General features: G+C 37.9%; 3 protein-coding genes across 3 annotated transcripts; all 3 read right to left on the reverse strand.

Moving 5' to 3' along the window:
- Nucleotides 1–728: 728 nt before the first annotated feature.
- On the reverse strand, nt 729–1,436 carry LOC131687759 (uncharacterized). The gene has a single exon (XM_058971850.1). It carries the CDS (start codon nt 1,434–1,436, stop codon nt 729–731), a length of 708 nt encoding a protein of 235 aa, XP_058827833.1.
- Nucleotides 1,437–22,298: 20,862 nt separating this feature from the next.
- On the reverse strand, nt 22,299–23,162 carry LOC131687760 (tigger transposable element-derived protein 2-like). The gene has a single exon (XM_058971852.1). It carries the CDS (start codon nt 23,160–23,162, stop codon nt 22,299–22,301), a length of 864 nt encoding a protein of 287 aa, XP_058827835.1.
- A 44,367-nt stretch (nt 23,163–67,529) lies between these two features.
- LOC131687762 (uncharacterized) lies at nt 67,530–67,919 on the reverse strand. The gene has a single exon (XM_058971856.1). The coding sequence runs from the start codon at nt 67,917–67,919 to the stop codon at nt 67,530–67,532; it is 390 nt and encodes a 129-aa protein (XP_058827839.1).
- Between the last annotated feature and the right edge of the window lie 4,170 nt (nt 67,920–72,089).

The raw sequence follows: 72,089 nt of genomic DNA on the forward strand, positions 1-72,089 counted from the left end.
GGATTTTCGGGGGATATTTTCGGGGGAATTATGTGCAGATTTCTCACTAGCTGAACTACTTCGGCGTTCGAGTCACTGCAAAGGAAATTATAATGTTCAGTTCTGCGTTTTGTCTAGTAGAAAGTGTTTATTCGGGGAAGAGCTCTGAGGTGCTTTCAAAAGACAAAACTGTGCGGTAAATTGAGTGAAGGGATACATTTCCAACGTAAGGATTGGAGTAGTTCTGAAACTCAATAAGCCTGTTTCTTGTAGTATTCATGAAGTTACATTGGGAATTATGTTGCATTGAGAGTCGTAAGAAACTCAGTGTATGTTGTAGTGTTGGGGTTTCGGCTTGATCTAAAATTTAAATATTTTGGTATCAATGCCAGTATTTGGGATTTGTTGCAGTCTTTGAGTGTTATATATCTGAATTACCGGATCGCAGCAGGGGAAATGTCAAATCCATCAGTATTTCTGTATTAAAGACGAACCTAGGATTAGTTGTACAAAACATTTTGTAAATAGTAGTTGTTATTGTAAGTATAGGGACGCAGTGAAAATATAAACGCGTGTAACGTGGTGAAAGGTTTATTAAAAAGTAAAAGATGAAAAGGGAAAACCTATTTCCTACATCTGACAGCGATGTACGCTTATTCGAATATAAGCAGTATTCTTGATCGATGTTTAACTCTGAGGTCACAGATATACGACTAGACGAGTCGCAGCTTATTCTTCAACACGCCCCCTTAAGCTGACGTGCTAATCCCCATCGCTGTTCGATTTCGCTCCAGCTTAATGCGTTCAAGAGATTTGGTCAATCCGTCCGCTGTTTGTTCATCGGTGCTAACATAAATCAACTTGATGATGTTCTGTTCGAGAGCGTCCCGGATGTAATGATGGCGTATATCAATATGCTTCATACGTGGTGTGTAACCGCCATTCTTGGCGATACTAATAGCACTTTGGTTATCGCAGCGTATTTCGATCGGTTTCTCTTGTCCAAATTGTGCTAACAATCCGCGCCACCACGAAGCTTCCTGAACAGTGGCCGCCAGCGCCATATACTCGGCTTCGCATGATGACAGCGCTACAGTTGGTTGTCGTTTACAGCACCAAGCAACCGCACCTCCTTGTAGCATGAAGATGTAGCCGCTCGTTGACTTACGATCGTTCAAATCAGAAGCCCAGCTGGCATCGGTGTATCCTACAAGCTCGATATTTCCTTGTTTCTTATATTGCAACTTCATTGTAGACGTTCCTCGTAGGTATCGAAACAAATGTTTGACTGCATCCCAGTGCTTGGTTCCAGCGTTCGAGTTGTAACGGCCTAATTGGTTGACTGCATACATAATATCTGGTCTGGTACAATGAGCTAGATACAACAAACTTCCAACAGCCTCCTGGTATGGAACTCGTTTCATTTTTTTAGCTTCTTCTGACGTCTGCGGAGTCATATCTATAGTTAGTTTTATACTTGGATTGGATGGAGTTGAAACCGGTTTGGCGTCCTGCATGTTAAACCGGGTGAGCATTGATTCAATGTATGATTGCTGATCCAGCGCAACACAATTTTTTGTGCGAGTGATCCGAATTCCCAGGCAGCTGCTGATCGGTCCCAAGTGCGGAATGTATCACTCAACTTAATCTTGATCTCATTCATAAGCGCTTCGTCATTATAGACAATGAATACGTCGTCAACATAGATAGCAATAAACAAAATTTTTCCTTTTGCGATCCGATAGTAGAGACATGGATCGAACTTCGAGGATATTAAACCGAAACGCTTCAAAGCTGCATTTAATTTTGCATTCCAAACGCGGCTGGACTGTTTCAGACCATAAAGAGCTTTATTCAAACGACATTCCATTCCTCGTTGATTTGGTTTCTCGAAGCAGGGTGGCTGTTCCATAAAAAATTCCTCCTCTAATTCGCCTTGAAGGAACGCAGTAATGGCATCCATTTGGTCCATCGGCAAATTATACCTGGCGGAAAGTGCAAACAGGTAGCGCAGAGAACTGTGACGAACTACTGGAGAGTAGGTTTCGTCGTAGTCAACCCCCTTTCGCTGCGAATAGCCTTTCACAACTAGACGCGCTTTGTGCCGATCTACATTGCCATTTGCGTCGTACTTGGTCTTAAAGACCCACTTACACTTAATACTTTTCCTTCCGCTTGGCAATTCAGTCAATGTCCAAGTGTTGTTTGCTAGAAGCGCCTCGTACTCGTCAAACATAGCCTTTTTCCAGTTTGCTGAGTCCTCCCGAGCTAGCGCTTCATCGTGAGAAAGAGGATCGCCATCAATTAATAGACTCCTGACTGTCGATACTGCACAGCTCAACTTGTGGTTGACCTAACCTTGGGAATCGGGTCCTTCAGATGAATCATACTGACTCTCATCGTCATTGGGCACATCTGAGAAGGTTTCCTGTAACAAATTCGAAGGCGGCAAATCTCTGTATGAAACTTCAAAATCATCGTACTTGCCTGGACGTCTGTGCTCCCGACCACTGCGCCTCAACACCGGTGATTGCGGTGGATTTGAAGATGTTTGCGGTGGGAGCACAAGGAATCACTGATCACTGCACCAGTTGTATCGTCAAACCCGCGGAATTCAGTTACGCTGTCGTCGATTTCCCCAACACAGTCCGTGTCGAAAAAATTCTCGTCGTTCGAGTCATCATCTATCTGTTCGATTCGATTGCCGGGCCCATTACATTTGGCACCACATCTTCCCCGATGTCCAATTGCACTATATTTCGACGTTTCTCTTGCGGTTTGCTGTCGCGCATGATTTCATTGATAAACCGAACTTCGCGGCTAATTAAAAACTTTTTTAGACTGCGGGTCGTAGAGCCTATACCCTTTCGTATGTTCATCGTAGCCGACCAGGATACATTCGTGCGATTTTGGGTCTAGTTTCCTTCGCTTCTGTTTTGGTATTTGAACCATCGCTTTTGTGCCAAAGATTCTCAAATGGGACAAATCTGGTTTAATGCTTGTCCAAACTTCCTCTGGCGTGGATCCATGCCCTCGTGTGGGTGAACGATTTAATAAGTAGACAGAGGTGTTTACGGCTTCTGCCCAGAAACTTTTGTGTAGACTTGCTCCATACAATAGACACCGAGCGCGTTCAACTATGGAACGGTTTGCACGCTCTGCCATGCCATTCTGTTCTGGCGTATACGGATTTGTCGTTTGATGAGAGATACCATGCCGTTTCAGGTAACTCTGGAAACCGTTGTTCACGTATTCTATCCCGTTGTCGCTTCGTATTACTTTCAGTTTGCGACCAGATTGACGTTCCACCAGTGCGTGAAACTCTGTGAAAACTCTCAAAACTTCTGGTTCCGCTTTTGTCTTTAAGAAATACACCCACATTTTTCGCGATCTGCCATCCACGAAGACAATGTAGAATCTGCTTCCGCTGTTGGAGTTCACTTCCATAGGTCCGCAAATATCAGTATAAACTACTTCGAGCACCTCGGACGCACGCGAACCTCTCTTGCTAAACGGTTGCCGACAGTGTTTACCCATCGGGCACACCTTGCAATCACCAGGATCAGCTCCTACGATCGTCACACCTTTCGCCATCCCACTAGCCAGTTTGCGTACACTGTTTAGATTCAAGTGACCTAGTCGCTGATGCCAAACTTTCAAGTCGACCGCAGACGAACAAGCCAATCCGATCTTGGTGTCTTGTTGCCGTTGTTCAAGTTTGAAGAGGTCGTTTTCACGCTTACCTGTGGCAATGATATCACCATTCCGGTTAATTACTTGGCATCCAGCGATTGTAAAGATAATTGTGTATCCTTTCTGAACAATTTGGTTCACAGAAAGCAAATTTACTGACAGATCCGGAACCAAGTGAACTTCATTTACCGGGAGTTCCTTATTCAGACAGATAGGTCTCATAATAGCGGTACCCTTTGCAGCCACTACCATGTTTCCTCCGTTAGCAGCTACTACTGCTCCGGATGACGGCTTTACATGTTGTAGAAACTCGCGGTGACTGGTCATGTGCACACTTGCACCTGAGTCAATGAACCAGTCCGTTTCCTTTCCAGATGGAATCATCGAAAGCACAGCGCATAATGATTCTTTCGACAAGTTAGCCTGCTTGAAACTTCTGCAATCGCGAGCAATGTGCCCATATTTTTGGCATTTCCGACACTTCGGCCCTTTGGGAAGATCGTTTTTGTGCTTGCTACCGCCGCTTTCTGGTGAATCGCTTAGTTGTCTATTCCAGCGGAACTTTTGCTTCCTGTTCACTGCCAGTGCTAAATCTTGAGTCGAAAATTTCAGTTCCTCAATCAGTTTCGTCTTTACGGCATCTCCGGTGATGGCAATACCCGAGTTTTCGAGGGCCATTATCATCGGACGATATTCTTCCGGAAGACCGGCCAACAACAATGTTCCGATCCACTCCTCTGATATAGGAAAACCAATTCCTTCTAGTTGATGTGCGGTGGATACAATCTGATTGACGTATTCATCCATGGATAAGTTTATGTAGGAGCCCGATTTTTCGCATCAGCCCTTTGTCTTCGAATGCGTCCTCGAGTTTTAACCAAACATCTCTAGCCGTTGCCGCTTCTTTGACGTGAACATAGTTGATCGGATCGAGGAGTAAAATAATTTTTGCCCGCGCACGACGGTCTTTCGCGACATCAACTTCTTGTCTGGTTCCGTTTGCATTTTCCGTCGGTTTCACCGCACTCCAAAGGTCCTCTAACTCCAGGAACATTTGCACTGCAAACTTCCACGTGGGTTGTCGCGACCGCCGAGCCTCTCGATTCCCGGAAGATGGGAACTCATGTGAACTGATTCGGTTTCAGTTGTATCCGCAGCACTCGTACTCATTTCGAACGCGAAAACTAAAAAAAACTACCGAAAGACTTTTTCGCCTTGACTAAACGTGTTTGAATAGGCCCATAACCTATTGTAAGTATAGGGACGCAGTGAAAATATCAACGAGTGTAACGTGGTCAAAGGTTTATTAAAAAGTAAAAGATGAAGAGGGAAAACCTATTTCCTACATCTGACAGCGATGTACGCTTATTCGAATATAAGCAGTATTCTTGATCGATGTTTAACTCTGAGGTCACAGATATACGACTAGACGAGTCGCAGCTTATTCTTCAACAGTTGTAGTTTAACATTTCTTACAAAAGAAATGTATAGGATTCACTCGAACTTTGAAAACTTTTTCCGAGGCCCGGAGGGCCGAGTCTCATCTACCAATCGACACAGGACGACAAATTGAGACAATGTCTGTATGTGTGTGTATGTGTGTATGTATGTATGTACAAAATGTCATGTAATTATCTCAGCAATGGCTGAACCGATCTTAATGAAACTAGTTTCTAATGAAAGGCCTAACGCTCCCATTTGACACTATTATTTTTGTTTTTCGACATGTTGTTTACTTTCTGAGATATAGGTCATTTTGTCAAAACATTGCAGGTTTTTAGTAAAGAACTTTCACACAGGGTAATTATATCACGTGAACTAAAAAGAAACGAAAAGCTTATGAAAATACCTTTCCAACAAGCTATAGATTGTCAAAATCCGTTCACAAGCGGCGGAGATATTAAACATTTTGTGTTTTTATTCCTCGCTTACCAATTTTCACCAACTAAAAACGAGATCGTTACGTACATAGTATTCCTTTACTGGTGTTTTATGGGCAAAACTAAACAGATTTTTAATATCAGGGTATGAAAACACATCTACGTGAGTCAAGCAATATAATTCCGAAAAAATGTGAATTTACTCAACGATAAATTAACTGTTTCTGAAAAATTAATATGTAAGTTTACCACAACGATAAAGAGCGAACTTTTTCCAAAGTTAAGGTGTTTTTCCTTTGCATTACGCATTTCGATGAATCGCTAGTTTGAATTTTGATGGTATATGAATACGCAGATCATCATATAACTCTCCTAGAAATTTATAAAAGCTTTTTCATATAATTCATATTTATATTACACTCATCACAGTGGTTGCAATGGTACCAAACGTGCGTTGGTGCTCTAGGAGTTGATTTTAGCGATTTGGTGTGTTAGGAGCATTTTTTCAGAATGTAATCCCTCTTCTTTTGATGTATATTGAATTGTGAATAATCCACCTAAAAGTGAGATAGACAATTTATGTCCACTAACTTTCTATATAGAGTCATAATGTCAATGACAAATTTAGAGAAAATTCTACTACGAGAAAACTTGCTAAACATGCAAACTCTCCAAAATGTAATGGTGTTGAGATAAAGCGCGTTGTTTGTGGGAGGCACACAAAAATCATATTTTCATTATAACTTTTTTCTGAGATTTTTGCAATTCTTTAAATGCTGTGGAAATAAAGAAATTACAGATAACAAAATTGCCGGAAAGTATTTTTTAATAAACAGGCCGGTGGATGGCCGTTGTGAGTGGTTTTTTTTACATTTCTTACAAAAGAAATGAATAGGATTCGCTCAAACTTTGAAAACTTTTTCCGAGGCCCGGAGGGCCGAGTCTCATATACCAATCGACTCAGCTCGACAAATTGAGACAATGTCTGTATGTGTGTATGTTCAAAATGTCATGTAATTATCTCAGCAATGGCTGAACCGATCTTAATGAAACTATTTTGAAATGTTAGTGGAATGGGTTTGAAAGTGGAGGGAATGGAGGGTTAGTAGAGTGGGAGTGGAGGATGCGTCAGAAATCCTTCATCTTATTTCGGTATACGGGGTGGATGAAGGAAATGCGGTGGGTGGTCCAAGGGGAGGGGAGTGATGCAGGAAGGAGGTATAAGGGCAAAGGGGAGGGGAGAGGGGGGCGGCGGAATACTCAACTGCATATTTTGCCTTCCATTTGAGACTTGGTTTGAGAAAATCGGTTCAGTCACCGGTCACCGAAGAACCGATGTGACTTTAATTGTAGAATATGCCCAAAATTCCGGACTTCCGGAATCGTCGATAGTGGACAATATATTCAAAGAATGTTTGATTGGCAATCAGTTATCTAGATCTGCGACTAGAAGTAATTTGGACCATTTCAATAGTTTTTAGCCTCTTAGGTATTACGATTTTACCGATTTATATAGGAAATTCCAGTGTATCCTTACTAACACCCCTGTAACTCCGGAAGCAAGAGTCAGAACCGAATGAAATTCAGCAGCAGTCAATGGCATTACTGTATCTTTCATTTGAAATCAAGTTTGTAAAAATCGGTAAAGAATTCTTTGGGGAATGGGTGTGATATTAGCTTAGGAACTTGGCGGGTTCCCCGGGGGCGACATGAACCGTCATAGGTGGCCAATGTGGTCAAAGCTGCTTTGATTGATCATTAGTGATCTAGACCCGCAAACTAGAGTAATGTTACATCAATTTTAATATGTTTTTGTTGAATTTGCTGTGTGACCGCACTCTTCAACCCGTAACTCCGGAACCGGAAGTCGGATCAACTAAATATTCAATAGCAGCTTATGGGAGCGTTATACCTTTCAGATGAAACTAAGTTTGCGAAAATCGGTTCAGCCATCTCTGAGAAAATTGTGTGAGTTTAAATACACACACATACATACACACACAGACATTTGCCGATCTCGACGAACTGAATCGAGGTGGTATTTTTTGACATTAAAAATGTCTTACTCTACTATCTGGGGCTAAGTGTCATTCTAAAATCTAAACTATCTCCCATGTAACGAAACTATGTAAGGTTTGCACGCTTATAACTCTGATATTACTAGATGGATTTTAATCATTCATACACCAACCGATTCAGAAACACCTAACTTAAATATTGGTAATAATTTAATATCTCCCCAATAAAAGTAGACTTTTGGAAATTGGTAAAATTAAAAAGTTCACGAAAAACGGGAAAATTACCATTCGTGAGGCAGATTTCTCAGACACAGCCGTCAAGAGAGGGCAGCTTAGTTGCTCAATGAAACACGAAAAGTCATAAATAGAAGCAACACATGTCCGTTTAAATCAGTTGTTGCTCTTATCCCATAGGAGCAACATCGTCTCCGGGCGATGCAATAAGCGCTATCGAGTTTCGGCAACGTTGGCATTCGCACACACTCGCACCTAAGTGACTAAACCATATACGGTTAGTTTATAAATAGAGGTGACGCGTACCCGTTTGAATCAGTTTTTGTTCTTATGTCGAACGGGTAAGATCATGGCTGCAGCGTCTGGGCACTACAATAAGCGGTAGACGCTATGCATTTTCGGCAGCGGTGGCCGTGTGCGGATTTTTCGGGTACCAGCACGGTGTCACAGAATGATTTGCAAAGTGGGTGGGCAGGGTGGTTTGGATTTAATTCAATACGGTGTGTGCTGCTTAAGAGTGTTGCGTTTGAAAAAAAATATATTTATTTTTATGCATGCGTGTGCGTTGTAACTTGTTAATCCATGTTTACGGCGCTTTGTAGCTGCGTAGGGTAAAGAGCCTATTGGTTTCCATGTTTCATATTTCGGTTATATGTTTTTTATCAGTAAGGCATCTGACAACGTGCTTCTGTAGTTATTGCACTGTTCAGCAGCGTAGTAATTTACGCGGTTTTCATTAACGCGTTTTTTTTTTTAATTTACGCGGTTTTCATTTACACGGCCTATATCCCCTGCGTGAAAAATCTGAGTGTAATTGCATCGGAAACAATCACATTCCCAGCAGAACTTTTTGTTTTCTAATTTCAAACACTTGTTTCGTACTGCACACAACGGAAAATTTTAAAACAGAACTTACCGTCCCAGCAGCAGTTGAAGCGGATGTTCTTTTTCGATTCAAATTCAAGCCATGTCTTAAGCGTTACTGGGCGTTACTTGTTTTCCCAGTTTATCCAGTCAGAATATCTGTCCTACCCTATGTATTTAAAACACAGTTCTAATTGCGTTTTAAAGTATACAACAAATAGAACGGTTGGCTATACTTATTTAAATTTTAAAATAAATCTGTTTTAAATTATGAAACAAACCGCTGTACTGAAGATATAATTATGTCAGTCCTATTACCACATAAACCTATATAACATAAAACGCTGCAGAATTGGTTTAATAATACAATGTCTACACTACAGAGTTATATCACGTTTTAATAATTAGCAACAAGAAAAATGTCACCAAGATAGCATAAAAACCCCATTTTAACTGGTAGTGCGAACGTTGCATAACAATGTAATTTATCAAATAATTTCATTTTTTCCACCACTAATCGATCAAGAAATACTTAAACTTAAGATTGTTTACTTAAGTTCATTAGTACATTATTGAAAATTTAAATGCAAAATGAAATTTCATATTTCATGGAGAATCTGTATATTTCCGTTGGCGGGCGTGGGCTTCCTCATCACAGCTCTCAATATGAAACTTTTGTTTTGAATATATTTTCTGGACAGGCCAGCCAATTTTTACTAGATGGATCAGCCAAATAATGCCAATCGCCTAGTGAGATACTTGATTAATTAATAGATTACCGTTAAAAGACCTTCAATAAATTATGTTTTGCTGGGGAGGGTATATAGCAAATTGTAATATATGAAAACAGGCGAGTGAACAGGAAGGTGAGTCGATATGTGTGATAGATAAAATTCATTTGCACGCTCTTGAAAAAAGATACATTTTTAATGTCACCGTGGTCGTGTCCTGTACACAACCCTTTAATTTTTTTACATTTCTTACAAAAGAAATGTATAGGATTCGCTCAAACTTTGAAAACTTTTTCCGAGGCTCATATACCAATCGACTCAGCTCGACAAATTGAGACAATGTCTGTATGTGTGTGTATGTGTGTATGTATGTATGTACAAAATGTCATGTAATTATCTCAGCAATGGCTGAACCAATGAATGAAACTAGTTTCAAATGAAAGGCCTAACGTGCCCATTTCACACTATTATTTTTGTTTTTCGATATGTTGTTTACTTTATGAGATATAGGTCATTTTGTCAAAACATTGCAGGTTTTTAGTAAATAACTTTCAAACAAAGCAGCGTGGTCCCACAACCTGCGCAAAATTAGAAACCTTGTGAAAATACCTTTCTATCAAGCTATATATTGTCAAAATCCGCTCACGAGCGACGAAGATATTAAATCCGCTCACGAGCGACGGAGATATTAAACATTTTGTATTTCTATTCCTCGCTTACCAATTTTCAGGAGAGCGTTTCATATAGAGTATTGCTTTACTGGTGTTTTAGGGGCAAAACTAAACCGATTTTGAATATCGGAGTATGAAAACACATCTACGTGATTCAAGGAATTTGATTTTGAAAACATTTTGTGAATTACCTACATAATAATTGAACTATTTCTCAAAAATCAATATGTAAGTTCACTTCAAAAACAAAATAATGCGTTCAAAGTGATTTTTTTTCTAGAGTTCATGTATTTGTCCCTTGGATTAGGCATTGCGTTAAATCGTGAAGTAAATATTGGATGGTATATAACTATACAGATCATCAAGTAATTCACCTAGTAGTGAAATAAAAGACTTCTCATACAATTATACTCATGGCATCACCGAAATAAACTGTATTTTTGAATCCCAAAACTCTAGCAAAAATTTAACTCTTTGCAAAATTTGGATTATATTGGTTATGGCGCAAAAATTACTACTTACATTATTTATAATAAGGATGTAAAGAATCAATATATCGCATAATATACATATAAAAATAAGGTCTCGGCATGAACCATCATTTGCCATTCTTCACATGCCCTCCCCATCTCTATCTCACTCTCTCTCTTTCTCTCCCTCTCTCTCTCTCTCTCTCTCTCTCTCTCTCTCTCTCTCTCTCTCTCTCTTTCTCCATGTTGGTGGCAACTGACACGACTCACATCTATCTTGCTATTTCTCTATCCATTTCTAAGTTGTGTGATAAGATTCTCTGCTAATCTGTATTAATATTCAAGTTAATTTCATGTGTGCGATGTAATTGTGAAGGTTTGAGAGAACAAAACTATTTTTCGTATGTTACTCTATTATTTTCTTTGCATTTTAGTGTACAAGAGATTCGCGGAAACAAGATTAATAATACATCCTACATTTCAAATAAAATATTTGTAGTCCAAGAAAATTTGCAAAATATTTGCCTTATGGGAAAACTAAAACTATTTTTAAGGTGAAATTGGTATTTCGAAACGTTGCACTATGGGTAGACAGGTGACCATCGAAAACTACATCAACTCAAATTTAATTCAGTTCTATTCAAAGCTTGTATAAACACTATAATAAAGGAAATTCCTGGCTATCTCAGAAAAATATGTGGCTTAACTGGGAGGTGGGACACGTGCGATATTTCAACTCTTCGTATCTCTATTGAATTTTGAATAAAACATATGCTCAAATATGTCATGTGAAAACTAAGAACACCTTTTTGTGATGATATTGAAAATGCGCATACATTGTATTGGTATGAACTTTCATGAAAAATAACGGATCAAAGCCCAAAAATATCCACGAATTAGATCCGGGAAAATAAGTCTCCCAAAGTCCCCACTCTCAATGGTGTATGCAAGTACAAGGTGTCTTCTAAATTATCGTCGTCCATATCTGCTCTATATTAAGTACATTTCAATTGAAGTTTCAATGGAAGTCACAATTAGTAGTGAGGCATTGGATAATTCAGCACACGTTTCGTTCGAATTTTCCATATTGTACAAGTAAATTAGCGAGGATTACAATCAGAGTTTATGCATTGGACAGATAGTTGATCTGACTACATTTTTGCCATCCTAACAGTTTGAACCATTTCTTTTTCACAGTATTGGATTGTACAGCGCTTATTTATCCATATTTCCTGAACGAGAATTCCGAACGAAACAATATGCAAGCTATAAGGATGACTGGAAAGAGACTGCATTATAATCAACTGAATGCACGCCTTTTATGCTATCGACATAGCCTAGACACTTCACACTATGTATTTTAATTCAAATGAAAACTTTGAAATATCTACTTGTCTCTTTTACGAATCGCATTCTCCATCGTTTGCTCTCTGTTCAAAGGGCTTTCGTGAGATTTTGTCTACTTTCCGAATCTGTAATGAGTTTTGAACATTTTATTAACCTGATTATTTTTTCAGTTTTATTCATTTCATCCAAATAATTTTTTTGGCACAATTTATTTTTTTTATTAATTTATAACCTTACAACATCTATTAATTTATCACTTCAATCAATGCATTTTCTTCCTTTTTTATTCATTTTGTCAATTCACTTCATTTTGTTTATTTGGTTCGTTTGCTTCATTTATTCATTTAATTTATTTTTTATTCATTTTATTTTCTTTGTTCATTCCATTCATTTTATTTTCTTTATTAATTCCATTCATTTTATTCATTTGAACCCTTAAATTAAATTGATTAATTTAATTCATTTGGTTCATTTGGTTCATTTGGTTCATTTGGTTCATTTGGTTCATTTGGTTCATTTGGTTCATTTGATTCATTTGATTCATTTGATTCATTTGATTCATTTGATTCATTTGATTCATTTGATTCATTTGATTCATTTGATTCATTTGATTCATTTGATTCATTTGATTCATTTGATTCTTTTGATTCATTTGATTCATTTAATTCATTTAATTCATTTGATTCATTTGATTCATTTGATTCATTTGATTCATTTGATTCATTTGATTCATTTGATTCATTTGATTCATTTGATTCATTTGATTCATTTGATTCATTTGATTCTTTTGATTCATTTGATTCATTTGATTCATTTGATTCATTTGATTCATTTGATTCATTTGATTCATTTGATTCATTTGATTCATATGGTTCATTTGATTCATTTGATTCATTTGATTCATTTGATTCATTTGATTCATTTGATTCATTTGATTCATTTGATTCATTTGATTCATTTGATTCATTTGATTCATTTGATTCATTTGATTCATTTGATTCATTTGATTCATTTGATTCATTTGATTCATTTGATTCATTTGATTCATTTGATTCATTTGATTCATTTGTTCATTTGATTCATTTGATTCATTTGATTCATTTGATTCATTTGATTCATTTGATTCATTCGATTTATTTGATTCATTTGATTCATTTGATTCATTTGATTCATTTGATTCATTTGATTCATTTGATTCATTTGATTCATTTGATTCATTTGATTCAATTGATTCATTTGATGCATTTGATGCATTTGATGCATTTGATTCATTTGGTTCATTTGGTTCATTTGATTCATTTGGTTCATTTGGTATATTTGGTTCATTTGGTTCATTTGGTTCATTTGGTTCATTTGGTTCATTTGGTTCATTTGGTTCATTTGGTTCATTTGGTTCATTTGGTTCATTTGGTTCATTTGGTTCATTTGGTTCATTTGGTTCATTAGGTTCATTAGGTTCATTAGGTTCATTTGGTTAATTTGGTTAATTTGGTTAATTTGGTTAATTTGGTTCATTTGGTTCATTTGGTTCATTTGGTTCATTTGGTTAATTTGGTTAATTTGGTTAATTTGGTTAATTTGGTTAATTTGGTTAATTTGGTTAATTTGGTTAATTTGGTTAATTTGGTTAATTTGGTTCATTTGGTTCATTTGGTTCATTTGGTTCATTTGGTTCATTTGGTTCATTTGGTTCATTTGGTTCATTTGGTTCATTTGGTTCATTTGGTTCATTTGGTTCATTTGGTTCATTTGGTTCATTTGGTTCATTTGGTTCATTTGGTTCATTTGGTTCATTTGGTTCATTTGGTTCATTTGGTTCATTTGGTTCATTTGGTTCATTTGGTTCATTTGGTTCATTTGGTTCATTTGATTCATTTGATTCATTTGATTTATTTGGTTAATTTGATTCATTTAATTCATTTTGTTCATATCTTTAATTTTATTCATTTCAGGTTCAGTCATTCCATTTATTTATTTCATTCAATTTGTTAGTTTGAGTCAATTTATTCTATTAATCTTATACATATTTCTATATATAGTCTAAATTTTCATTAATTAAGCTAATATAATTTGATTCGTGTATTTTTTAATTTTGATTTACTACTTCGCATGAGTTCTGCAAACTACTTAATGATACAACAGTGATATGTGTAAGAAATGTCTCATCTCACTGCTAGGTGGATTAAATCGGTTTTTTTTCTATTGTTAGTTTTAGTCATTTTTCGTAAAATTGTCCCTTACGAAAATTTGGTATTAATTTTAATACCAAATTTTCGTAAAACAAGCCTGGTGTTATGTAGCGGTCAGGTCATATTCAGCAACATTTTTCAAATTTAGTAGAACCAGTCTGATTTGTTTGCGCCAAGAGTTAGACAACCTACCGTTGATCGACTCTTGCGCAACACCCTAGCAAATACTCCTCTCCGCGAGGGGAATAAACTAAATTGCCTGTTGAGATTCTCCTGAAGACGAAAACCATGACGATCCTTCGCTTGGAATGCATGATGGAAAGGGACAGATAGAACCAAAGGTTAGCTGACAGAATAAAACAGCTACTAGGGTCGTTGATTTCCGAACTTGCCCGAAGAAATTTGCGGGAAAATACGTACTTCCTGTAAGTTCGTACGAAATTACCTTCCCTAATCTGAGGATTAACGCTGCTAGTCCATTTCGTCCCAGTCCGCCAAACGTTTTGGAAGCTCGCGTGGTTTGTCCGCTGTAGTTGTCCAAAGTAATTAATGTGACGTGATAGTACGTAGTGTGTTCAGAAGAAATATCAGAAAAGGTAAATGTGCTCAAAGTTTCGTGCCATTGACCCCACGTGTGTTAATGACCCCGTTGTCCAATAGTCACACGGCACTTTTCATTTTGCACAGATTCTACGAACGAGAGGAAGGAGAGAGGACAAAATCACACGCGCGCAGGTCCAAACGCAGGGCGAAGTTGTACCCGGCACCGATACGCCGCCGGAAGGAAGAACGGTCCATCGATAAACCGTTTCCTTCAGCCACCGGAAAACCATCGCAGCTTTTCCGGCCGATTAAATCATAAATCAGCAACCAACAACCGCTGGTAAGAAACCGGCGAGGCCGATCAATGTGATCGCCCGTCATCGAATCAGTCACCGCATCGCAGAACGATCGACAGAAGCAGAAACCAACAAAAGCAGATTGGATGAGTCATACCGTTCTTGATAGTTAAAAGTGAAGGGTGGCGTCCAGGGAGGACGCCACAGTGATTTAAGCCGTCAGAGCGCAAAACGCTCGAGAAGTCGTTCACGGACGGCGATAATTAGGGACGCGTCCATGATTTGAGGTTGTGTGTCCGCCATTATGTTTTAGTCCGTCATTCACAAACGCCACACACAACCCATTTAATTAGTCACCCGGGTGCAAAGCAATAGCTGATTGATACGCTGGAGCCGTGAAGTGACGTCACCGAACTTTGGGAGGATTTTGGAAATGAGAAGAAAAGCACAAGCAGGTCAATGAGCACAGTAGGGAGAGAACACGCACACAGACATAGAGATAGGCCTAGACAGTTTAAATATGAGCAAAATACAACATGAAATTGAAATATAAATCCTCCGTTCATTACCGTAGAATAAATGTTGTTTAGTGTAAAATGGTCGAATGTTTGTAAATTGGTGTAGTATTCCCTTATGGTTTTAGTTTCGTTCTAGTATGGTTACGTCACTTCGTTCGGTGTAGTTCACGTTTTGTTTCGCTGTCTTCCGCTTGGCGGAATTTGATTAGTGGTGAAAGCTTCGCTTTCTGCATGTTGTGCCACCTGGTTGTGTGTGGCTGCAGTTCCAGTGATGATATATTAGGTATGGGGAATTTCTTACTGCGAATTATCTGAGGGTGATGAGGTTTTTTAATGATTGCTGCTAGTTGATAATAGGTATGCAATATGCGCAGAAAAACGCTAGTGGGTAACGTGCGTCAATGGAAGCGAACTTCCACGCAACGTGCGACAACTCAGCTACCCACCAGCCGATGTCGCTTTTGGCGAAAAAATTGAGCGTAACGTACTGTGCAGTGATAATGTCAAGTGAAAACAAAAATCACAAACAAAAACTATCACTTTCACGAATCAACACTAGCAGATATAATCGTGCTTGAACTCACGAAATTTCAATGCACACGTACTACCGAATAACACGATAAACGGATAAAACAAGAATAAAAAGAATCGCGAGTGTAAAACACTAAAAATGTCAAAAAAAACTATCAGCTCTACTGACGACCGGAATATAGCAAACAGTGATGCCAATTTATTGATATTCCTCGCAGGGCGCTCTCGAAATCTCTAGGATATTTTGAAACTATCATCGTCCGCAGGGCGCCCTCAGGTTCTCTCTGGCGCCAGTATGATATTCCCATAGATTGCATTGCTCTAGGCTCTAGGGCGCTAGTGTAATGTGCTCTTTGTTTCTAGGACGCCCACAAATTCTCTGGAGGGCTAGCATAATATTTTCATAGATTGCAGGGCACTCTCAGGTTCTCTCGTGCGCCAGTACGATATTCCTATAACTCGCAGGGCACTCTAAAACTCACTAGGGCGCTAGTTTGATATTCTCATAGCTCGCAGGGCGCTCTCAGGCTCTCTAGAGAGTTAATGTAGCTCTGTGGGGCGCTAGTATGATATTCACATTGCTCGCAGGGCGCTCTCACATTCTCTCTGGTGCAAGTATTTTGTTCCCATACCTCGTAGGGTAATCTAAAACTCTTGAGGGCGCTAGTCTGATATTCTCATTGTTCGCTGGGCGCTTTCGTACTCTCTAGGACGCCAGTATGATATTCCCATAGCTCGAAGAGCGCTTCCACACTCGCTGGAGAGCTAGTATGGAATTCTCATAGCTCGCAGGGCGCTAGGTTGGCTATATGGGGCTTTATAATGATATTCACATGACTCGCTGGGTGCCCTCAGACTCCCTCGAGCCATAGCTCACAGGGCAATCTGAAACTCTCTAGTAGGGCATTGCAAAAAAAAGTTTTTTTTGAATTCTCAAAGGCCCCCCTCTCATATTGTGAGAGATGTCAAAGTAAGCTCAGATGCCAAATTTCACATCATTTGGACAATTCTAGACCCCCGCCCACCTCGCTTGAAATTTTTGAAATTGATACTATGGAAAAAAATGGAGGACAGTCTTATGTTCTCATCGTTCGCAGGGCGCTCTTAGAGTGCGCTAGGGTAAGATTCTCTGGAGCGCTAGTATGATATTTCCATAGCTCGGAGAGCGCTTCCGCACTCGCTGGGGTGCTTCTCATAGCTCACAAAGCGCTCTCAAGCTCCCTATGGCGCTAATACGACTCCATGAGGCGCCAGTATGATATTCACATTGCTCGCAAGGTGCTCTCAGAGTCTTTCGGGCACCAGTTTGATATTCGCATAGATCGCAGGGCTCTCTTAAACTCCCTAGGATGCAAGTCCGATATTCTCATAGTTCGCACGGCGCTCCGAGACTCTATGGGGCGCTGGTATGATATGCCCATATCTTGTAGAGCGCTTCCACACTCGCTGGAGAGCTAGTATGATGTTCTAATGGCTCGCCTGGCAATTAGGTAGGTAGGCAATAAACCTTCCAAACTTACAAGGCGCTTTCAACCGGTTTCAGTATCTTTGAGGCGCATATAAATGAGTATTCGAGCTTATGAGGCGGTAATAGTCTATCTTAAGTTGCAGGGCGTTTTACGGCTCTATGGGTCGGTAGTATGAGTATGTTGGGCTAACGGGTAGCTAGTATTCTTATGGGGCATTATACGAATAGTCTATCCTAACTTGCCGGGTGCTTTCAGATTTTCTGGGGCGTATATACTGTATCTCTCTGGTGCGTTGGTATGAGTATTTGAGCACATGAGATGGTAGTGGATAGTTTATCCTAACTCGTAGGGCGCTTCCAAGCTCTCTGAGGTGCACATGGCACATTTCTCTGGGAAGCTAATATATTTTCTAGCTCAGACGCAATGGAAAATCAAACTGATTAAAAAGAATTCTTGTTAGGTGCTTTTATGGTGTTCACAGTGATTAGTTTGTGGGGATAGTAGATGATACGCTAACCAAATTCGCAGGGTGCAAATAAACTAATTCAATAATCATTTAGGTTTCTCGTGCACTTCTATAAAAAATACTATAAATGCTTTTAAAATTTAATCATTGGCTTGCGTGTAACACCTGTTTTTTGTCCGAATTTTAATACTGTACTGACGAATGAAGCCATCATATTGACAACAATTTTAACGCAATCCATTTCTTGCAGGCCGAGTTATTAATAAAATTTACTTGAACCTATATTAATGTGTTTAATAAAGACCATGTCTTAACCCCTCCACTAAATCGCTCAAAAAGCTTGTAGTAGCTTGTAAATTGTAGAAGACCATGTCTCTTAGGGCACGCATCTGCTTTCATTGCATAATCCCTGGTACACTAATTTCAAAATATCCCTTTTTCAAAACAACTTTAATGATGAATACAATAATTACTTATCTTTCAAACGTTCTATCAGATCATTTATGTGTTGTATACCATGTTTAAAATATATGTATTACTAATATTCTTTAACCTGCAGAAAGGCAAGTGGTCTCAGAAGCACGGCGGGTTACAATAATTATTCTCTAATTTGAATAAACTTGTAATTATGAACAGAATTGATCGAGCTTTTTCGGGCTTTCAATTCTCTCAATGATAGAAAGCCAAAAAAAGACTTAATATCCCTGGGTCTAAGGAGCAATGCTTGTTTAAGCCTTGATTTTAGCTTGCCTTTTTGAGGATTACGCCCGTCCAATGAAAAAATGGATTGCACAATGATGCGTGGGCAGCACTTGCAAACTTAATTTGCTGTAATGAACACATAAAAAAGGAGAGATGCAACAGTAAACTGGCTTGAGCTCTATATATATATATATATATATATATATATATATATATATATATATATATATATATATATATATATATATATATATATATATATATATATATATATATATATATATATATATATATATATATATATATATATATATATATATATATATATATATATATATATATATATATATATATATATATATATATATATATATATATATATATATATATATATATATATATATATATATATATATATATATATATATATTTTGTCCAGCGTATACAAGGTGATGCGGGGGGAGTAAAACTACCTTCTGTTTTCTATTTTTAGCATGATTGGTTATATTGAGATTGCTAAAAAGAAGAGTTGCAAACGTGATATGTGCTGCCAATAGTTCAAAACTTTCTAAAATGGAGAACTAAAGAATGCGAAAGTTTAGCAACTTTGATAACCATTGAAATATCTAGTTATTCAAACGCGAAGACGCGACAATTGCCGATGATCAACAGTTCTATCAACTTCCTAACACTTTGTGATGATGTAATATTGTAACTTAAAATTTGTAAGGCAATGCAGAAATGTTGTTCTATCAGAATAGTTTTGTCTCCTACTGGCTCGATAGATAGTCACTCGGTTTCCATGTTTTCTCGAGCATCTGATGCTTAGAGCACTTGTCAATTTTTCCCATTGTTACAACGTCTTTCGTTGCGATTTTTAGTTCCATTTCTGGGTGTTCAACATATTGAATGTTAAATGAATTCTAGTAGAAATATATCCAGTATATCCATCTCTTAGAAGGCCCACTACCATTACTTTTACATATGGTAAAGTGACTATTTTCACCCTATTAAGGAAGGTACCTCACTAATTCATTAATTACTCGGCCTACAATCGATGGAATGCGTATGAATTGGCATCAAGAGCTTTGCTTCGTTGTTGAGAATCAATATAATAACACAAATGCCCTGAAAACAATGAAATGCTCGTGTTTGAGCGCAACGAAAATTCGAATTGAGTGCCCCAGTAGTCGCCCTACCATTTCACCCAATGCGTTGAACAAAGATGGCAAACCCTGCTATAACGAACGGCTTAAAATAGGTAGGGTGTTCATAGAAACAAGTAAAAATAAGCTCATTACCCTATAAGTTAAAGGCATGGGTAACGGGGCGTTGTGGCGGGCCAGAACGGTTCGAACGGTACATATTAGAGACAGCAACGCTATGTGCGCGCTAAAATTATAAAGGTGAGGGCGATTGAATCCCAATAACAACCAACAATTCTTGAATGTATTGAATTGAATCCCAATAACAACCAACAAATTTATTTATTCATTTTTATTCCTTCGTCTTTGGCTAATTCTGCCATACAAACTGTTACTTAAAATTATTTACCATGTACAGTAACAATATATAACAACACAGACAATCGAGGAACAAGCAAAGGTAACAATACAGTATTCCAAACAAAATTAATTTACAAATTCAGCGCTCTGGGGGCTCCCAAATGTCAAACTTTTCGTGAAATTGTCGGAAACAGAGTCCTAATGGCCATGTTGATGGAGATAGTGCTATTTTTCTTAGCCTTGCGTCAATTCCTACTTTGAATGAAATGAACGGCATTAATGACTCGTCCTTCCATTCAGGTACGAGCTTCTTCAGAATTGCAGCATTAGTTCCGAGTGATTCTGCGACCAGAGTAGCAATATCTTTCTCACTCACTGTGTTCTTGACACGCGTAAAGAATAGCCAACAAAGATTTGTAGAATTACTTGACTCCAAAGAACCAGCAACCCTACACCCTTGTTTCAATCGAGTGGACGACATTTGCGGAATTGATTGAGCTAGAGGTGATTCCAGCCATTTGGGTAATTGATTCACGAATTGCAGCGATTTCGTTTTTCATGTTCGACACTTCTTTGATTATATCAGTACTGTATTTGTTTGTCTCAGTATTTACATCGACAGCAACAGTAGCCGCATGAGTAGGGGTAAATGAAGTAGCATCGGTGATCGCCTCGCGTTTATCTCGAAAAGCCTGCATCTTGCGAACGCCGTCCATGATCGTCGTACACGGGGTACACATCCACCAGATATTCTTGTACCTGTTGCAGCAGGTGACCTCTGCAGTAGTCAGCACAGCACATTCTGCATTATAAATATCCTGACAAAATCCATCACAAGAAATGGTTACCCCTCCAGGCTTGATAGGCAAGGCACATTCGCAGCAAAACATCTTCAATCAGCACGACTTTCTCTTGTTCAATACAGCTGGTATGATGAAGAATAACGTTCTTTTGTTTTCGACTGTATAGAAGCGGTAGCACCGAATGATAGAACAAACGGATAGTTCGTTTAATCGGGCGAAAAATCGGCTTTTTATCTATAATATCACCAGCGATGTAAAATGTACGATCTGAAAACAGTGCACTATAACTGATAAAAGCGAATGGCAGCAAAATACGATATGGAAATCGATCGCGCGACTATTTTCCACGAAAAAGCGAAAGCAGCTCAGCTGACAAACAACCGGTCGGAGGGAATACACACAATTCTTGAATGTAATTTATGGGTAATAGGCAATTTTGTAACCCTAAAGGGTGAATTTTTAGTCGATTTGATCCTTTCTCTAATCCACAAAGGGCGCGCAGTATCTCAAAAGGTAGACAATCACTGTTTACCTCTAGTCAGGCATTGTAATTCTCTCTCACTCACGCGAAAAGTAGCTTATCCGATGTCCAACTTTTCCGAGGTAAGATGAGTCGCAAAATTCTGCGTCTCCACAAATAGCGTGAGAATGATTTTCCGGATAAAGTTTATTTGACTTTTTCCTTCTCACCGGAGAAAGTCATAAAATTTTAATTTCGTGGAAATCAATTAAAACTTCAAAAAAACAAAAAATACACTTAATTACAAAGAAAAGCGGCAAAGAAGTATGATAGACTTGTTTTTTCGTGTTTTGGAATAACGATAGCAAAGCAGCGAACGCAAATAAGAAATACAGTAATGACCCGTTTTTATCAACCAACCGGAAAATTTTGGTTTTTAAAATAGGGAAGTTGATAAAATCGGGAAATTTTTTTTTATGGCATTTCTCATTTATAATGGTTTTAAACAACCGAGAAACTGCTGCTGACTGGTTATTGAAATACGAATCCGGATCACCTGTCAGTGCGAACAGCCTTTTGCTTCCTAGTCGACCATAATTGGTTGTTGATGAAAAGGGTACGTCAGACTTCATTAAATGTCCAGATTTTCTAGATAAACTCGTTGTCGATAACCAAGTATTCCATAAACAAGACTTGATGATTGATGCCCTCAAAACTAACAAGCGAATTTTATTTAATTCGACGTAAAAAGGAAGCGCTTTCAATAAAGTTACCGCCTTTTTTCGCCTTAAATTGTGTTAAATACTAAAGTTGCTCTGTTTTATTTCAGTTCGTAAATTAAAGTACACCAATTCATTTGTACATGTCAACATAGTAGATACATAAAAATAAAAATTAATTGCAATCAACTTTATAGTGAAACTGGATTCTTATTGACAATCTCCATAAGAGCTCTTTCCCTGAGACGACGCAGAAACAAAACCTATGGGTTGAGAACCCTCTTCGGCCCATTCGATCACTTTATCGAAATGTTCTATTACCGTAAAGCTGCCAGGATTTTTGAGTAGTATATCTGCTCGTTCAGATTCAACAGATTGTTGTTCTTCAGCAGATTCGTCAGGTTCCATGTCGTCACTAACTGTTGCTTCTGTGACAAGCTTCAAAATATCTTCTTCTGTCAAAACCTTGCAACTATAACGCTCTTCTATGTTATGTGGTATAATGGGTTCATTCGGTACTGCGTTCAGTAGTTTTGTCAGTGGTAAGTCATCGATGTCAATTAGCTTGTTTTCATTGATATATCCAATGTTTCTCCATGACTGACGTATGACCTTTGTTTCGACATTTTGCCAAGCTTCATGAATCCAAAAGCAAATATCTTTCATGTTAATTTTTGAGAGTCGTTCTTGTATTTTCGTATCATCGTCATTAGCGATTAGCTCCAGCATTAATTTTTGTTGATACTTCAACTTAATATTTTGAATAACGTTCTGGTCCATTGGTTGTATAGCGGCTGTAACATTCGGCGGAAGAAAGAAGACTTGTATTTGCCCATCTTCACTGGATAATTCGTCATTAGTGTGATGTGCCGAACAGTTATCCAGCAGTAGAATCGCCTTTGGTGCGATGTTATTTTGCGAAGCAAACTCTCGAACTTCTGGTACAAAGTTTTCAAAAAACCAATTTCGAAACAATTCTCTGGTCATCCAAGCATTTTTAGATGACATGTAGATAACTGGTATATTAACGTTTTTGAGGGCACGTGGATTTTTAGATTTTCCTATAACAACCATGGCCAATTTATGAGTTCCCGACACATTGCAACATGGCATAAACGTCACGCGGTCTTTGGATACCTTACGTCCTGCTGCACTTCGCTCGCTAGGACCTACCAATGTATGACTTGGTGTTATTTTATAAAACAATCCGGACTCATCAGCGTTGTAAATCATGTCAATTGTTAATTCCCTCACTGCAATTTCTTCGAGGAATTTTTCGCGAAATTCACCAATACAGTTCATTGGACAAGACAAAATTTCCCCACATTGTTTTAGCCGCCTGATTCCATAGCGCACTTTAAAATTGTGTGCCCAATGAAGTGAGAAGGCGAATGTGTCAGGAACAGAGCATTTTGGAGCGAGTTTTCTGGCTTTTTCGATCAAAAAAGATGTTGATACAGCGTGATTCAGACGTCTTTGATTCAAAAACCAAAGAAATAAAGCATCCTCCAACATCCGGTACTTCCCAGAAGAAGCGTACTTAAACTTTTTACCAGGCTTACTCGTAACGGCAGATAAGATCGACGCAGCATTCTTTTCGATAGCACGAATAGTTGACTTATCCACGCCGTACTGTCTAGCTAAATCAATTTTTCTTACCTCTGGATTCTTCAGGGAGTTCAGGATGTTTACCTTGTCGTGCAATGTCAGCGATTTACGCTGTCTCTTCTCAATACTCCTACTTGGCATACTCTAGAATTCAAGTTAATTTTTAGCTTCTTTAACATATAACAACACTTCAGTTACCGATAATGAATTATCAACAAATTTAGAACAAATATTTTTAGTGCACGAGTAGTTTATATCACGGATTGTCAAGAGCAACTGTCATTCTATGTGCAGCTTTAATTTACTCTCTGAAACTCAGGCAAAACAGAAATACACAACACACATACACAGGCCATCTGGTGACAAGCACATAAAAATTAAAAAGAATCTCCAGATACTGGGCATCTAATAAAAAAACTCTCTTTAAAAGAAGCAATTTTAGATAAGTTATCTTACAAAATGAGATATTTACCACATTCTAACAGTTTATGTACTCATTCACTCAACACTCAACTATTATAAGATTATACATCTTAAGTGTGAGCAAAAACCTTTAATTTTATGAGGTTGATAAAATCGGGTACGAAAAGTTTATAAAATCGGGGGTGCATAAAATCGGGGGTGCATAAAACCGGGAGTTTATAAAAACGGGTCGAAACTGTAACACGTTGTATTTATCCGGAGAAGTTGTGTGAGTGCCAATAACTTTTCGTGTGAAAATGTGAGTTTTTATTGTCACAGTAGCAAACTATCCGGGCGCATTTACTCATATGAGCGATAAATGCAATGCCTGCCTCTAGTAACGCTAGGAAAAAGGTGACTTTTTTAGCGTCACAAAATCATGTTTCCATAAAATAATTTTTACTGACCAATTCTGTTTATTAAGCCAATTGTTATTTGGAATAATAATATACGACCTATACCTACTATTTCGATGTTCTAGACTAATTATTTTGTGATATGAAAATCTGATAAAATTAGAAGTTAACAAAATGAATACTGAACAAATTCGAAAAATTTGATTACTCAAAGTACAATATCAGTCAATTAGATCAGTTTGAGTTGTATTTGTAATTAATAAACAATTTCGCAAATGCAAAAATATATTACATAACATCACATTAGTGTATTAACTTGCGGTTTGATTATTGAAAAAAAAAACAAAAACAGCCATACAACGTCCGCTCAACGATTTTGAGATTGCTTGTGAAATCAGCCAATTGGCAGTGAAAACAAGTCTTTCAAAAATTGTTGTTTACCTTACTCGTTCTAAAACTTTGTCATAAAAAACATAAAGCTTTGGCGGCCTGAGGGAGTGGGAGCTAGTAAACTGGAACTTGTGCTTCTAATCAAACAAAGCTACTCACTACACTACAGTGATTACATCATGACAATATAGTAACCGATTTGGTTAACCCAACATTTATTCATACATAGAATCTCGACATCCACATAACATAATCAGCCTCTTTATGACTTTAGAAGTGTTCTCAGCATATTCCTTTGTTGGTATTAGAATTAGCTACAACTCTACTGAATAGAGTAAGTCTCTATTTGAATTTGTTTGGAATCGAAAAAACGCGTTTGGAAATAACGAAAATTTTCCGAACTAACCGCAAAACGCTAGGGCACAAAAATAACATTTTAAAACTCTACACTGTTGGTTAGTGAACACCAACCAAAAGTTAAGGGCATGTTCAGGAGTGTTTTATTTTGTATAGGAGTTTCAAAGTAGAATTGGAACTGAAACATTCACGTCCCCAGCAGAGCGTTTTGTTTTTTAATATCGAACAGTTTTGTTTTAAAATTTGAAACTGTTATACGATGCCGTTCTATTCATTGCTGATTTTAAAACATGTTTAGAACTGTGTTTTAAATACATGCAAAGCTTTCAGCACAGACACTTAGACCCGATGGACTGGGGAAAAATAAATTTGAATGCAGTAACGCTGAAGGCATGGCGAGGCTTGAATTTTAAACTGAATAGAACATCCGCTAAAACTCCTGCTGGGGAAAGCAAGTTCTAGTTTTAAAATTTTCAGTTCTATTTTATGGAACTGTCAAAATTATGAATCTACAACTGAAACACTCCTGAACATGCTTTGTTGAAAATGCAATAAAGCGTGTCAACGCTTGGTAAATAAACGCGCCAGAAATAACGGATATGCCATAACCTTTCCCTTATTATTTTATTTACTACTATCGATTCCGCTTACAGGCAGCAAAAAAATCAAGAGCCAAAACTAATGCCTTTCAAATCTGGCTGTTTATGACGATCACATCTGAACTTTAAGGTCACTTATGTTGCTAGTTGCATCAGTCATTTTACAACAATTTGAAAGAAACCTGTAAATTTTCATTGAATCTGATGTAGTAAAACGTGTCGTTCAAATATATCTAACAAAAAGCATCTTTCAAATATAACATCACGCTGTTAGAAAAAAAAAGAAAAGCGAACCGGCAAAAAACAGGGACGGGAAGTAACGCGTTTTCGAACCATACCGTACAGGCACGTAGCCAGAGGGGGGGCTAGGGGGCTAAAGCCCCCCCCGAAACTTTTCAAAAATAAATTTAAGAAGCAACATGTTTTTCGGTAACTCGTAAAAAAATTGTATCTTGTTTGGTTTCAACAAATTAATGGGAGAATGGTGAGGAAGATTGCTATTTCGAGCCACCGAAGACATCGGTCACGATATCTACTCAGTATGCCGAGTCTGATAACACACTTCCTTTCATATTGTGTGACTCGTCGGAAGAACAAAAGAAACTGTTACTTTAATTCTTGCTGGGGTGATCCGTCGGATGATTGAATCGTAGAAGCAAGAAGTGGTGCTCCAGCCAAACGTGGAGGCTATTGACTTCTGGAATTTTTACATAACCGAATTTCATGATGGGGAATATTTGCTGAAGGTGAAAATAGAGGTTATGCTTACGAACATCGCCTTTAACGAGTTCTACCTTGTCAGGCATTCAGTACTTATGTTACTCAACAAATTAGCCTAGGCGAAACCAGTCATTTTGCAACTTGTAATACGTGGTTGATTCTCATATATATGGATGATGAGAAAATCAATGTTCGTCTACAAGATCTGATACCTCTTACTTGAACCGCGGGCGAACGACCAGGAGGTTAAAGCCCCAATAAACAAACTTAACTTCTTTGAACCGTGGCCATTAAAAGATTCCTGTCACATTTGGAAAAAATGTAATTTATTATAAAGGACTCATCTAGGAATTAGACGGGTAGGGTCAGCTAGGATTTCGTCCTAGCTGACCCTGCACGCACAAAACGCAATGCGATAATATCATCATACACGTTACATCTTTGCACATCCATAGTCTCCAATACGATTACCTGAAAAACAAACAATTGCCAAATTTGTGGCTGCTGTTCATATAATATTGACGGCAAAAACTGCGTCTAGTATCTCAAAATTAACAGTCAGCATTATCATTGAGGAAGTCGACACTGGTGGCCCGTAAGGGGACAAAACAAAAATGAAATCAGATATTCGCGAACTGCCATGTCCATAGCAGTTACCACGATAATAATACGGAAGTGTACAAGATAGATATGAACGACCACCAAGACGCGGTTGGTTATGAAAAATATTTCTCAATCAGTAAACAGGTCAATCGCACGAGATCTGTTGGACAACCATTAGCGTTTTATCATTTTCATTGTTTACATCGTGGAAATATATTAAAGACTCAAGGCTTCATTTAGCTAATGCATTGAACCGACTCAAGTAAACGAATTGTATAATAAAAAATTAGAAGTTTCATAGAAAACTGAGTACAAAAACTGTCCCAAAATTAACATTTATCGCTAGTAATGGTATCTAACAAAACTCATTTTATGCTAGATATTGGCCTGAATAAAGAAAGTTAGTTAAATCATACGCAAATTGAATTTCTGTAATAGATTAGAGCAATGTGCGTTTAATATAAACGTCAAGCATCTTCCAAACTGTTTTCTTACATTCTTTAGCTAAAAATAATTGACACGTATTTTTTGGTTTGGCTAAATATTATATTTTTTTCAAGCTATTCGCTTTTGAACTTTTGAAGTCTATAAAATTGAACATTTTTCAATCACTGATAACTCGGAAACGACTCGATATATGGAAAAAAATATTAAATAAAAAAGTTGCGTTTTCAAATAAGCTTACCAAAAAAAATCACAATTTTTTTGTTATATAACTTATGAAATTTGCAATTACTTGAAACAAATTGAATTTTTTTAAGGCTGGACCAAATTTTTTATTTATTATTTTATTTAAGTATTAAAATCGTGTTAAAAAGATTGTGTAAAAATTTGGCAGTGGAATTCTTTGCGAGATATTACAATTATAAACATAAAACATGGCAATTTTACACTAAACGCCCAGCGAAAGGCCTGTTATAACTGAAATGTCTCGTAACACTTCGAGTTCCATTCTGAATTTTTCACATAATCTTCTTAATATAGTTATGTAATCAAAATAAATTTGATTTCGGGGGACTTTAGAAAATATTTGCTTTTGACATGAGAATACTCCCAAAAAAGTCTTAAATTTGCAGAATGCGAGTCATTCCATGATTTACAACTATAATTTTAGTTCCCTTCAATTTTTTTGCACTCTTTAGCTGAAAATTATAGACACGATTTTTTTACTTTGGCTGAATTTGACTTTTTTTTCAAGTTATGAGTTTTTGAACTTTATAAAGTACTAGCTAATACCCATCGCACGTTGATGCGACTTTCAACGAAATAGGAGGAAACCATAATTTGTTCCGAAGCGCCTTCTTGTAGGCAGATAATCCCCACCAATAGCACACAAACACGCTCCATAACAAATTCCTACTATGCATAAATTTTTACGGCAATTGGTTAAGCCGTTTGGGAGTCCATAAATCACATACATACAAATATCGACTTTTAATAATATAGTGATTTTTTAAAGTTTTATAAATTTAATAGAATTGGACATTTTTCATTCCCTCATAACTGAGAAACTATTAGATTTCTGGAAAAAAGCATTAAATAATAAAAGCTGCGTTTTCGGAAGATCTCGGCGGATTTTTTTTTTGTAATATTTGTTTTTGTTAAATAATTTATGTATTATGCAAATATTAGTAACAAATTTTTTTCAGGGTGGAGCCAAAAAAATCTTTTTAGCTTTTTCAAATAATTTATAATTATATCGAGAAGATTGTGTACAAATTTCAGAAAGAAATTCGAAGTATTTTACGAGATATTTCAATTACAATAGGCCTATCACTAGGCGTTTGGTGTAAAATTGCCTTGTTTTAAGTTTATAATTGTAATATCTCGCAAAGTATTTTGATATCCACTCCCAAATTTTTGCACAATTATTTTAACATGATTTTTAATATTTAAAGAAAATAATAAGTAAAAAATTGGTCCAACTTTAAAAAATTCAATTTGTTTCAAACAATTGCAAATTTCATAAGTTATATAACAAAAAGAAATTGCTATTTTTTTCAGTAAGCTCACAACTTTTTTATTTAATATTTTTTTCCATATATCGAATCGTTTCCGAGTTATAAGTGATTGAAAAATGTTCAATGTTATAAATTTCAAAAGTTCAAAAACTAATAACTTGAAAAAAAATCATATTTAGCCAAAATAAAAAATACGTGTCAATTACTTTAACTAATGAATGCAAGAAAAAAAATGGAAGGAATTCAAATTTTGATTGTAAATCAGACGTGGAATGACCCATATATTTTGATCCTATTGATCACCAAAGATCCTCCTTCCTAACTGGGGTATGCCAAAAAATTATGTTAGCATTAGAACTGGTAATAGTTACAGGACGCCAGATCAAGAAAATAGAAGTTGAACCATCTACAATTCGTTTGCTAAATCAGAAGATTTTGTGCTAATTTCGACATTCTCTTCGATCGAACATTTTATGGATATTTTTCTACTCATTTCGATTTAGCGTCATCTACACCTTTTAAACGTGTAGCTTAGAACACCTTGCGTTTTCCAGCACCGTTAAGGATTGTCATATTCGGTTAGCGCATAAATACTGAGAACTCTAGAATATCCATTGTTGCAACGAGAGTAAATTGTAACTTGTAAATAAAAATAAATAATAAAAATCAAATTAAACATCAATAATTCGTTGATGTACTATAGCCTTTCTTGTGACAAAGAACATGGATTGTCTTAGATTTGGCTTTGTTTTCATTAAGAACTTTTCAAAATTTCGTTTAGTTTCTAGTGACAATATGAAGTAATTAGAACTAAAAGCTTTATGCAGGGGCGGGTAAAGCGTAGTTGGTAAATTGATTACCTTTTACGCAGCTCATCACGGTTCGTTCATCAATCCCGCACATGTAGGGTTAGAAATTTTTCTAAAGAAATTTTCTAACCCAAAAAGAGGCGAATAACCATAAGGTTAAAACCTGTATAATCGAAATAAAAAAGCTTTATACAATAATTTTTTAAGCCCCTCCCGAAATAAACTCCTGGCTACGGGCCTGATACCGTACCAATAGACAGTCACTTGGTTGAAATATAACATACATGAACTTCTACTGAGTGCCATCAATCATAAGTTCACCGAATTATGACAAGCAATTTTAGGGGAATTACGAATAAAACCGACCCCCTGCGACTTTCTCCATAAATAAATTTTTTCTTCATTTTATTATGACAGGTTATTATTTGTACGATTATGTACAGAATTTGAAGACGTTTAATTTGTCTTCAATTTCATTAGTACGTCAAATATCACAAAAAACCAAAACAAACGACAGCAATGTTAACCGTACGGATGTTAGATTTTGCTGGGGGATTTTAAATTAAACCTTTTCAAAATGCCATTTTTGAGTACGCATTCTAATCTGCCTTTCATATCATCATCTGTGCGCATTGAAGACGGGTTTGAACAATTCTATATTTTTGTTGGGTTTTAAAATAATATTCGCTGTAGGGATAAAACCGACACGCTGTTTAGATGGTTAGGGTGATGAGCCCATTTGCGCCATGTTTCTATTATCACCCTACCCATTTGAAGTCGTTGGTTAGAGCAGTGTCTACCATCTTTGTTCAACGCATTGATTCAAATGGTAGAGCAACAATAGGGACACTCGATTCGAGTTTTTGTTGCGCTCAAACACGAGAATTTTACTGTTTTCAGCGCATTTGTGTTATTATGTTGGTTCTCAACAACGAAGCAAAGCTGTTGATGTAAATTTTCACGCATTCCATTAATTGTAGGGCGAGAAATTAACGATTTAGTGAGGCACCTTGCTTAGTATGGTGAAAAAAGGCACTTTACCCTATGTATATTTGTGATCCATTACGAATGACTAGGGGAATCTTTGTGATATTTCAATTCCACTATTATCACACTATACCAAAAGCAGAAATGCACAGGAAGGCTTTTATTATGTGCATTGCTTATCAGTCCCTTTTGAATAAAAAAAATAAAATTTTCTTCATAAGAATTTGAAGCTTTTGCTATTTCTGCAATATGCTCCTCAAACCGAAAAGTGGTCTCTTGGATTGTCCTGGATAAACTTTATCACAGTAAGACGTTGATCTTTTGTATACATCGTTGGGTCGTTGCTGATCAGAATCCCGAAAAGTCAAAACCTGAAGTAGGTAGCTTTACCGCGTGAATTAATTTTTACAGCAAGCAATGTACAATAGACTGGTTCAATTTTTGACTTTTAGCTCCACCAGGCTTTACTGATTCCTTTTATGGCCCTTAGTAATTGCGCAAATTTTGGTATCGATCGGTTGCGTGTACGGACCCTCCGAAAATTTCAAAGTTTATATGGAAAATAGTATTGAAAATCGGTTAAAATTGGAAAGAAATTCATAAAAAATCACCTCATCAATCGATTCATGAGAGCACTACTTATTTCTAAAGGTATTCTTCTACTGAACACATTCGTGGAACATTGTAAGATTGTGAAAATTCGCTGAGAAAAGTTATTAATTAAAGAAGCAGCATGACTTCAACACAAGTGGATTTTATTATTAATCATTGCAACCCTGTTTGAATAGCTGTATCTCCCATACGGGAGCGGTGGGTGGTAAGCCTAGTTTACATTTTGTATAACGATGGAGCTCGTCCAGCATACCATCAACCTAGGACACAGCTTTGCTCTGGAGAGAACGAAAATCATTGATCGCACATTCCGAACTTCGGCTCTACCACTACTAGAGATGTGTCATATTGCCAACACCGTAAATCATCGCACAGACGTACAGGGCCTCAACACAACTTACGCTGGTATCTTACATGCAGCTAAAACCATTACAGGCAATAGTAGATCGAAATCTAAAAGTTCTCCTAATGACACCAACACTGTAACAACTAAAGTTCATTTCTCGACTTTGGGCCAAAATAGTATCGACTAAGTTTTACACATCAAAATAGGTTTTGAATACAATCGTTATAGTAGTGCAGTAGTGACATCCATCTTTATCCAATGCAAATTCAGCCTATATTTTGCATACAATATAAATTCATGCATGAAGAATGTCGCTGTCCGACGATACGGTGTCTAGGAACTATCCTAGATACCGTATTGTCAGACAGCGACATTCAAACAAAAAACGATAGACTTATAGTGAGTTTGCAATGTTTTCCAAAATGTATATTTTTTGTTTGTTAACGATCTCTTTTAAATAAATAGTTTCCCTTGAAAAAGGCCAACACTACAAGGCCGAAACGTCGGGAAGTAAACAACCATCGTTTTGCTCTAAAAGACTGAGACAGCCGTTTTCAAATAACTCAAAATCTCATCATCCCAGTCGTTTGAACATAACCTCAATTATGGCGCATATACAATGTAGTTTCTTCATGCAAATAGATCGGAATTATGGTGCGCACACTGCACAACATTTTAAAAGATATGCGTTGCACAACACAAAACTCTGCAACATGCTAGTACGCAAAGAATTCCTCATTGAATGCCGGAAACGAGGAATCTTCCCGGCATACATTGTGAACTTATTAAAATGCATTCACCCACTCCTCGAAGAATAAAGTCCCTACACACGTAAATTGCAAAATATTATCGAAAGATTTAAGAAAGCATTACTCAACGTAGAAATACAACACACTCATCACAAAATCAAACAGTTCAAACATATTCTTAAGCACAGCAAATAACAAATTGAGACGGCAACAACTGATATTACTTCAAGATTTATAGTTACCCAAAACCAATCATTCTAAAACAATAGACGCACCAAAAAACGACGAACCGAGTACAAGCTGACCAAGCTGTTACAAAAGTCTACAAATTTAGCTGTACAAACTCTCAAAACAAAGTCCATACTTAACGCAACCAACTTAGCAGTGCCCCCAGAAATGCAAGTGTTACTCAGTTTAGGGCCAAAGTTCTCACTACCTGTGGACCACGTCAGCCAAATTCAAATTTACCATCTCATTGCCGATATTGAATCGATCCTGCTAACGTCGCCAGACAAGTCATTTCAAAACAAGAACAGATGCCAAATTGTCACACACATCCAAAACCATATATCACGTGTCAAATCAAACCAGCACAAGAACCCGCTTACAAATTTCTTCCAAACAGCTTCAGCAACTACCAAACGTTTCCTAAAAGATATTCAAGACGTATGCGTATTAGAATCAGACAAAGGCAAAAGGATGGTGATTATGTATACAATGGACTATGAGCACAAGATGTCAACCCTACTTCAAAATACAACATACGAGATTCTTTCTAAAGACCCAACACCTACTATACAGCGGAAAAACAAGCAAATAGCCACACGACTCTTAAATCTGAAACTATTAGATAAAGCAACAGCGCGCCAACTACAAACACACACAGCGGTGTGCCCATCCATCTACGGCCAACCCAAGGCTCACAAACCAAACCTTCCACTGCGCCCCGTTGTGCCAAACGTGACTGCACCGACATACAACATATCAAAATATATGGCCAACTTTCTGAAAGATAGCCTCCACAGCAAGTATAATATCGTGGGCAGCTTTGAATTCGCCGAGTACATTAATACGGCAACGTTACCTGAGGGCTATGTGCTGGTTTCTTTCGATGTTGTCTCCCTATTCATAAATATTCCTAAAGACCTTGTAATCCATGACATCATTATGCACTGGCCAGACATCAAAACAGTGACCGATATCAACCTAGATCTGTTAATAGAGATAATAGAATTCTGTTTGAACAGCAGCTATTTTCGTTTTCGAGATAAATTCTTTCTTCAAACTTTTGGAACTGCTATGGGTAACCATTTATCACCAATTTTGGCTGGCATAATTATGGAAAGTTTGATCGATACATACAGTTTTACGAAAATTTGTCGACGACCTGATTTTAGCCCTACCACAAAACCAGATACAGCATACGCTAAACATCTTCAACAGCTACAATGAAAACATACAGTTCACCAAAGAGGAGGAAACAGAGGGCACACTACCATTTCTCGATACTCTACTAATACGCTACCAAGATCGAACCATAAACACGCAGTGGTATTCGAAACCAATCGCATCAGGCCGCCTATTAAATTATTCGTTCCACCCAACATCCGTTAAAATAAATGTAGCCGTCAATCTCATCAAACGCATCGTTACGCTCACCACAAACAAATCAGCAGATCAACAGAAACATATCATATATCAACATCTCAAACAAAACGATTACCCCTCAGCGCTAATAAACCGGCTAATCAATAGATTCCATGCTAAGCATCCTAAACCGCAGCAACATCAGTCGATCACCCAACATACTAGCATACAATCAACTGAAACTCCACCGGACCCAGCTCGAGCAACCAGCATCATTACCATCACAGATACCCCGCAAATTATATACAGATCGTTACCGCATATTTCAATTTTGAGCAAACACATCACATCAACTCTACAGCCAGACTTTCCAACAACAAAATTCATCTACCGACCGATCAAAACCACCAAGAGCTTATTAAAACAGACCAAAGACTCCGTAAATCCGCTACAGCAATCAAACGTCATTTACAGCATACCCTGTGATACATGTAGCATGACATACATAGGCATGACGAAAAATCAGCTGAAAACCAGACTGAGTGGACATAGATCGAATATCAACAAATACACCAGTTTGGTTAACAACCAGTCGTCACATGCAGTCGAAGAAATAGCCTCACTAGGGGAAAAAACGGCGCTCATCCAGCGTACTATCAGCCTAGGACACAGCTTTGCTCTGGAGAGAACGAAAATCATTGATCGCACATTCCGATCTTCGGCTCTACCACTGCTAGAGATGTGTCATATTGCCAACACACCTAAAACCGTAAATCATCGCACAGACGTACAGGGCCTCAACACAACTTACGCTGGTATCTTACATGCAGCTAAAACCATTACAGGCAATAGTAGATCGAAATCTAAAAGTTCTCCTAATGACAACAACACTGTAACAACTAAAGCTCATTTCTCGACATTGGGCCAAAATAGTATCGATTAAGCTTAACACATCAAAATAGGTTTTGAAAACAATCGTTATAGAGTAAAGCCATGTCAAGTGATCCTCGAATTTTTCGCAAAATCACCGATCTTTATGAGGTATATTTTATTGTATAGGGATTATGGTGATTAGTTTTTGTTATAAATATTTCGTTAAAATTCCTTTTTTTCTTTAAGATATTAACCCTTAAACTTTAATGCATGATAAAATTGTAAATTTTATATCTCAAAAACTACTGAAGATAATTCAATGAATTTTTGCACACTTATGGAATGATATTTGCACTATCTTATAAAAATATTTTTACTTTATAATTGTGTGAATAACGGTACTTTGCATCTATTTAAAATTTTCAATAGTATTTTTTCTTGTGTTCTTCACGCTAAAAATTTTCAAAACGTATGTCAAATTATGCGGCAATCTTTCACCTTCAATAATCTGTATTGATAATTTTTTATTTTTGTTCCTATCGAGAGTTATGGAGGTTTTTGTAACAGTGCGCTCTTTCAACGCACGGCCCACTTTGATGCAGCCCGCGAGAACGTTCATATTGGCAACGTCGCACGTCGCTACGTCAGAATGCACATCGCGTGGGAAGTGCGCATCGCATGACTAACCGAAACCACATCTCTCGATTAGCGCAAAAGGGCAAACTTTTTAATACGGATTATCGAAGGTGATTTTTTCTGGATATTTTGAGATGCGTTAAATTTTTTTGACCAAAGTGCACAACAAAAATTATAGTTGTTTAATATATTTTTTATTATTATATTTTAACGTTACTAACAATTAACATCTTTAAAAACGCTTTTGTTAGTCAAAATAATCTACGTATATCCAAACTCATTTTTAGTCTACAACATTAGTATATGAAAATGAAAATTTTATGCCAACAGCATTTTATTTCACGTTTTTATTTTCACCGAGAGATATTACCTTTAAACAACGATGTGTCTTTTGAAAAAAGTTTACATCAAATCCGTTGTTCAATCGCATCGATGTTGGGGGTTTTTTATTACTATTGCTTCTGTTAATTCTGTTAATTAGTGGTTCTCCAAGTTCTGGTAAGATATTATTTATTTTTGTCGAATTTCAATTTATCATCAACGTTGATTTTCAGAGCAATTACATTACTTGAAAATAGATTTTCAGAGCCTTTCAATTGAGAAATTTGCCTAAACTAAACTTTCAATTGAGAAATTTGCCTAAACGATCTTTATTTCAAAATCATCGTTACAGTTTTCCGCATGTACCTGTTGAGTCATCTAATATTCCAGTTCCATTACTTTGGCAAACACTATAAGAAGAAAAATTAAACCTGTAAATTTTCCTATATTTTAAACGCGTTATAGAGAAACCCATCACTATAAACATAGGATGTAAAATTGAAAATTTATCGAAAATTGTGTTTTGTTCATGTCCATATTTATTTTCGTTGTATTTTTGCGCCCATTACGACATATGCTATACATGTGTTGACCAATATAATTTTTAAATTTATCACTCCACATGGATGCCATAAAAACAAGATACGACGAACATATTCATGAATTTTTTTAACGGAATACATCATTCGTGTGATCAACCAATATTTATAACATAAAACAATCGAATTTTTTTGAGCAATATAGCATTTCGTCGAGTTGTCTCTATAGGGTGCTTGCAGAGCGCATATGTATTGGTGAGCCGTTGGGCAGGCAAAAATGACAGTTGCATATAATGTATATGGAGCGGATAGATTGATTTATTTTAAATATTTAATTCACAATTTTAAGAGCAAATATGAGAAAATGTAATGTATTATAGGAATCACAATTAAATATTCATTGCGTGACATAATGTTTTCTATCGTTTGAACCGGATACGCGGACAAAATAAGTAAAGCATTGCCAATGCTATGCTTCATACCCATGGAAACAACGAGCATTCCAAAAGATTTTTGCAGAAAAAAATGGTTTTTATTTCAAATTTGTGAAATATCTTGTGCATCGAGAGTTTATGCATACAAAAAAGCTTCTAGACTTGAAAGGTTTTAAGGCCTATACGACTCAAGGGGGGCGGGGTAAGGGTTTCGGTATAAAGAAAACACTTTTTGTGATTTTTTAGAAATTTGAGTGAAGCGAATTAATCAAAACTTGTACATTATAATATTTCATTTCATTAACATGCTGTAATTTTTCTCAGCGAAAATATCAACAAGCGAGTCGGAGATGAAGCTTTTCGTAGAACGTCTTTGAAAAAACACGACTTGAAGTGTTAACTGTCATTCAAAGACTACTGAACCGATTTATTTCAATCTTTGCATATACATTCTATGTAAAAAATACCTAACCCCTACGTTGAGTCTTCGAGATAATTTTTCAAAAGTTTTGCTCGATTCGCTTCAGTTAAATTTCTAAAAAAATCGCAAAATAAAGTGTTTTTTCATACTGAAACTCTTTACTTGTACTCTTACCCCCTGATACAAGTTTTAAACATGTTGAATTTGGCTTTCTTATCATAAATAGTAGGGTGAAATTTTATGCTATTTCAATGCATATTTGAAAAATGTAATTTGCAAAAAATATAAGTTTTATTTTTATAGGTGAACAAATATGATATCTGAAGTGTCAGTAGATTCCACAGGAGCAAACCAAAAGTTTCTTACGTTTACATGCTTGGGTTTGGAAAATTTGGTTTGATACCAAGTCGGTCTACTTCAGTACATTTAGTATTGTACATTTCCCTACGATTGAACCGAGCAGTTCTGGACAATTAAACGCCAGCGAAAAGCGAAACCATACTTTCTCTTCACGATTGTCCTTTTTGCAACCATCAACTACACACGTTCTAAACGCGAGTTTATATGTAAAAATCTTCAAATAATCCTTTGTGTTTATTGCCATATAATCACAGATTATTATTATGGAACTGGGTGGATTTATTGTTGAGAAGAATATCATTTTGCTCGAACTTTTAACTTGCTGCATGGAACGTAAACATGCAATGTGTGCCCAACAGATGCTTTGACTGTGTGTGTAGCAAGAGCCCTATATGGGAAACACCCAAATGCGATCGAAACAAAAACAAACGTCAAAACGTTTCCTCACTCGCACTGATGCAAATTAAATGAGCGCAGAATTTAAGGTTGCACAGAGAATGCGCAAAATTCGCAAACGAAAAAAGCAGTTTTTTCCACACCGTATGTCAGATCTTCATAAAAATCAATCAGCGTATGTAGAATGTTGTTACAGTACTGCTGATTGATTTGTATGAAGATCTGACATACGGTGTGGAAAAAACTGCTTTTTTCGTTTGCGAATTTTGCGCATTCTCTGTGCAACCTTAACGCACGACCCGATGGTGCATAGCTGAAAAGTCGCTATGTGGATTTAAGAAAAGTTTCGCAATATACCGTGCTACCTCTCAGACAGAACCAACTGAAAATAAAACGTGGTGAAGTATGTCAATTTGCGAAAAATATGTCAACGTAGGTTAAAACATGCCCACTGCTCAACTTTGCTCATCGGCTGGCAATATCCGAGCGCGCTTGTCCGAGGTATTGAGTGACAGAAAATTAAGTATCTCCTGAACAATATAATAACGCTAAAGAGCATGCAAATTACTCAGAAAACATCACTTTCAATTGTCCATAAAGAAAGGCTTGCCTCAGTCTCTACGCATCGCTCGATCGAGATAGAAGTGTTTTGTTTTCGGTCTGTTGGAAAAAGAACAGTGCAGTAATCCGCGTTCAAGGTTATTTTGCCATTCTCTGCCTCTTCGAGGTTTGGACTTTTATTTTCTTTTGTGCGTGTGTTAACCGTTAGGCCACATTCCTCAACCTTTTGTTCGTAAAGCGAGGATTGAACAATAACCAGCTATTTAAGCTGGACTGGTGCGTCGTGGGAAACGAGTATACAGATAAGTGAAATCTACCTTTTTGATACATTTACGGCTTTTTCCCGTCTGCGCGGGTGCTGACCCCGTGCGTTGACGGTGTCGATGGCTTCCTCCCCGGATGGCCAAATGGAGATCGAGTCGACTCCTAAGGCTCTCCCCCGACCCAAACAATATCCAGAGCTCTCGACCGGTCCCTTTGTGGTCTTCTTTCGGCCCAAAACAAAATCGCTGAATCTATTACAGATTTCAAAAGACCTAACGGAACGGTTCTCGGCTGTGATCGAAATAAAAAAGGTCCGCTCAGACAGGCTGAGGGTCGTGCTGACTAACTCAAAGCAGGCAAACGATATTGCTTGCTGCGAGCACTTTACGAAGGACTATCACGTGTATATTCCAGCTGTGAAAGTACAGTCTGAAGGCGTTGTCACCGATGACAGTTTGACATGCGAGGATCTGCTGCAGTACGGGGTTGGCCGTTTCAGAGACCGCTTACTTCAGCCAGTGAAAATACTCGAGTGCAAGCGTTTGCACTCAGTAGTAGTTGCGGGGGATGGTTCAAAAACGTACCCCCAATCAAACTCTTATCGGTTGACCTTCGCTGGTACCGCTTTGCCAAATTACGTCCTCTTGCACAAGGTTCGTCTGCCTGTGCGTCTGTTTGTGCCGCGGGTCATGAATTGCACAAAGTGTAAACAATTGGGTCACACAGCCACCCATTGTAGCAATAAGGCCCGCTGTGGAAAATGCGGGGAGAATCATCTAGATGATTCGTGCAGTAAGAATGCTGAGAAGTGTCCTTACTGTGCAGAGAATCTGCATGATATCTCGGCATGTCCCGCGTACAAACTACGCGGGGATAAACTAAAACGTTCCCTTGCTGGACGATCCGAACGTTCTTTTGCAGAAATGCTAAAGAAAGCTACACCACCAACCTCAACAAACATTTATGCTCACTTGCCTCCTAACGAGGTCGAGGCTGATGACCCACAAGAGGGAACATCTACTAGGGCGCCTAGAAGTTATAGGAAGAGGAGGAACATTTCCTCTCCTAAAGTTCGTTGTAAAGGCCAGAAGGTATCCCTTGACGGGACTCAGAAAGTCACATCTATTGGAAGTGTTGCAACCAAACCGAAGCAATTAGCTCCTGGTCTCGGAGGATTAAACTCAGAGAAGGAGTTCCCAGCACTTCCCGGAACATCAAAAATCCCAAGTGTTCCTCTGTTTCAGTTCGAGAATAATCGCGGCACTGGAATTATCAAACTCTCGGACATTGTGGACTGGATAATAAAAACTTTCAATATAACTGATCCTATTAAAAGTCTGTTGTTAGCTTTTCTCCCTACAGTAAGAACATTTTTGAAGCAGTTGACTGCTAAATGGCCCCTCCTTTCAGCGATTGTATCCTTCGATGGCTAACTCATCGAACGAGGTCACGGATTTGATCACTGTTCTACAGTGGAATTGCAGAAGTATCATCCCGAAAATCGATTCCTTCAAAATTTTAATAAATAATTTGAGTTGCGATGCATTTGCATTATGTGAAACTTGGTTAACTTCCGACATAGATCTCAACTTCCACGACTTTAATATTATTCGCCTGGATCGAGACACCCCCTATGGAGGAGTGCTTTTGGGGATCAAAAAGCGCTATTCCTTCTACAGAATTAACCTTCCCTCGATAACAGGTATTGAAGTTGTCGCTTGCCAAGTAACAACCAAAGGCAAAGATCTTTGCATAGCTTCCATATATATTCCCCCCAACACCGCGATTGGGCATCGCCGGCTACATGACATCATAGAATCCCTGCCTGCACCGCGACTAGTTTTAGGCGACTTTAACTCTCACGGTACGGAATGGGGTTGCCTTTATGATGATAACCGTTCCTCTTTAATTCACAATATTTGCGACAACTTCAACATGACAATTCTGAACACGGGTGAAATGACACGGATTCCTCTCCCACCAGCGCGCCCAAGCGCATTAGATTTATCCCTTTGCTCGACCTCGCTAAAGTTAGAATGCGCGTGGAAGGTAATCCCTGATCCCCACGGTAGCGACCATCTGCCGATCGTAGTCTCAATCAATAACGGCTCAAGGCCATTGGAAACAATCAATATTTCGTATGACCTCACACGAAATATCGATTGGAAGAGCTATGCTGCCGCGTTATCCGACAACATCGAATCTACTCAAGAACTTCCTCCGGAGGAAGAGTACAGCTTTTTGGCTGGCTTGATTCTCGACAGCGCGAATCAAGCTCAGACTAAGCCAGTACCCGGCGCGAACATACAAAAACGTTCTCCCAATCCCTGGTGGGATAAAGAGTGCTCAGACGTGTACGCAGAGAAGGCCGCCGCGTTTAAGACTTTCCGGAACGACGGGTTACCCGCTAGTTTTCGACAGTACGCGACGTTAGACAAGCGAATGAAGAGTTTGATGAAAGCCAAAAAACGCGGTTATTGGCGCCGGTTCGTCGACGGATTAACGAGAGAAACATCGATGAGCACTCTTTGGGGAACAGCCCGACGTATGCGAAATCGAAACAGTACTAATGAGAGCGTGGAATATTCAAACCGTTGGATATTCGATTTCGCCAAGAAGGTTTGTCCGGATTCCGCCCCGGCACAGAAGATCTACCGCGCCGCGTCCCGTCACGATAACGCGAACGAAACACCTTTTTCGATGGTGGAGTTCTCACTTGCTCTCTTGTCGTGTAACAATAAAGCTCCAGGGCCAGACAGAATCAAATTCAACTTGTTGAAGAATCTGCCAGACTCTGCCAAGAGACGCTTGTTGAACTTATTTAATAAGTTTCTTGAGGCTAACATTGTCCCACACGATTGGAGGCAAGTGAAGGTCATCGCCATCCAAAAACCAGGAAAACCAGCCTCCGACCACAATTCGTATCGACCGATCGCAATGCTATCTTGTATCCGGAAGTTGTTCGAGAAAATGATCCTATCCCGCCTCGACAATTGGGTCGAAGCAAATGGCTTACTGTCAGATACACAATTTGGCTTTCGCAAAGGCAAAGGGACGAATGATTGTCTTGCGTTGCTCTCAACCGAAATTCAAATGGCCTATGCTAGTAAAGAGCAGATGGCATCAGTGTTCCTAGATATAAAGGGGGCTTTTGATTCAGTTTCTATCAACATTCTTTCAGAGAAGCTGCACCAGCATGGTCTTTCAGCGACTTTAAACAACTTTTTACTAAACTTGTTGTCGGAAAAGCACATGCATTTTTCGCATGGTGACTTATCGACATCACGATTTAGCTACATGGGCCTTCCCCAGGGCTCATGTCTAAGCCCCCTGTTATACAATTTCTACGTCAACGACATTGATGAATGTCTTGACAATTCCTGCACGTTAAGACAACTTGCAGACGATGGCGTGGTGTCTGTTACGGGACCCAAAGCTGTCGATCTACAAGGACCATTACAGAATACCTTGGACAATTTGTCTGCATGGGCTATTAAGCTGGGTATCGAATTCTCCACGGAGAAAACTGAGCTAGTTGTATTTTCTAGGAAGCGTGAACCAGCACAACTACAGCTTCTATTAATGGGTCAAACTATAGCTCAGGTCTTCACAGTAAAATATCTAGGGGTCTGGTTCGACTCGAAAGGTACTTGGGGATGCCATATTCGGTATCTGAAACAGAAATGCCAGCAAAGGATCAACTTTCTTCGTACAATAACCGGAACGTGGTGGGGTGCCCACCCAGGAGACCTAATTAGGTTGTATCAAACAACGATACTGTCGGTACTGGAATACGGATGCTTCTGCTTTCGATCCGCCGCGAACATACATTTCATCAAACTCGAAAGAATTCAGTATCGTTGTTTGCGTATCGCCTTAGGGTGCATGCAGTCGACCCATACGATGAGTCTCGAAGTCCTGTCGGGCGTTCTCCCGCTGAAAAATCGATTTTGGGAACTCTCATATCGATTGCTCATTCGATGCGATATCTTGAACCCGTTGGTGATTGAAAATTTCGAAAGGCTTGTTGAGCTCAATTCTCAGACCCGTTTTATGTCCCTGTACTTTGACTACATGGCGCAAAATATTAATCCTTCTTCTTACAATCCCAACCGTGTGCATTTCATAAATACTTCTGAATCTACTGTTTTCTTCGACACATCCATGAAAGATGAGATTATTGGAATTCAGGACCATATACGCCCACAAGTGGTTCCAAATATTTTTTATAATAAATTCCGAGAAGTCGACTGTTCTAAGATGTTTTATACTGACGGATCAAACCTCGAAGGGTCCACTGGCTTCGGTATTTTCAATCAAAAGTTCACCGCCTCCTACAAACTCAGTGACCCTGCTTCAGTTTACGCCGCAGAACTAGCTGCTATTCAGTATACCCTTGGAGTCATTGACACATTACCCGCAGACCATTACTTCATCGTCTCGGATAGTCTGAGTTCTATTGACGCTATTCGCTCGATGAAACATGGAAAGCATTCCTCGTATTTTTTGGGGAAAATACGGGAGCTACTGAGTGCTTTATCTGACAAATCTTTCCAGATTACCTTGGTGTGGGTCCCTTCTCATTGCTCCATTCCGGGCAATGAGAAGACGGACTCCTTAGCTAAGGTGGGTGCCATTGAAGGTGACGTTTTTGAAAGACCAATTTGCTTCCACGAATTTTTCAGTATTACTCATCAGAGAACCCTCGAAAGTTGGCAAACCTCGTGGAGCAATGGGGAGCTAGGAAGGTGGCTACATTCGATAGTCCCTAAGGTATCGACGAAACCTTGGTTCAAGGGGATGGATGTGGGTCGTGACTTCATTCGTGTGATGTCCCGACTCATGGCAAACCATTACACGCTGGATGCACATCTCCGACGTATTCGGCTCGTGGAGAGTGGTATCTGCGCTTGTGGCGACGGTTATCACGATATAGAGCACATAGTCTGGGCGTGCACCGAGTACAGTTCCGCCAGGTCTCGGCTTATGGACACCCTCCGGGCCCGAGGAAGACCACCCAACGTCCCGGTTCGAGATGTGTTGGCAAGCCGCGATGTCCTCTATATGTCCCTTATATACACCTTCATAAAAACCATCAATATCCAACTTTAACTGCCCCTTTTTCCTTATCATTCTCAGAAGCGCTCTCTTCCACCTGTACCATACACCCACGATGGTTTGATGCGACTCCAAGGCGACACAAAACATCCCTGTCGAATGAGCCAACAAACACGGGACCTAAAGCACGAACATCACACGTACAACTCGAAATGTAGCCGATCAACATCTGAGCCGCACTACGAAATCGTCTGGAGAAACCCCTGCCATCTCGAGAACGACCACCCGGCGTCCCAGTACATGATTCTTCCTGATGAAGACCACCCTGATTCTGTAATCCATCCGTTGATCTCCCGAAGTCTGAAACTGAAATAATGTTCTCCCCCTGCCATGTTTGCAGGCCCGATGAGAGGGGGGGTCAGCCGGGGCGATTGCCCCGGGGCCCGGATCGTATTTAGGGGCCCGCGGTTTTACCCGGAAGATGGGCGAAAACGTATTCACAAAAGAGCAATAAAAATGGTGATTTCTTTGTAATTATTCATTTTATTAAATAGTCATATAATGAAAGCGGAAAAAAATCGAAAGACATTTTAATTTAATAACTTGAGAATTCGAACTCCTGTTGTGGATACCAGAACTTTATTTGATATTTGACTTTAAAAAAAAAAAAACTTTCGTAAGGGAGTTGTCTACTTTATGTACTAGATCAAAAAAGCCGAGTTTTATTGTTTGAATCAACGGAATACGCGCCGAACAGGAATGCAAGCGCACGGACGTATCCGTCCTCTTCTGCGTTCGATTCTTTGTTGGTGGTACCGGTTGTTGATTTGGAGATACTGAGAACGATTTTTATTGAATGAATTTTTGTTCCTGTAAGACCCGTAAATCTTGGTTTTGAAGCTTTTTGTGGGTTGCCACAAGGAAAGTATCTATTGTTTACGGTTATAGTGGGCGGACTTTTCTAAGCTACTTCTGTGCAATGTTTTCCGTGGTGCAGTGTCTTTTTGCAGAATTTGATGGGAGGTTACATTTTTTTTATTAATAGCCCGCTTCTTACCCCCACAACAAAAAGCTCACAAACGGAGCCCCCTGGTAGTGGACACATCAGTTCTCAGCGTACAAAAAAAGGTAAGCACAACAAAACAAAGTTACGAATCGCGGAAACGCTGAGAACAAAAAAAAAACAATACGAGACCGACAAAACACAAAATTTGACAAGAAGCTACGGCGAGTACCCAGCGGAAAAAAATCCTTTTAAGGGTGCCATCGTAGCTTTGCAGGAAGCTCATAATAATTTAAATTTATTTATTACTAATTGCTAGAAAAAATGCATTTATCAATTGTTAACCAATTATAGCTAAAGGAATAAGCTCGATTGGTGGTGAACGAAGTTTATATTAAAAATTCTCCTATTTTATTTTTTAAAATTAGTTTCAATTTTGCTTGGAAACGAGTGCGATATGTTATTTGCTTTAAATCAGTAGGAAGCTGGTTGAATAACTTAGGTCCGATGAAAGAAATGCGTCTTTGACCAAGGTTCGTGGATACTCTGGAGTATAATAAATGATTGGCTTGTCTAGTGCTGTGAGCTCGAATGCCTGTTGTAAATTCTAGATTATTATGAGCAATAGTATTATGCAAAGCATTGTGGATGTATATTATTGTTTGGTAGTTAGTCAACCCAAGCAAAGGTAAAATGTTATGGGCATTATTATTGTATAACAAAATAGTAGGGAACATAAATGGTTTTTTATAAATAATTTTAAGACATCTGTTTTGAAGCGTTTGTAGCTTTTTCAGATTCGAGATACTGGCACGGCCCCACACAGATACAAGGTAGTTCAGCAATGAGTGGATGTGCGCATAATAAAATTTTAGAAGTACATGCTGGGGAACAAAAGAGCATACTTTACGCATAGCCCCACATAACGATGCAACTTTTCTCTCTATAGATGTTATATGCTCAATCCAGGAGAGTGTGGGGTCTAAGTGAAGTCCTAAATATTTGAAGCAGTTAGTTTCCTGAATTACAGACTGTCCCATTCTTGGGTCTGGATGCACGCCTATAGCTCTTCTAGATGAACGAAACAGCATATATTTAGTTTTTGATAGGTTCAAGGAAAGAAGGTTTTCGTTGAAATACGTCGTTAGTGTTTTTAAATCCGATTCAATGTCGCGTACAATATCCAGGCAGTTGTTGTTAGGGTAGAACAACGCTGTGTCATCCGCGAAAAGACGAGGAGTCCCTTTTAACCCGAGTCTACCTAGGTCATTGATATACAATAAAAATAACAGTGGCCCAATATTACTGCCTTGGGGCACTCCTATTTCTATTGGTCTATAAGAGCTACACGAGTCTCCAATAGATACGATTTGGTTCCAATACGACAGATAGCTACGAATAATATGATTTGCTAATCCCCTGATACCATAGCATTCTAACTTTTTAAGCAGGATTGAGTGATCCAGAGTATCGAATGCTTTTTTTAGGTCCAGAAAAAGGGCACCAACAATTCTTTTGCTATCAATTTGACTAATGATGGAGTCAATTAGTTCGGTTATTGCAATTAAAGTGCTGCAGCCCTGTCTGAACCCATACTGGTAGTTGTAAATTATGTTGTGTTTGTTCAAAAACTCGAGTAGTCGAGTGATGAGCAATTTCTCAAGAATTTTATTGAAAACGCACAATGTTGAAATTGGTCTATAGTTGCAAGGTTGGTTTGGATCAGCAGCTTTGAAAATTGGAATTACTCGGGCTATTTTTAAACAGTCTGGGTACCTGCCGGTTTGAATTATTAAATTAAAAGCTTTGGTTAGGATGTTTGCAAAAGTGGTACAGTTACTCTTAAGAACACTAGCGGGGATCTTATCAGGAACATCGGTTGATCTGCATAGAATAGTATATATATATATATATTATATATATATATATATATATATATATATATATATATATATATATATATATATATATATATATATATATATATATATATATATATATATATATATATATATATATATTATATATATATATATATATATATATATATATATATATATATTATATATATATATATATATATATATATATATATATATATATATATATATATATATATATATATATATATATATATATATATATATATATATATATATATATATATATATATATATATATATATATATATATATATATATATATATATATATATATATATATATATATATATATATATATATATATATATATATATATATATATATATATATATATATATATATATATATATATATATATATATATATATATATATATATATATATATATATATATATATATATATATATATATATATATATATATATATATATATATATATATATATATATATATATATATATATATATATATATATATATATATATATATATCCGGAGATGCTGTAGTTATCGTTGGCGGGTGCTTCGCGGAACGAATGACTGTTCTTGGTTAATGTTTGATATGATGTAATTACAGTGTATTAGCTCCTGCCAGATTGAGCACCTTCTGCACTTTAAGCAAGTTGTTTAATTTCTCGAATAGCTGGTCTTATACAACTTGTCTAGAAACCAATAGCAGTACAACTCGGCTACAGTGTGGCTAATTTTTGACGTGTATCTATAGCGGAACGATTTTTAGCTTCGACTATGAGTGAGATGAGAAGGTAGACTGACCTTAATTAACCGGTAATTGAAATGAATATTTTTTGTATATTTGTGTTTTTATAGCACTTTAAAGTATTTTTTTAAAATGCATTGCGTTAAGATAGAACAATAATTTTGGGCCTTGCTAAAGATGTTTATGATATCTATAAGAACCCAAATGTTATGTGCGAAATAAAGAAATCAAATCAGTTCAATTCAGCCACCAGCACCAGCAGTCGGTTGACCGATATACTCGCATTTGTTTTGTTTGTGTCTGATTCTTTATTACTGCGTTCTGTATCTTTATTTTGGTCAGTTACTACATATTCCAACAGTGTATCAAAACCGGCTCTTACACTAACACATCCATTGCTTTCCAAAAAAATAAAATGAAAATTCTGATTAGAAAATTTTCTCGACAAACTTATATAAATATAAAATCTTTTCGATTTTATATTTTTAAACGAGAATGACGAGCTATATCTGCTACCTTCTCATCTTGCTTACAACAAAAGCTAAAAACTGATCCACCGCTACCAGTAGATAAATCTACCCGTGTATCGCTTTGTCTAAACCGCAGAAGCAAAATATCCTGCCCCAACCTACTATGTTGAACATGAACAATAATGAGTGTCGATCAAAGTAGAAAGTGTGTCAAACTCTATTCCTGTTTACTTTTCGAGATATGTCCTTAAAATTCACGTGTTGGAGAAGTGGAAAAAATATCAAGTTTACAAATGTAGCTAAAGATGATCAATATCTACACCCTACAATTTCACCATGTTAGGCAGCATATTGATTATTCTTTAGACTATTAACCAAGCAGAAGCGTTAGTTCCGCGAAACGAAATATATCGTTGAATGTGGCAACAAGAATTCAGTACCTCTAGCGATAACACAATAGAAGTGCTAATACACGAGTTAGATCCGTGTACCTCTAATAACGTTGTTAACCATTGTGTACATTTTTAACAGGCCGAAAGGGTATCCGCGTACCCGTAACCATAGCAAGTTTAGCAGAAACAGTTTGATTTGAACAGTTGAATGTATACAATTCCTCTAACTAAAATTCAAATAAATAAGTTTAGAAGGGCCCAGCAGTAAATCTATCCTTGGGGCCCGCCGCGACTCTCGACGGCCCTGCATGTTTGTCCACCCTACTTCCCCTGACTCTTATACACAGAAGTAACACCCCTTCCCCCCCCCCCCCCCCAAATATCTTCATGAAGCATTTAGCTCTTCTTGCCTTTTCTAGTTTTAACTATTATATTATATGATCTCGTTCAAAATGCCCAACTCTACTACCACATAAAATAACTCTAATTAATGTCTCCGAATCTTTACAAAATTTAATCACGCCCTCTAATTATTTCTACTTTTAAGATAGTCGTAAAAATTTTCCCCCTTAGTTAAACATTATTTGCTCCAATAATCTCATTGCTAAAAATGTCAAACCATATTGCCATAAAAACTAAATGACCCCTCTAATCTTACGAAAATTATACTACCCCCTTGTGTATATGTATAGCTATAAATTAGCCTTAGTTTAATATCAAAAATCAATATGTAAGCCCCTAGTTTTAAGTAATTTAAAATGTAAAACAAAACAAAATTGGCACCTTTAAGCTAACGCAAACCTGCCTTATCAAATAAACGAATTGAAAAAAAAAGGCTTGCCTTTTTGCTTTAATCTCAGAGATGCCAATTTTGACATTAAATACGCTCCTTCAAAGCGATGCGCATTAGGACGTTGCGACGTGCGGCGTTGCCAATATGTACGTCCTCGCGTGTTGCATCAAAGTGGGCCGTGCGTTGAAAGAGCGCACTGTTACAAAAACCTCCATAACTCTCGATAGGAACAAAAATGAAAAATTATCAATACAGATTATTGAAGGTGAAAGATTGCCGCATAATTTGACATACGTTTTGAAAATTTTTAGCGTGAAGAACACAAGCAAAAATACAATTGAAAATTTTAAATAGATGCAAAGTACCGTTATTCACACAATTATAAGGTAAAAATATTTTTATAAGATAGTGCAAATATCATTCCATAAGTGTGCAAAAATTCATTGAATTATCTTCAGTAGTTTTTGAGATATAAAATTTACAATTTTATCATGCATTAAAGTTTAAGGGTTAATATCTTAAAGAAAAAAAGGAATTTTAACGAAATATTTATACCAATAGCTAATCACCATAATCCCTATACAATAAAATATACCTCATGAAGATCGGTGATTTTGCGAAAAAATCGAGGATCACTTGACATGGCTTTACTCTATAGTAGTGCAGTAGTGACATCCATCTTTATCCAATGCAAATTCAGCCTATATTTTGCATACAATATAAATTCATGCATGAAGAAATAGTTCCTAGACACCGTATCGTCGGACAGCGACATTCAAACAAAAAACGAATGACTTATAGTGAGTTTGCAATGTTTTCCAAAATGTATATTTTTTGTTTGTTAACGATCTCTTTTAAATAAATAGTTTCCCTTGAAAAAGACCAACAGCACTAGGCCGAAACGTCGGGAAGTAAACAACCATCGTTTTGCTCTAAAAGACTGAGACAGCCGTTTTCTAATAACTCAAAATCTCAGCATCCCAGTCGCTTGAACATAACCTCAATTATGGCTAGTATACAATGTAGTTTCTTCATACAAATAGATCGGAATTATGGTGCGCACACTGCACAACATTGTAAAAGATATGAGTTGCACAACACAAAACTCTGCAACATGCTAGTACGCAAAGAATTCCTCATTGAATACCGGAAACGAGGAATCTTCCCGGCACACATTAAAATGCATTCACCCACTCCTCGAAGAACACAGTCCCTACACACGTAAACTGCAAAATATTATCGAAAGATTTAAGAAAGCATTACTCAACGTAGAAATACAACACACTTACCACAAAATCAAACAGTTCAAACATATTCTTGAGCACAGCAAACAACAAATTGAGACGGCAACAACAACAGATATTACTTCAAGATTTATAGTTACCCAAAACCAATCATTCTAAAACAATAGACGCACCAAAAAACGACGAACCGAGTACAAGCTGACCAACCTGTTACAAAAGTCTACAAAGTTAGCTGTACAAACTCTCAAAACAAAGTCCATACTTAACGCAACCAACTTAGCAGTGCCCCCGGAAATGCAAGTGTTACTCAGTTTAGGGCCAAAGTTCTCACTACCTGTGGACCACGTCAGCCAAATTTCAATTTACCATCTCATTGCCGATATTGAATCGATCCTGCTAACGTCGCCAGACAAGTCACTTCAAGACAAGAACAGATGCCAAGTTGTCATACACATCCAAAACCATATATCACGTGTCAAATCAAACCAGCACACGAACCCGCTTACAAATTTCTGCCAAACCGATTCAGCAACTACTAAACGTTTCCTAAAAGAAAATCAAGACGTATGCGTATTAGAATCAGACAAAGGCAAAAGGATGGTGATCATGTATACAAAGGACTACGAGCACAAGATGTCAACCCTACTTCAAAATACAACATACGAGATTCTTTCTAAAGACCCAAAACCTACTATACAGCGGAAAACAACCAAATAGCCACACGACTCTTAAATCTGAAATTAATAGATAAAGCAACAGCGCGCCAACTACAAACACACACAGTGGTGTGCCCATCCATCTACGGCCAACCCAAGGCTCACAAACCAAACCACTGCGCCCCATCGTGCCAAACGTGACTGCACCGACATACAACATATCAAAATATATGGCCAACTTTCTGAAAGATAGCCTCCACAGCAAGTACAATATCGTGGGCAGCTTTGAATTCTCCGAGTACATTAATACGGTAACGTTACCTGAGGGCTATGTGCTGGTTTCTTTCGATGTTGTCTCCCTATTCACAAATATTCCTAAAGACCTTGTAATCCATGACATCATTATGCACTGGCCAGACATCAAAACAGTGACCGATATCAACCTAGATCTGTTAATAGAGATAATAGAATTCTGTTTGAACAGCAGCTATTTTCGTTTTCGAGATAAATTCTTTCTTCAAACTTTTGGTACTGCTATGGGTAACCCTTTATCACCAATTTTGGCTGACATAATTATGGAAAGTTTGATCGATACAGTGGTCAGATCACTTCCGTTCAACAGCCCAGTTTTACGAAAATTTGTCGACGACCTGATTTTAGCCCTACCACAAAACCAGATACAGTATACGCTAAACATCTGCAACAGCTACAATGAAAACATATAGTTCACCAAAGAGGAGAAAACAGAGGGTACACTACCATTTCTCGATACTCTACTAATACGCAACTAGGATCGAACCATAAATACGCAGTGGTATTCGAAACCAATCGCATCAGGCCGCCTATTAAATTATTCGTTCCACCCAACATCCGTTAAAATAAATGTAGCCGTCAATCTCATCAAACGCATCGTTACGCTCACCACAAACAAATCAGCAGATCAACAGAAACATATCATATATCAACATCTCAAACAAAACGATTACACCTCAGCGCTAATAAACCGGCTAATCAATGGCATGGAATCGCCAAGCATCCTAAACCGCAGCAACATCAGTCGATCACCCAACATACTAGCATACAATCAACTGAAACTCCACCGGACCCAGCTCGAGCAACCAGCATCATTACCAACGCAGATACAACCATATACAGATCGTTACCGCATATTCCAATTTTGAGCAAACACATCACATCAACTCTACAGCCAGACTTTCCAACAGCAAAATTCATCCACCGACCGATTAAAACCACCAAGAGCTTATTAAAACAGACCAAAGACTCCGTAAATCCGCTACAGCAATCAAACGACATTTACAGCATACCCTGTGATACATGTAGCATGACATGACGTCAGGTATGACGAAAAATCAGCTGAAAACCAGACCACACGACATAGTTCGAATATCAACAAATACACCAGTTTGGTTAACAACCAGTCGTCACACGCAGTCGAAGAAATAGCCTCACTACGGGAAAAAACGGCGCTCATCCAGCATACCATCAACCTAGGACATAGCTTTGCTCAGGAGAGAACGAAAATCATTGATCGCACATTCCGATCGTCGGCTCTACCACTGCTAGAGATGTGTCATTGCCAACACACCCAACACCGTAAATCATCGCACAGACGTACAGGGCCTCAACACAACTTACGCTGGTATCTTACATGCAGCTAAAACCTTTACAGGCAATAGTAGATCGAAATCTAAAAGTTCTCCTACTGACACCAACACTGTAACAACTAAAAATTTTCGAATCGCTTATCAACGAGGTGCTGTTCTCTGCTAGTAAACATTACATAAGCACTTGTCAGCACGGATTCTTTCCCGATCGATCGGTGGAAACGAACCTGGTCTCCTTCACATCCTTTTTTAAGGAACAAATGTCCAAACAACTGAGGTGGACACGATCTACACAGATCTGAAGGCTGCTTTCGACACTGTTAACCATGAGATACTGCTAACGAAGCTTGATAAACTTGGATGCACTGCCCGATGCTGCCGTTGGCTTCGATCATACCTTGTTCGCCGTTAAGTCGTTGTTCAAATTGGTGACAATGAATCTGAGTCCTTTTCCAACCATTCTGGAGTTCCTCAAGGTAGTACGCTTGATCCGCTACTGTTTTCACTGTTCGTGAATGTTGTTGTTTTCATCTTAATGCCTGGAGGGAAACTTTTCTTCGCCGACGACTTGAAAATATTTCTAATTATAAGGAAATACCTTTTATAGTTGGTGTAAAAGAAACATGATGGTTCTTAGTGTTGCTAAATGCTTTGTTATCAGCTTTCATCGAACGAAGAACATGTTGACTTTCAACTACAACATTGCTGGTACTCAGCTGCAACGCGTTGATCATGTAAAAGATTTGGGCGTCACCCATCACTTCTCAACGATCATTGACAAAGCCAACCGTCGATTAGGTTTTATGTTCAAAATATCCAACGAATTCCGGGACCCTTTGTGCTTCAAAGCGTTGTATTGTTCACTGGTGCGCTCACAGTTGGAATTCACAAACGTCGTCTGGTGCCCCTACCATGCAATTCGGAGCCAAAGAATTGAAGCTGTCCAGCGCAGATTCATAATATATGCGTTACGTTAATTGCCTTGGAATGATCCGCTGAACTTGCCAGCATACGAAGACCGTTGTCGATTTCTAGGACTGCACACTTTAGAAGATCGTAGACACGCGTCGCAAGCCACCTTCGTATCTAAGCTTCTTCTCGCCGAATATGATGTTCCCGATCTCCTATCACAAAGTAACCTCTACGCACCAACCCGTGTCCTTCGTCCTCGAACACTGCTGCAGACTGAAATGCGCAACACTAACTACGCTGCCAACAGCCCGATACTAGCAATGGTCCGTCGCTTCAACGATTTTACCGACAACTTCGACTTCGTCATTAGTTCTGCACAGTTTAGAAATCGTTTGTTATCACTTTAGGTTAATTATTTTTAATTTAGTTCATTAAGACTCATTGTCAGATGGACGGAAATTGTTAAATACAAATACAAATACAAACTAAAGCTCATTTTTCGACTTTGGGCCAAAATAGTATCGATTAAGCTTTACACATCAAAATAGGTTTTCAAAACAATCGTTATAGTAGTGCAGTAGTGACATCCATCTTTATCCAATGCAAATTCAGCCTATATTTTGCATACAATATAAATTCATGCATGAAGAAATAGTTCCTAGACACCGTATCATCGGACAGCTACATTCAAGCAAAAAACGATAGACTTATAGTGAGTTTGCAATGTTTTCCAAAATGTACATTTTTTTGTTAACGATCTCTTTTAAATAAATAGTTTGCCTTGAAAAAAGCCAACACCACAAGGCCGACACGTCGGGCAGTAAACAACCATCGTTTTGCTCTAAAAGACTGAGACAGCCGTTTTCAAATAACTCAAAAAATAGGGGAGACTGAGGAGACTTGATCCCCGGGGAGACTTGATCCCATCATTTTAACTCAAAGGCGGATCAGAATACATTAATCGAATATACTAGAAAGTTGCGTAGTTTTATCTAGACAAAAGTTTCTTTAACACAAAAAACCTATTTTAATCCACCTAGCGGTGCAATTGTGCCTTTCTCAATCATGAATCACGGGAATGTGTGCGTTGTTTATATTTATTAAAAGCTTTTAAATGCATATATTACATTTTATTATTATACATCACATGACAACTATATACAGGAAAATAAATCATTATTCGAGTTCTAAAATTTTGAAAAAGAAAAAACAGCCACGGTAATATTGAACTGAAAAAAGGTGCAAAATCGGCAAAGTCCCAAAAAGTCGATTTTTATAAAAAAAAAAATTTCGAGATAACATAAAATCTCGACGTTTCATGCATTTTAAAGATGTTTGGCATCAAAAATACGAATTCGATTTCTGAAATTTCATGGGGTCCCCCCTTTGAAAAAAAATTTGAGTTCCGGCTTATATGGGAATTTCATATGTGACCGGACGATTTAGTCTATATTTCCGGACCCATATAAGCGATCCGTACGAAATTTTATAGACATCTATGGGGATATTATAGCTATCATTTGGGACTAAGTTTGTGAAAATCGGCCCAACCATTTCCGGGAAACTGATGTGAGTTCGTAAATTTTGAAAGATGGCCGCTTTTCCCGGGCACTTCCGGAACCGTCTATGGTGGTCAATGTAGTCAACGAAAGTTTGGTTGGCCGTCGGTGACCTAGAACAGCAAATTTAAGTTGTTTGAGCGACATTTTAGCGAAATTTTTACCTTTTTTGCTTTCATCGGAGTATCGGTTTGAATCACAATTTGCTATGTGATCGCACGCCACAACCTGTAACTCCGGAACCGGAAGTCGGATCGGGATGAAATTAAATAGCCATTTACGGGGACGCAATACCTTTTATTTGAGGCCAAGTTTAGTCGAATCGGTCTAGCCATCTCCAAGAAACCGATGTAACTGTTATTCTGAATTTAGATACTTCCGCCGGGGCGTCCGGAACCGATGATGGTGGCCAATGTGGCCAAATAGACTTTAAATGGATGTTAGTGACCTAATACTACAAATCGAAGCAGTTGTGGTCACATTTTGGAAAAATTTTCACCTTTATACATTCATTGCAGAATTTATTAAAATCGACATTTTCTGCGTGTTCGTACTCATCACCCTGTAATTCCGGAACCGGAAGTCGGATCCATTAGAAATTCAATAGCAGGAACGTTGCACCTTTTATTTGAGACTAAGGTTGTCAAAATCGGTTCAGCCATCTCTGAGAAAAATGAGTGACATTTTTGGTCATATACACACGCACATACACACACACACATACACACATACATACACACACAGACATTTGCCGAACTCGACGAACTGAATCGAATGGTATATGTCACTCGGCCCTCCGGGCCTCCGTTAAAAAGTCGGTTTTCAGAGCAATTGCAATACCTTTCTATTTAAAGAAATAAATCTCAGAAGAACTGAAGAAGATTTATTTTCCAAATTTTCAAACTTTTATACAGTTGATAAAGTCTCCCACTGCATACTATACTTTTGCATACAGAAATACAGGAGAATGTTAATTATATGAATACGCTATGATTGAGCTGATTATTTTGTTCAACTATATTTGTACTAAAGTTTGCTGAAATAGATGCTATGGGTTCACTTGATCCCTTCAAATTCGTGGAGGTTTGATCCCCTTCGCCATGCTTCATACACACTGCTGAACATAACCAAATTCACACCAGAACAATTGAAGTCAATGTTGCCATAAAATAACAAAAAACTGTCAAAAATGAACGCTTCATCATACAAAACTTAACTGTAAATGTTTACTACAGAACCCGATCAGAATGAAATAACAAGATTATAGCAGAACACATTTTTTGTAACATATTGTGTTATAAATTAGGTCTCGTTAGTAGTTAAAATAACAGAAATTTATAACAAGTTACAATGCGAGTTATAGTTTTGAAATATTTCTGTTATGTGTTTCTGATCGGGCATACGTAGCAACCATGCATCCCACATTTGACGTTCCTCAACCATTATAACGACAGCTTTCAAATCATTGCACAGAGATTTGGGGAATTCGTAATAAAAATCAGGTGAGAGATGGATAATATGTAGTAACAAAATAGTAAATCACAACAATTTAATCAATACCACAATACATTTATAGCATTGAATGGGGTTAGGTATCTATTTTTGCCCTATTAGGGAGGGTACCACATTATTTCATTATTAATTTTATTATTTCAGCTTCTTTGCTTTGTTATTAGGAGCCATTTTTTATTTCGATTATGGAGGTTTTAACCTTAAGGTCATTCGCCTCTTATTAAGAGCCAATATAATAACAAAATTGTCTTGAGAATGGTGAAAATCTTCTGTTTGAGCACAGCAAAAACTCTAATCGAGTACCCCAATTATCGCAACACCATTTGAGTAAATGCGTTGAGCAAAAATGGCAGACGCTGTTCTAACCAAAGGCTTCAGATTGGTAGGATGATAATAGAAACAGGGTAAAAATAGGCTTATTACCCTACATGCTCTTTTAAACACTTTTTCAGAAAATAATCAAGTGTCCCCAAATTAGGGATCGAGTCTCCACTAATCAAAGAATTTTACATTTTTTTATTGTTTTCCAAAAATGCTCATAGCTCATGTCCAGAATAATATTTCCATGTAATTTTTTTATGATTATCAGCCAACCCTAGAAACAATATAAAACTACAAAAAATACATAGTTTTTTTTATCATTCCACGGAGTAGGATTAAAAAATAAAAAAAGGGGATCAAGTCTCCTCAGTCTCCCCTAAAATTTTGCATTTAGTTAATGGTGATCGTATTGCGATTAGTTATAGATCGGTTTCACTGAATTTGAAAATTTGTGCCACCATAGTAGTCATGTTTGTTAAACATGTATGTGAAAATAGTGAAAACTGATGAAGCTGCGGCATTTATCTTGAAATGTATCCAGTGAAATGTAATCATGCTCAGAGCATTCGCACGATTGATATGTTCAGAAATTGTTCCTAAATTATAAACGAGGGATTTTGCATACAAAGATTATTTGCATCCTAATTAAAATTAATTAAAAAATCCAACGTATAGGACAAACTTGTTAATAATCATTGGAGTATACCATATATCAAACGTGGTTAAATTAATCGTGCGCGCCGCAAACGCGAAAAAAGACTGGAGCGGACTTGGTGGGCACAATGTCAGAACCACCACAACGAATTCTCTAGTCTATGAATGGCATTGGCTTTAAATTTCCAAGCGAAAACGTGATTGGAACACTTTAGCGGACCACCTCTGTTTTTTCTTTTAGCCAATGCGGTGCACATGCGCCGGGCATGTCGTGTTTGTTCTTAAGCGACTTTTTTCTTCGCTTCTTAGAACTTTGCAGTAGTTCTGTTTAATCCTAGAATGTTGCACTGGGGTAAAAATGTACCCCACGCCTTCTTTGGAGCCGTGTGAAAACGAGAATTCGGCATTTACCGACCTGGAACCCTAACCATAATTCAATTTAGTGTTCCTAGTAAGAGTATGAAAAGGTGGTATAGCCAGTTAGCTTATAGCCTTTGTGGAAGCAGGTGTCAAAGTTGGCGTGGGGTACATTTGTACCGCAGTGTACGGTTGCCGTTAGTGTTTCGTCAGGTTTCGTGCTGTCAGTGGAAATGTGATTCGTGACAATACCAGTTTAAATACTGGTTGTTTAACTACATAAGTAACAAATAGTATTATATAATCGTTAATCATTTATTTAATTTATTTAATTTAATATTGAAGCGGCACAAAAATTCGTTCTCATTTTTGCTGATTTTTATTGTTTTATTGTTCATTTTTTATAGTTTTTCAAAGCAATGGCTCGCAAGTATAATTTGCGGACAATAACTGCTGTAACAGTAACGTTGCGTGTTACCACACGGTGTATTTATTAGAACAACTTTATGCAAAAAAATCAGCATCTCTGAAACTTTGAAATATGAAAGAATGGACTTTCCCCTTTCATTTGAAACTAAGATCAAAATGATCCGTCGGGGGGTCCAGAGCAACTTTTTTTTTGAAATTTTTTGTAACAATATTGATTTTACTACTCGAGCTAGTTCATATTTCTGTCCCTAGATGGTGCTTTAGACATTCGAAAAACACTAAATGTGAGAATTTGATAGAGATTTTAATTGTCTACAAGTTTGTTGATAACTAAAAATTGATCCAAAATCACCCGGAAAAGTTGTTTAAGATTTTAACGAAGTTATATCTAAGATAGTTTCACACGAAGCCTAGTGGTTTGGAAATATATTTTCTCGCACTTATTTCACTACCAAAAAAATAATTGGGTTTAGTGACATGAAAATATTTGACGAGATTCATTACAACTTCTTCGTTGACAATTCCTATTGACCTTCTGAAAATTAGGATGTTTGACAGAGACAGAAAACTATTTGTGCTTTTGGTTCAAGTTTGTAATCTTTCCCGATAGGTTCGAAGGAACTACCATTCATCGGTTTGGTTACAAGGGTTTGCTTACATTTATGTTTTAGAAAGGACCATCCGTCGCATAATTTAGGTTATGGTCGTTGAAGTCAGCTATTATAATTCTGTTCAAGACGAAATGTTGGGACACACAGTTTATAATTGAACGCAACCCACAGAAGTAACTGTCCAAATTAGTGGTTAGCGTGAAACGATTTATTCAAATTTTTCCGCAAAGTATATAGTGGCAGTTGAATTTTACGGCCATTTTCTATGAATTAAGCGAAAAATCGTTAATAAATTGATCCTAGATTATGCGAAATGTATAACTTTTGAAAATAAATTATGATTTGAGTACAAGAAAATCCTTATATACATACAAATCCACGAATATATCCCAAAAAAATATCTTGATCCAAAAACACAAAGTTTTTTGTTCACTGTTTGTCACATTGAGTTATTTTGAAAAAGATAATCAGCGTTTTTAATCAAGCATTGCAATGAAATTCGCGAAATATTGCAATGGTGTTAACAGTTTCATTGAGTTTGTTCAAATATAAAGGTTGAAGTTCAGGACAAGTGAATTTTATACAAAGATGCTAACAAAGTAGGAGGTTCATGCAAGAATAGTTATCAGTCATCCCCGAGAACAATCGAAAAAATGAAAAAGAAGGCATAATCATTGAAAAAGCTGTTTCTGCGGGAGGAACCACTCACCATCTTGGAAAAAAAATATTAATATCTTACTAGTTTGGTCAACACTTATCTAAGACTTTTCATCCCAAAAATATTAATGGTGCGTTATATCAGGTGGAATCTGGAATTATAATTTTCAGCTAAAAGATGAGATTTTCCAAGCTCTCAAATTCCGCTGAATGCACTGTTCAATTATACACAGGTATTTGGCAAATGAAAAAAGTGCGCGTGAATTGACTTACAAACCACTAGGGTTTCTGTGAAACTAACTTAGACTTCGTCAAAATATTAAACAACTTTTCCGGATAATTTTAAATCGGTTTTTAGTTGTTAACAAAGTTGTAGACAATTTAAATATCTATCAGATTCTCACTTTTAGTGTTGTTCGAATGTCTAAAGCACCATCTAGGGACAGAAATATGAACTAGTTCTTTTGTAAAATCTATGTTTTCACGAAAAAAACTTCAAAAAAAAAGTTGCTCTAGACCCCCCGACTGATTATTTTGATGTTGGTTTCAAATGAAAGGAGAAAGCCCATTCTTTCATATCCTGAAGTTTCAGAGATGCTGAATTTTTTTGCATAAAGTTGTTAAAAAAAGACACCGTGACCAAGGTCTTACTGGTCAGAAATATTTTTTCATTTCAATTTTCACCCCATTTCGTGGTATTTTCCAAAACACGATTTTTAAACATTCACTCCTCAAAATGATTGCACTTTTTCAGAAATACCGAAATTCCATTTTATACCGTTTCAAGACCATTCTTTCCACTTTTAGAATCATTTTATTTTTTTCAAATCGGCTGAAAATTCGCAAAGTTATAGTAATTTTTGTAAAAAAAAGTCCAAACCGCGAGTTTTTCCCTTTTTTGGTTCAAACCAATTTTTATGTCATTGATTCAATAAATTACTTACTTTCACGTACACAGCTGTTTTTGGAATTAAGAAACGAAGAAAATGATGTATCATACATTTTTTTGCTTACATTTTTACCTGCGAAAATAGCGATCAAATGCGAGGGATACATTTATACCCTAGTGCGACGTTCTAGGGTGGAAAAGGCAAGTGCAACGTTCTAGGGTTAACCCTCCGGAAGTCGCGCAAATGGCCCACTGAATGAGCAGCCGCTGGTGCGCTAAGACGATTTCGCTAGATTTTCAGAGCAGCGTGCACTCAGTGCACTAGTGCGACTTCCGGAAGGTTAATGGTTTGAGCTTAGAGATACAAAGAGGCATAAGTTTCGGGCTTCCGAGCTTTATTAATTTTTTTCATCAGCTTTTACGTCAAACCTAAAATTTCAGAAACAGCTAATAATGTACCGTTCGTTAGTAGCACGGTTGGCTGGCTGGGTAGATTGCGTTCTAGGGTGGAAAAGGCAAGTGCAACGTTCTAGGGTTAACCCTCCGGAAGTCGCGCAAATGGCCCACTGAACGAGCAGCCGCTGGTGCGCTAAGACGATTTCGCTAGATTTTCAGAGCAGCGTGCACTCAGTGCACTAGCGCGACTTCCGGAAGGTTAATGGTTTGAGCTTAGAGATACAAAGAGGCATAAGTTTCGGGCTTCCGAGCTTTATTAATTTTTTTTCATCAGCTTTTACGTCAAACATAAAATTTCAGAAACAGCTAATAATGTACCGTTCGTTAGTAGCACGGTTGGCTGGCTGGGTAGATTGCAGAGGAGATTTCTCATTCAACAGTTCGGTATGGCTAAACGCCGCAGGCAAATAACTCTTACGTATGTGTTGGTGACCATATTGGACATAAAAAGAAATTCGCGTTAAATAATTACCAAGACTTGAACCTACAATCATTGTCTCACCGAAGACACCCCTTTACTAACTGAGCTAAAGCGATTCATAACAGCGTGATGGAAAAGTGGCATATATAAGTTTCGCTTGAGCGTGAACGATCCAAGCGCATTGAGCTGCTGCTCGTGCATGCATGGGTATGGGACATTGCAAGATGACGTCATATGAGTAAAAATGCTCGAAAAAATGACAGCTCAGCGAGCTTGTTTACATGGACTTCGAAAATTTTTGTTTACATGGACTTCGAAAATTTTTGGTTCCGATTCAGTGCAAGAAATTGTTTTTAAATTCTAAACAAGTTTGCTGAGTTGTCATATCTTCGAGCATTTTTATTCATATGACGTCATCTTGCAATGTCCCATACCCATGCATGCACGAGTAGCAGCTCAATGCGCTTGGGTCGTTCACGCTCAAGCGAAACTTAGGTATATATGCCACTTTGTCATCACGCTGTTATGTATCGCTTTAGCTCAGTTAGTAAAGGGGTGTCTTCGGCGAGACAATGATTGTCGGTTCAAGTCTTGGTAATTATTTAACGCGAATTTCTTTTTATATCCAGTATGGTCACCAACACATACGTAAGAGTTAAAGGCTCAAACAGAATACGACTTCAGCGTCCGCGTCGAACTGACAACTGATTTTGAAACACGGGACGTCAATGCATATGTTCACAATGCTGCGTTGCATGCGGATAACGTTGTACTAAAACGCTAACGCTGATCAAAATTTTGAAAAAAAAAATCAAATTCAACGCTGCGTTCAGCAGACAATATACTTGAAGTAGGCGTTTGCTCGATATCACGACCGATGTAATTGAAGATTTTCAAGTTTTTCACTTGATATTGGGTTGCTTGTTCTCGTCGCCCGCGCTTTTTTCTTTCCTGGTCTTCAGTGAAAACGATCAATTTCTCCTAGTGGCCCCCGAGTTCCATGACTATGAAGATCATTTGAAACGCAATTCGTGCTAGAGGATCAACCTAATCCATTGTGTTATAATGTTTTTCAACATTTCACATGGAACTGCCATATTAGAGAGTTTTTGCATCAAAGAATTCTATTTAATGGCGTTTTCGTTTTTACCCGGTGCTTCACTATCCATGATCGCATAGTTGTCCCGTTTTCAATGGGATTTCCTATCTTTATGGGACTGATATGCGATCATGGGCAGTACGCCGGTGTAGTGCAAAAAAGAGATAGACTGATTACACCCAAGTTTGATTGAGTGTAGCTACACTCATTCAAACTTGGGTGTAATCAGTCTATCTCTTTCTTTGCACTACACCAGTGTAGCACTAAGAAAAAAAACGCTCTTAGTTAATTTGTACTTTGCGTGAACTGGAATATTGGTCCGAAGAAGTCGATTTAAAAGGACTTTCAAAAAATTGTTAGGTTGAGAAGAATAGTGTAATCGGATGAATTCAAGTATTTACAAGTTCCCATTTTAAGAGAAAATTAAATATTCAGATTCCACCGGTTCCTGGCCGCCATTAAAATATTTTCTGAGCGCGGTATAGAGAATTGCTGAATTAACTTATTCTATATTATTCCTTTTTCAAGATGTTGATTAATATAGTAATCAGTTTTTATTTTCCTTGCCATATATTCGTCCCTTCCTTCTATTTTCGTTTCTCACTATAGGGGATGGGTATTGTAATCTAGAAATGCCCTTCTTCCTGATCCGATCCTGCCTAGTAAAATAGAATTAGCTTAAATTCAAAACATTCTATTTGAATGAACCTTGTTGGCGCTCCACCACACAGTAGACCGAGAATTTTCCGTGTTCGTATAACTTTATTAAAGAAGTAAAAATTTCCTGAAATAGGACAGCTATGAGTTCAGTGTTGTTCGGCCATGTTCAGACTTACGTTTAGTAACCCTCGGTCACCTTTCTCTTCCCGATTTCTTTCGCCTATACTGCACTATCCTCCAATAAACGGATCCGGAGCAGATGAATCTGAGAACTAGCTATCTAACCTAACCATAGTTTAATTAGGTTATAATTTAATTAATAGTAAATGATTTCAGTTACCTTTCAAGTTCAATAGTGGCAATAATTCAAATGATAACCTAAGTAATAATTTAATTCAATTCAATGGAAGCTATTTTAAGAATGCGGTAATTTTAAGATTTCTTACGATCGAGTTGTCCACGTTTTAATCGCATTGATGACAATTTGCCTCCGTCATCTATCGAGCCTGTCATAGGATGTCGTGTGATAGGGTTGCACTATATTTGGGTGTTACCCTTTTAATTTTTATCAGGGTGCGTGTTTTTTGGCGAGAACCGGTACTACGGTACTGAAACCCTCAGTACCGGTAGTACCGGTAAAGTACCGGTACTCGAATATTTTTTTAAAAAAATCGAAAAAAGCTTCAAACTGAAATTGAATGCTCAAACTGATGATCTTATTCTCAGATGATTGATTTTTGCTGATCAAAAAACATGTTTATTGTTTTTAATTGCTTCGGAATGGCAAGACTCATTTCACAGAAGATATTTTTCGTATAGGGCACCTTCTTTGATTTCGAAATTTAGGCCACTTTGAAATCAATAACTGCTAAGTGGTGCGACTTTCGTCGACTTGAACAGATGGTAAATGTATGAAAACCTATTAACAACAGTAAATCAAAGCGAGAATGGCAGTAAATCCGAGCAGGTTACTCGCATTTCCTCTCTTGCTTTTCTGAAAATTGGTTTCGACCTTTATGTCGTTTGCCTACTATTCTCTAACGCATATCCAGGCTCTTTGCTTTCCTGTAAACTATGGAGTTTTGCTGAATTTTCCGATCACCAATAATTACAAATCGCCCCATTTGAAGCAGTTCACCAAGTCTAAAACTGTTAGCTACTAAATCGCTTTTCGTTCTATTATAGATAAAGGTTTAAGAGCAAACCAAATACAGACATGACTTAGACCATTGTCTTATTACGCGCCACCCAGTAAATAATGGAAACCAATCAGAATGTCGCTAATAAAACTTTAACTTCTAGAATTATTATGATGATGGCCCCACCTCATTCCCACACAAAGGTGTTATCTCAACGATTTATCTAGAAGGCAAATTAATATAATTAAAAGTTATCTTGCAGACCGATATTTTGAAACAGATCCCCCTGCAGAGATAACATATTTGTCATAAAAAATTGTATAGTACCGAAAATACCGGTACTGGCTTTTGATCAGTACCGGTATTACGGTACCGAAAATGGGTCGGTATTCCCGGGATTTTCGGTACCGGTATTACCGGTACCACAACCCTAACTGTTAGGCAGGTTATTAAAACTCCCCATCTTTTCTCCATGCGACGCCCTAGTGATACAGTCATAGGACCGAAGTAGTCTATCCCAACATACGCGAAGGGTCTAGTGTATGCTGCTAGTCTAGCTACGGGAAGATTTCTCATCGCTGGTGGACGCGGGGTAACTTGACCCAGCTTACAGCGCTGGCTGTTGCCACGAAGTGTCATGTATATTGTTCGTAATTTTGGTATGTGAAAACGAAGTCGGAGCTTATTAATAGCTGTCTCATGGTTGCGATGGAGAAGATTCCGATGCTAGTACTGGGCGATAAGCTGCGTGATGTGGTATGTTGGAGAGAGGATTATCGAGTTGTGCGATTCCAAATCGGTGTGCGGGCAGGAACTAATTGGACCCCGGTTGCGGATAACTTTGTTGGAGTCTAGGTAGGGAGATTCACGAAGCAGATGTCTCCTTGAAGGAAGCTTTAAATGTGAGCTACCGACAGCCATTTCCAAGATTGCCGACTCCTCTGGATATGGTTCCGGTTGCGTTTGTCGAAAGAGAAGGTTTTCGGCTTGTAGCAACTCTTCTTCAGGGGACTTTGCCATTTTGATGACACTTTCTGTTCATAGTAGTCCTGGTCGAGAAGGCTTTGAATCTATCGATTGCACGTAGTATAAAAGCAGTCACTCTAAGTAGTCGTATACAACTGGAAAACCTTTCAACGTCGATTATGCGTACGGTTGCCTTTGCGTGCAACAGCAAGTGAGGTCGGATTTCTTCGTTAGTGCTACCCAGTTTGCAAGTCATTGCGGGCCACTCATTCGCTGATTTGTACAAAACATCGGGACCTTTGAACCATCTACTATTCTCTGTTACATCTGGAACACGTTGCCATTTCGTGCCGTCGTCTGCTACATTCTGTTTTGTTGGCACCCACCGCCATTTACTTATATCTGTGGTCTCCAGTATTTCGCTAACTCGAAATACAACGAATTGAGTATACCTCCGATGGTCGGAGTGCAACCAGCACAGCAAGTCTCTGGAGTCTGTCCAAAATAATCTTTTCGATATTTTGATTGTAAGGGATTTTTCAATGCTGTTTGCCAGGCGAGCACTAAGAACATCGGCTTGCAATTCCGATTTTGGGATCGATAAAAACTTTAATGGAGTCACGCGTGTCTTAGCGCCGGCCAGCGTGCACTCTAAAATTCCCTCGTGCTCAAAACGCAGATACACAACTGCAGCGAAGCCGCTTTCGCTTGTATCAACAAATGTATGCATTCCTATCTTGGTGTTCGTTGACATGGGTGTCGTTACAAGTCCAGGGCTACCGGTTGATTATGTGTACCCTCTCGGCTCATCATCACGTGACCGAGGCTCGCATGGTCCAGGCCAATGAAAATTCGAGGGATTGCATGACGGTACGTTGTTTTCGGCAACCCTTTCAGATGCTCGTACTTCTGCTCTAGTTCCTCCATAATCATCGTTTGATGAGGCAGCTTCAGTTTCTTTACGATGCGTACACCGGCGTGACGGTGCGTAGTGCTTGACTTTGCAGCAGCTGAAACGCTTAGGTCAACGTTACGAGATCTTTCCTCAAACCGTCGCTTTCCTCCAGTCCACTTGAGACAAAGCGGTTGCAGAGGTCCTTCAAGCCCTAAGTGACTGGCCAGGCCCTCTTCGATTAGGGTTAACTCAGAGCTATCGTCAAGAAAGGCGTATGTCTCAATTTCCATGCTCGGCCCATATAGGATTATCGGGTTGTGTAATTCCAAATCGGTGTGCGGGCAGGAATTAATTCGACCCCGGTTGCGGATAACTTTGTGAGTCTAGGTAGGGAGATTCACGAAGCAGCTGGCTCCTTAAAGGAAGCTTTAAATGTGAGCTACCGACAGCCATTTCCAAGATTGTAGACTCCTCTGGATATGATTTCTGTTGCGCTTGTCGAAAGAGAAGGTTTTCGGCTTGTAGCAACTCTTCCTTCTTTAGGGGATCCACTTTATCATTTTGATGACACTTTCTGTTCATAGTAGTACTGGTCGAGAAGGCTTTGAATCTATCGATCGCACGTAGTACGAAAGCAGTCACTCTACGTAGTTGTATCCAACTGGAAAACCTTTCAACGTCGATTATGCGTACGGTTACCTTTGCGTGCAACAGCAAGTGAGGTCGTATTTCTTCATTAGTGCTACCCAGTTTGCAAGTCATTGCGGGCCACTCATTCGCTGATTTGTACAAAAAATCGGGACCTTTGAACCATCTACTATTCTCTGTTACATCAGGAACACGTTGCCATTTCGTGCCGTTGTCTGCTACATTCTGTTTTGTTGGCACCCACCGCCATTCACTTATATCTGTGGTCTCCAGTATTTCGCTAACTCGAAATGCAACGAATTGAGTATACCTCCGATGGTCGGAGTGCAACCAGCACAGCAAGTCTCTGGAGTCTGTCCAAAATAATCTTTTCGATATTTTGATTGTAAGGGATTTTCCAATGCTATTTACCAGGCGCTTGCAATTCCGATTTTTGGATCGATAAAAACTTTAATGGAGTCACGCGTGTCTTAGCGCCGGCCAGCGTGCACTCTACAATTCCATCGTGTTCACAACGCAGATACACAACTGCAGCGAAGCCGCTTTCGCTTGTTTCAACAAATGTATGCATTTCTATCTTGGTGTTCGTTGACTTGGGTGTCGTTACTCGGAAGCATCTAGGAATCTTTACCGTTTCCACGCTTGGTATGATCTTTAACCACAGGTACCATTTTCGCAGAAACTCTCCTTCAATCTTCTCATCCCATCCGATTTCCGATCTCCAGATCTCTTGCAGCAGTACCTTCAGATAGATTAGTACGTGCCCGATCAGGCCCAATGGGTCGTACAACATCATGAGCGTGCGCGAGACTTCTCGTTGCGTCGGCTGTCGTGAAGCTGTTAGCAATTCAGGGTCGTATTGAGAAGATAATCGAAATGTGAATGTATCGGACGATGTGCACCAATACATTCCCAAAACCTTTTCATTTGATATTCCAGTTCCAACGTCCAGATTTTTCACTCCTGTTTCCGTTTCTTGTTACGCTTTAAGTACTGAAGGTGAGTTTGAAACCCAGTTCCTCATCTCAAATCCTCCGAAACTGTGAATTTGTTTTACATCTCGAGCGAGTTGAATCGCTTCACTTTCCGTTTCAACACTCGTTAGCATGTCGTCGACGTAGTGCCTTCGAATGATCGCATCGACTGCAACGGGATGCTGCGTCTCGTACTTCATAGCATTTATATTCTTAATATACTGCGCACTGCTCGGCGAACAACAGGCGCCGAATGTCATGACACGCAACAAGAACACACTGGGCTCGGCTTTTGATTTGTCGTCTTTCCAGAAAAATCGCTGACATTGCTGATCCTCCTCCCGAATAAGGATCTGGTGGTACATCTCACGGATGTCCCCGCTGATACTGACTCGGAATTCTCTAAACTTGTGCAAGACTGACAGACCAGTCAGCAGCATAGAATTTAATGAGATACCGTAAGCAGTTGCTGCTGCATCCCAAACAATACGAATCTTACCCGGTTTGTTCTGATTAAATACGGGAAAGGTTGGTAAATACCAGACACGCTGATGTGGAATGGCAAGCTCTGCAAAGGATAGCTTCCGGATGTAGTTTTTGTCTAGGTACTCTTGAATTTTGTTGTCTAACACCCTCGCTAAAGACTTATTTTTCGCTAATCTCTGCTCCAAGCATTTCCATCTCCTCAATGCCATTAGTTTGCTATCTGGTAGTCTAACGTTCTCATACCTCCACAGGAGTCCTGTCTCGAAACGACCTTCATTCTCACACGACAGGTTATTTAGCAAGTCCAGGGCTCGTTGGTTTTCTCTAGATAGTAAAATCTTGGTAGACTCTCGCACACCCATGCTATCCAGTGAGAAGTAGTTTTTCATGGCCTTGTGAAGTTTTTTTTTATTATTTTCTATTTGATTATACTGTTTTGTTTGCATTACATTTCTAATTTAGTATATTGGGTGTTCAGCCACAAGTGGTGACTTTTCATTCCTATTGTTTACATGATTCAGTTAATTATTATTAAGTTATAATATGCTTTCGCAGTTAAGTATTTTTTTCAGTAGGATGTTTTAAACCTACTTGTCTTCTGAATAAGGAGCTAAACAAATCTTATAAACTAACTTATAAACTATAAAGAGAGCTAATCGTTACAATTGAAGATTGCAACGATTTTTGTCGGAAGTTGCTTATAATATTGTTCGTTACAATTTCTAATGTTTCTATGTTTGCAAGTCTGTGCAACTCATTTGTGCTAAACCAGGGAGGACGCTTCAAAATCATTTTCAGAATTTTATTCTGAATCCTTTGAAGCGCTTTCCTCCTAGTAGCACAACAACTTGCCGAGATTGGAACTGCATATAGCATTGCCGGTCTAAATGTTTGTTTATAAGTTAATAGTTTGTTCTTTAGGCAGAGCCTAGAATTCCTATTTATTTTTTCGCACACCCATGCTATCCAGTGAGAAGTAGTTTTTCATGGCCTTGTGAAGTTTTTTTTTATTATTTTCTATTTGATTATTCTGTTTTGTTTGCATTACATTTCTAATTTAGTATATTGGGTGTTCAGCCACAAGTGGTGACTTTTCATCCCTATTGTTTACATGATTCAGTTAATTATTATTAAGTTATAATATGCTTTCGCAGTTAAGTATTTTTTTCAGTAGGATGTTTTAAACCTACTTGTCTTCTGAATAAGGAGCTAAACAAATCTTATAAACTAACTTATAAACTATAAAGAGAGCTAATCGTTACAATTGAAGATTGCAACGATTTTTGTCGGAAGTTGCTTATAATATTGTTCGTTACAATTTCTAATGTTTCTATGTTTGCAAGTCTGTGCAACTCATTTGTGCTAAACCAGGGAGGACGCTTCAAAATCATTTTCAGAATTTTATTCTGAATCCTTTGAAGCGCTTTCCTCCTAGTAGCACAACAACTTGCCGAGATTGGAACTGCATATAGCATTGCCGGTCTAAATGTTTGTTTATAAATTAATAGTTTGTTCTTTAGGCAGAGCCTAGAATTCCTATTTATAAGAGGGTATAAACATTTTATATATTTGTTGCATTTTGTTTGGATTCCTAAAAGTGATTTTTTATCGTAAATCAAACCCAAGTATTTAACTTGATCTGTCCACGTTAAATTCAAACCATTAAATTTAATAATATGGTTATTACTTGGTTTTAGAGAAGAAGCTCTTGGTTTATGCGGAAACACAATCAATTGTGTTTTTGCTGCGTTAGTAGAAATTTTTCATTTTTTCAGGTAATCATTGAAAATATTCAAGCTTCGTTGCAGTCGACTGCAGATAATACGAAGACTTCTCCCAGTGGCTGAGATGCTAGTATCATCACAGATAAGAAACCTGTAGGGTACGGTTAGTAAGATAATTTTTAATTATCTTTATTATGTAAATTAGAAAATTGAAATCCTACATTTTGGCAATTAAACCTTTGTACCAAACACTGTCGAAAGCTTTTTCGATGTCTAGAAGAGCAACTCCAGTGGAATAGCCCTCTGAGATATTTGCCTTTATCATGTTAGTTACTCTCACAAGTTGATGAGTAGTTGAATGTCCAATACGAAATCCAAACTGCTCAGGAAGAAAAATAGAATTCTCATTGATATGTGACATCATTCTAGTTTGGATTATTTTTTCAAATAATTTACTAATAGAAGAGAGTAAGCTAATTGGTCGATAGCTAAATGCTTCTGCTGGGTTTTTATCTGGCTTCAAAATAGGAATAATCTTGGCATTTTTCCATCTTTCAAGGAAGTATGCTAATTCAAAACATTTGTTGAATATTTTGACCAAGTATCTCATGGTGATTTCGGGAAGGTTTTTAAGAAGAATGTTGAAAATTCCATCATAACCTGGAGCTTTCATATTTTTTAACTTTTTCATGATGGATTTGATCTCATCATAGTTTGTTTCAACAATATCGTCTAGACACAATACTTGATTTGAAACGTTTTCATATTTTTGTAAGACTTCGGTTTCAATAGGACTCACAACGTTGAGATTAAAATTATGGACGCTTTCAAACTGCTGAGCAAGTTTTTGAGCCTTTTCTTCGTTTGTAAGAAGTATGTGGTCACCTTCCTTCAAAGCTGGAATTGGTTTCTGAGGTTTCTTAGGAACCTTAGAAAGTTTCCAGAAAGGTTTAGAATTTGGCTTGATTTGTTCAACCTCTTTTGCGAAATTTTCATTTCTTAAGAGTGTGAATCTATGCTTAATTTCTTTTTGTAGATCCTGATAGATACATTTCATAGCAGGATCACGAGAACGTTGATATTGACGTCTTCGAACATTCTTCAAGCGAATCAGAAGTTGAAGATCGTCGTCAATAATAGGAGTATTAATTTTTTTCTGTTTTGTTGGTACTGATAAATTTCTAGCATCAACTATAGAATCACTTAAATTTTGTAATGCCGTATCAATGTCAGTTTTATTTTGTAAATCAAGGTCATGATTAAAATTATTCTCAATATAAGTTTTGTACCTTTCCCAATTCGCTTTGTGATAATTGAACACTGAGCTAATGGGATTGGAAACAGCTTCTTGAGAAAGTGAAAAAGTTACTGGAAGATGATCAGAATCAAAGTCAGCATGTGTAATCAATTCGCTACAAAGGTGACTTTGATCTGTCAAAACCAAATCAATTGATGATGGATTCCTTACAGACGAATAGCATGTAGGACCATTCGGGAACAAAATTGAATAATAACCAGCAGAGCAATCATTAAAAAGTAGTTTACCGTTGGAATTGCTTTGAGAATTATTCCAGGCTCGGTGTTTGGCGATCACCGATTATGAAGAATTTCGACCGATTTATTGCAAGTTTTTGTAAGTCTCCTTTCAAGAAATTCATTTGCTCGCCAGTGCACTGAAAAGGCAAATAGGCTGCAGCAATAAAAATGATACCAAGATTAGTTTCAACTTCGATACCCAAACTCTCGATCACCTTGGTGTCAAGAGACGGCGTAACGGAA

This window comes from Topomyia yanbarensis, chromosome 3 (genome assembly GCF_030247195.1).
Source record: "Topomyia yanbarensis strain Yona2022 chromosome 3, ASM3024719v1, whole genome shotgun sequence".
Lineage (NCBI taxonomy): Eukaryota > Metazoa > Arthropoda > Insecta > Diptera > Culicidae > Topomyia > Topomyia yanbarensis.

Excerpts from the sequence above, each read along its gene's own strand:
- LOC131687759 (XM_058971850.1), bottom strand. The coding sequence starts at position 1,436 with ATGACTCCGCAGACGTCAGAAGAAGCTAAAAAAATGAAACGAGTTCCA.
- LOC131687762 (XM_058971856.1), bottom strand. The coding sequence starts at position 67,919 with ATGTTGTACGACCCATTGGGCCTGATCGGGCACGTACTAATCTATCTG.
- LOC131687760 (XM_058971852.1), bottom strand. The coding sequence starts at position 23,162 with ATGGTTGTTATAGGAAAATCTAAAAATCCACGTGCCCTCAAAAACGTT.